We start from the raw sequence: 54,566 nt of genomic DNA on the forward strand, positions 1-54,566 counted from the left end.
TGGGTTTTCTTTCTTCTCTGCTATAAACAAGGTAAAATCATACATACTTGGGGAACAAACTTATTTACAAGAAAGCATTATGTCAGTGGGTAGGTAAAACCAGAAAAGTCAGCTCAATATATTTTTGACACAGCAGCACTCTTGCAGTTGGTACTATAGGATGCGTGGTACCAAATGTTTCTGAAAGAATAATAGGCATTTAACTGAGGCAGGTCAGTATCTGTTCCAGGTTATTCATTCTGCACTCTTTTAAAAGGTGGGTGGTGTTGACAGGCAATTCCCTCTCAGTAAATATATTGGTCCCATGGCCCATAATTATTACTTGCAATACTGGTAAGGTGGTGCTGAAGCAGCAATACTTAACCAATGAGAATAATTATGACAATATTATATATTGTTCTCATTCTCAGACTTTACCCCTACGCTTAAATAGTCACAGATTGGTTGCCCTGTTTCATTCCAAGTCTTCAGGCATGCTGAGCTCAGTGTCCTTGAGGTTGTTGCTGGTGTTGGGAGGCCTCAGGATGGCCTGTGCATAATTCTACACAGAAATAGATTAACCAGGGGTGCTGTCCTGACGGATGGACTAAGGTAGTGGTATTATTCTAAGAAAGCCCCCAGCATGGGGTGGCTGGGAGGGCTTCTTCCAGTAATGGCTGTGCACAATGCAATCCCTCTAGGCAGAGCTGGAGGGGGATAAAGGCTACCTGGAACATTTTTGTGACATCTCATGGTTGCAGCTGGAGTGAAATATGTGTGTTGGCAGTATATGGTAATGAAGTGTGGGGTTGAATCTCCAGTGTGAGTTTTCCTTAACATGACCCAGCTCAGATAGTGTGAGAATAGAATACATTTCTTCCAGTCCAGGACTTACTTCTCTTCTGAAGTTTGGCCCTCTACATTCTCTGAAGAATTCCTCTTAAAGATATCAACTACTTTGCTGAGGGTAGATTTCGTGTTCATCATCAGTCAGTCATCAATGATTCATCAGGTGATCTAAGATTCCAGCACAGAGGAAATATAGTGTTATATGTGTTGACTTGCAGAGTTCTCTGTTCTGCTTCTCACCTCTCTGTTCCAAAAAAGATAGTAAGATCTGGGAAAAATCAGGTCATGGCTTGCAATGAATCTTGAATAATAAGACATTGTTCTGCTATGCTAGAATTCACCTTTTCGAGAAGGCAAAGCTCTCTTCACACTCCAATCTTAATGGTAATTCACTGCCTGGTGCCCAGGGCTTGGAGAAAATCCTTGATTCTAAGGCTGCATTCACATGGTTGACATACTGCATACTGCTACCATGCGAAATGGATATACAGTGTTTTTCAATAAGACCGTGATGAAAAGGTCAGCCTCCATCAGCTCTGAAATCCGTATACTGCAACCCCCTACGGAAACTTTCGTCAAAATTTTCTCAAATTTTGTCGTCATGCCATAGCAGAGGGACAACCCAGATGTTGGTTTTTTGAAAGCAATATGGACTTTTGTTGTCCATTCTGTCATAACATTTCTTCATACCAACATTTTTGTTTACATTCTTGGACACACAGCTTCTGCCAACGAGTCATACTATGTTGCCCTCACAAATATTTTCGACACAAGCCGGAAGTGAAAATCTGAAACCCAACCACTTCACTTCACCCACCCGCAACAGTAATTAAACAGCACTATTAAACAAGCTATCATTTTATATTTTTTCACTCTTATGTTTTAGATCATTCAGCATACTCACTCTCAGGCATATATATCTTCAGACAAACCAATATTACTTCAGACGGGCCTTATGAATTCAGAACTGAGAAAAGCTGCTTTTATTCATTATGTGCCTCATAAATTGACCCATATAGGAAAACTCAAAACTGTATCACTTAATTAGCTTGGAGGGTTTGAAAATTCTTCTAAATGAGGTCTTACCGGATAAATACTCGTTTCCCTTGATCCATTCTGTTTTTTCTTTTCTTTATTATGCACCGATTGTTACCTTTGTCTTGTCATTGTGTGATTGTGATTCCTGTTTCAGTGTATTTTGTAATGATATGATTTATGTGTTGTTTATGTGTGGTTTAATAAATTTTAAAAGAAATAATTAATGTGAACAATTTGGAAAGTGCCCAATTTCCTGGACAATGAATGTGTAACATTACATCAGCATCTGACAATTCCTGATCTACATCATATTGTAGGCCAGTGGGAAGGATAGGTCCTGAAAAGAAATAGATGTTGAGTGACATCAAATATTTGCATATGCTGTCATACACCTCTATCCAACATGCTAAAATGTGTGTAGTAAAACCAAGTAAAATGAAGTTTTAGGTTTCCCGATATGGTGTATCATTGGAAAACCTGAACATTTGGGTAAGTATGTGGGGGTTGAGGATGGCCTCATTCTTGTAATTCCATGTCTCTATGTCTGGCCTAAAGTGGAGGTTAGAGCCTAATTGGGCACAATTTAGGATGACAAACCAGACTTGATTGCTTCCATGATAAACAATGTTTTAAACATAAATGTATCCATAGCGTCAGCATTCCTAACTTTTATTAAGGCAATATACGTATGCTACGGCAATTGGCTCTACCTCATATGCCCTAGCACCTACTATCTACCCTTCACAGCCAATGCACTGAATACTTGTACATATTCAATTATAAAAGGCTTTAAGGCAAAATCCCTCTTTACTGTCCAATCTACTTCAGCTTACCCACTCTCAGTACAATCTCAGGCTCTCCACATACTCAGACTACCTGGCCCTAAATCTTATACCAGTTCTGGTGGTACTGCTTTACACTTCAGTGCAGCAAATGATTGGAATTCATTGCAGCAGAAACTGTTCATAAATACCTTCATCCCTGTACCATTTTTAAAGTAAAGCTAAATTGATTTTTTTTCCCAGACCAAATTGAAGATATTATTATGATAAAATGCTGAGTTATGATCTGTCAAAAATATGCACCTTCTAATTCAATCAATATCAAAACGTCACATCCAGAGAACGTATCATTCTTACTGTATTTTGCATTTAAAATATTTATACAATTTCCTGCCTATTCTTGCACCACCCGGTCTGTAATACAATTTCACATATAAGACAATTAGATGTAAACTTTTGAGTTATGATCATTCAAAACTGCAAAACTTTTGTCTGAAATTCAGACCTTTCCAGTAGGTCTTACTTTATTTCACATACTTGCATTATAAAATACAAAATACAATTGGATAACTGAGCTTGTGCCTGTGTAGACAAAGCTAATTTACTTAAACAGTTGGGCAAAGTTGTGGATTAAAAGTTTAAAGAGCTGAATGTCTTGAACCAGCAATGGACACTTCCTTCATAAATTTGAGATACAAAACATTCCAAATAACTGTGTGCTTAACAGATTAACTCTCTTTAAAATTTGCGATATCCTTCCTTGTAACCTGCAGTGGTGTAGGAGATGCCAGCACAGTACAGAACCAAAAATATTGTGAAAAGGTAATGCACATGCTTTTAGACCAGCAGATCATAGCTGCTCTTTCACTGTAGTCAGAGGAACTGGTTTCTCTCTAGCTGCATTAAGCAATTTTACAAATGCGTTTTTCTTTGCCATAATTCTTGCAGGTTTAGTGCCTACTTACACTGCAGGCTAAACGCTACCTGTGGTTTTTAAAAAGAAAGAGAGAGTTTGTTTTTTGTGTCATTTCGGGACCATGTAGGTGGCTTGAGTTCAGTCATTTCAGCTGCACAGAAAAGAAGCAGTAGTTGAACCCTGAGAAGTACCTTCAAATTTGTTTTGCCTCTTCCCTTAGCTTTTGGCGTTTGTGTTGAGTTGGCATGACAAAAGCACATTATTCATCGAGTAGAAACTCGAAGGGGAAGCGCAACTTAGCATTTAATGTCTACCTGGATACTCGTGATGGTGCATACGACTACAGTAACGTGTGCAATAAGATTGGGGGGAGAGGTGAAGAAGGGAAAGAATGGAACGTATGCAATTTAGCTGATTTGGCGAAATCCATGAAAGATTAGCCCACTGTTATTTTGTCGTGAATGTGTGGCTACAATATTAACGTTGTATTTTTATGCTACTATCCTGAGGCAGCACAATGTTTATCTTTAAAGAACAACTTCGCCAGACTTGCTGTGTAGATATGGTAGATTAAAATTAGCTTCATACGTTTTTTTTTAAATTGACTAGTGTGTTACAATAAAGCATAACAAAAGGTTGCTCACCACAGACCCTGAAATGAATTGGCTCAAACTGATAATCACCATAATCTACCTACACAACTGTCCTCTAAAATGAAATGGCGATATTTTTCCTCACACACGGTTCCGGATTGCGGGGACTTCCCGCAGCAATCTACAACGTCAAACCCTCGTGACTCTGAGCAGCCATATTGGGCACAATCACAGTCAAAACAAGAGCGGATGTTGCCATCGGTCATTTTAAGCAGGATATTGTTTATCGTATTTTAAACCAATATAGCTGAAATCAGTTCCTCGGTTTCTGAGAGAAGCTAGCTAGCTAGCTCCCTCAGCTATTCCGTCTGTCAGAGTTACGCAGCATCAGGGCTGGCTGTTAATACGGAAGTGAAGAAGCGGACGGTTCGATTGCGTGTCGGTGAGTTTGTGTTCAACACACATAGCTAGCCATCTAAATGCCTTTTTATTCCCATTTTTGACTAATCCTCATCGAGAAATGTATTTTATGAAAGTGTACCCACATGTAAATTATTGTTTCCCGACTTGGAAATGTCTATTTTTCCTACTAACTACAGCAAGTGTTAGCTACCTGACATTAGCTAGCCAGCTTTCCCTTCTAGCTAACAGTACGTGCCGAAGTCAAGTGTTTGTAAGACAAATACAGTGGTTCTGGATATCTTTTCGTTTAGTTCTAGTTAATAGTTGCCAAAATATCAGCATATTGTTTTTAGGAGTTTGTTGAATGTGGCTAAGTAGTACGACAAAGTTACCTAACCTGCTAGTTAGATATATTCCATCCATAATGGGCTAGCATTTTGTCTAGCTAAATGACTGGCTGCATAACTTGCTTGGTATTATTAATGTTTACTGACTAAATTTCTGTGGACGTTCTTCCAGTTTTCTGTCTTACATTATCTATAATACGGCATCACCTGCTGTGCAAGTTAGCTAGTCGAATTTATTGATTTGTTTATTTGTTGGGGACAACATTTCACGTTGTGAACAAGAACCCAATTCTAGCAACGAATAAATTGCGAGCTTTCTAAATAGCTAGGATCATTAAGTGGCGAGGTCAACGTCAAATAAAACTAGCCTGATACAGATGCCAACAGGAATAAAAGTAGTTGGCGAAGTGAGGCTACTGCTATCCACCAGAGGTGGAAATTCCAGGTTCAGAAAGTAAAAGTTCTCCCCAGTATTTTATTCCAATTACCTTGATTTGCTTATTGGCACAGTTCTTCAGCCAGGACTAAAGGGGGTATAGCTAATTAGTGAAATCAGCTGTCTGAGTTCATAGGTGGGGCTGGACTTTTACTTTCTGACCCTGGGACTTTCCGCCTCTGCTAGCCACCTTTATTATCCATTCTGATTTGCTTTCATTTTCTTGCCAGTATTACAGTGAAACCTGGACTGACATGAGTGTTTGCTTGAAGTTTACCCTTATGATAAACTTGTTTGGAAGTTACCTAAGGACATGGTTACGGGCTTGTTGAGTAGTTCACTAAGGACATTATTATGGTTATGCAATGTGTTTTGTTGAAAAGTCAGTTGAACAAGCTTGATGTTTGCATGAATGAACTCTTTTTCAGCTCCCGTAAGACCAGTATGGCCTCTCGGAAAAAGGTGCTGCTGAAGGTGATCATCCTGGGGGATTCTGGGTGAGATACACCTCTGAAAAACCGTTTCTTCCAACAGCACTGTTGTGCTCACTGATTTGACTGTGATTTACCAATAATTGAATATTAACAGACGTAATAATGAGCTTTTGCATTTGGCAATGTTTCTGCTTCTGTTATGCATCTCTGTGTTTCTCTGCATTTCTAGGGTAGGGAAGACCTCGCTTATGAACCAGTATGTCAATAAGAAGTTCAGCAACCAGTATAAGGCCACGATTGGCGCTGACTTCCTGACCAAAGAGGTGATGGTGGAGGACAGGATGGTCACCATGCAGGTCTGTGTGTTCATTCACAATAATCAGACTTAAACCAGTTTGTCATCTACTTTGTTTCCTTGTCTCCTTGCTGTCCCCCCCCCCCCCTTAAAAGAAGTGTCATACCATGCATGTTTATCACTGAAAGCGCTGACTGGTGACGTGGTGTAAATGGTGTGTGCATTAGTGTGTTGACAAGTCGTGCGTCCTGAAGTTAGAAAAGTGACTCAAAGCCGTGTCGTGTCAGATCTGGGACACAGCCGGGCAAGAACGGTTCCAGTCGCTGGGCGTGGCTTTCTACCGCGGGGCAGACTGCTGCGTGCTGGTGTACGATGTGACCGCACCCAACACGTTTAAGACCCTGGACAGCTGGAGAGATGAGTTTCTGATCCAAGCCAGTCCTCGCGATCCAGAGAACTTTCCCTTTGTGGTGCTGGGCAACAAAATAGACCTGGAAAACCGACAGGTATGTGTTATATATGCATCTGACTCTAACAAGTGGTGTTGGATAATTGCGGATTTGGAAACTCGAAAATTGTTTTTAGGTAGTTTTTTATTTTTTATTTTGTGATTCTAAAACTAAAAATATTTTCCTGAAATTGGTGTCAGAATTGCCCGGTGTTAGCTTACGCTGTAAACTAAATGAAAGCAAAAAAATAAATAAGTTACTTTTATTCTGTGTTACTGACACCATAGATGTATGTTGTGTGGTATTAGGGAGGCAATTTTATAATTAGCTTGAACTTTATAGAGAGAGTGGTGCATACTAGATGGCTGTTGTTGTTTGCAACTCAGGTGACAACAAAGCGAGCCCAAGCGTGGTGTCAGAGCAAGAGCAATATCCCATACTTCGAGACGAGTGCCAAGGATGCCACTAATGTGGACCAAGCTTTCCAGACTATTGCCCGCAATGCCCTCAGTCAGGTACACATCACATATTTTAAGCCTGAATCATAAATTCCAGGCTTACATTTCATGACTTGAGTGAAAACTCTTGAACAAACTTTCTCTTTGCACTCGTGGCCTGTGGAGACACACCCCAAGATTCTCGAAAACCCATTCCATTCTTCCTTTCCTCGCTTCCAGGAGACGGAGGTGGAGACGTACGATTTCCCGGATCAGATCAAACTAAGGGACGACAAACCAGCCTCCTCCAGTGACGGCTGCAGCTGCTGAGTAGGAGGAGCAGAGGAGGATAAATGGGAGAGGGAGAGGGAGAGATGCTATGAGGGGAGGGGCAGGTTACAGGTGGACATCTCTTGACATTTTTCCCCTTTTGCCGTGCGTGAGAGTTCCTGGTGAAAAAACACCGGATGCGATCCATTTTTTTCTTCCCCCCTCCCTCAAACTTAAATGTTTGGGCCAGAATTGAAACAAGGCAAAAAAAAAAAAAAACCCCAAGAAACTCCCTTGTACAGCATTCACCTGCTGAGTATCACACTTGAGATTACTACTTCTGAATATGTTGATATGATTCCAGTCACACTTTTTATCAGTTACAATCGGTTTTGCGTTGTCTGTAATGTTAATTACTTTTTATCAACTCATTGTACTGTAGCATTGTGTCGGAGACAGCCATACAAATTGAGCGTCTCTCTCACCCATCAGTGTGCCTTTCATCGTTCAAGTTTTTCTGTTTCTGAATAATTTTGGTGCCATGGCTGGCAGGACTACAGTTCCCTTTAAGAGCTTTGTGTCACCAGTAGATTCCCAGGTGTTTACACTACAGTAGTTCAGTTCCTTTTTATTAATCTGATCAAACTTTCATAGGACAATCATGTACTGTAAAAACGTAATCCGTAGGAAAGGAATATTTGAACAGCACTGATGGTCCTATAAGATTCTTTCCGAGCTGCACCCAGGAGTTCAGTGAGCAGGACCGTGAAGATGGTGTATGTAAACTGCTAAAGCAGAATGCTGGCTGGGTAACCACTTCCAAGAGAAAAAGAAAGTGAAAGGCTGATAAGAGGGGTCAAGGAAGGGCATCCAGTCGAGGCAGTCTAACTCATTGAGAACACTTTGATCACATACTTACAAAGTTGCCCATAGTAGACAGACTTGCTCCAATAAAGGCCAAAGTATTCCTGGCACATCTACTTGCAACAATCACTTTTCCTTGGAACCTCATTGGCTAGTGTAAGCAGCCTCTTGACAGACCGCCTCCTTATCTTTATGGCCAAGTCACATGTGTGTGCTTTACCTCAGTCAGGATGCATTGAAGAAACGGCATTTTTGAATAGCCTGCCTTATTCAGGATCATTCAATGTTGGGCATTTGGTCAGATGCAAGTTTGCTGGTTTGTCCAATATGCCATGTTTTAATTGGGCACCAACAAGATACAAGGTATTAATATGCCATTGAATTGACAGGAGCTTATAATCGGACAGAACTAGAGGAGAACTGAAGTGCCCGCTGCTTTTGGAAATGCCACACTAGAGAGTGGAGTCCTGTCCTCCTCCTCATCTTTATTTTTCATTTGTACATTTACACAAGTAGTTATTGTAAAAAAAAAATTTAATCAAAATCCTGATTAATTTTCTATGTCTACAAACAAACAAAATTAAAACTTTAACCGCATTGTATACAGTAGTTAGAGACCTTATCTATCGGGCTGAACTGCAATGTTATCTCTTAATATAATTTCTGTCAAAGCAAGTTAAATAAAAGGTACATTTATGACATTGATTCTCTTGTGTTGTGCTTTTGGATCTGTTTCTACAGTTACTGTTTTCCCCCAACCTCAGTCAATATTCTCAGTAGTTCAGTATCTTTCCCTTGATGCAATTTTTAAAAGGTTGTGTAGTCCAGTTTGTGGGTATGAACATCTATGCAGCACTGAATGGAAATGAAGCACACCGATAATAATGACAAAGTCACCTTGTCTTTTTCCTCCCCACTTTACTGCTCAGCTATATAAACAATATTTACAAAACATACAGTGACTGTTCCAACCAACAGTACATTTTCTTTGATCAGTCAGTGCAAGACCATTTTAACCTCCAAACCTTTTTTTCAGTTTGTAGTTAACACTCATTTCTCAAGACACCTTTCCTATCCAATGAGAGACTTGCAACAGGTCAGTCAAACTGCAGATTCTGGACTGATCGGCTGCAGTAACGCCCTTCTCACTGCATCGGGGGACGACTGAAAATGGCAGCTCTCGTTTTTCCACCGTACAAGTTGAGACAAATACGATGGCAGAGGGGGACAAGTTCATTCCCACGTCAACCCCCCTCTGCCACGCTCTTTCAAACTGACCGGTTGGTCTCTGGGAATCTCAAATGTGTGGCACACTGACACAATCTCAGTCCATGTAAGAGGTGTCCATGCCCTCTGTGTTAGGGTGCAGGAGTCGGCCAGCAAGACGCTCAATGTCATCCAGACTCAACTGCCTAAGAGACCGTTCGTAATCCTAGAACAGGGAGAAAACGGAGAGTTAACTGATAGTAAAACAATTGTGACATGGTGTGAATTGTCATTTTTAAACGGTATATGACTCTGGCTGGGTGTACGCTGATTAATTCTCTCCACAGGGACAGTACCTTGATGAGCTGTTCTTGCACTTTGGCTGCATCTGCTGGGCTGAAGTGTTTGGCCAGGACAGCAGAGACGGACTGCCACACCCCGTTGGAGGCAGTGCCGACCCCCCCTGCCGCTGTACCCCGTTCCCCCGCCGGCCGTACCACCAAGTTTAGCTTGGCATCTGGCCCAATGGAGTAATCGCTCAACCTGTGTTCATCTGAGAGGGGGCACAAGCAGGTGTGTGAGACCAAACTCCACATAACACAATTTTCATATCTAGGATATTAGTGTTGACGAGCTCTGATCTTCAGCAGTGCTATGGCAAGGCTCTGCAATGCTCCCGAAAATTTGTGTGTGCTAACAGGAAAAATAATTTAGGATAGGAGCACATTTATTAACTGCGATGCATTAGTGTGCTGCAAAATTTTTCTACTTGGAGGAGGGGGGAAATGTTAGCATAGAGCCCTGTATGGTTAATTTGAGAGCCTGTATCTCAGATTCTCTGTTTGGGCTACAATCAAGAGTAAATCAACATGCATGCACTATGCAAAAATGTTGTGGTGCTGAGAGTAATAACTTTAAAGCAGGAATCTTAAACCTGCATGCACTTTTGTGTTCTGTATTTAAAGTTGCATTGTTAACGCTTCCGTTCCCCTTTAAAGACAAGTCTTGATTAAGATCATAGTCTGAAAAGTAGAATACAGAGGAAAGCGTGTTTCAGGAGTACGTTTTTCTTTTTCTGAACTGTACCTGCCAGTGCCTTCCCCTTGTAAAGCAGCCGCTGCTGATTGGGTGGTATATCCAAACGATCGGAGACCAACTCCTTCACTTTGGACACTTTTTCATCCTCTGTGACCTGTAATTTGAAGACGAACATCAAAAACAGTGAAGTGAACCATGGAGCTTAAAAACACAAAATTAATACAGTCATAAGTCAACAAAACTTATTCATCTTAAAGTGTATGCTCATTAAAGTATCGTAAGGCCCAGTTTAGTTTTACTTGATTGTTAGCTTCTGGTAATACAAATGTATTTTATAAACAATACCACTTAAAGTTTTGCTCCGCTTCCCTAAAAGCAGGTATTTGTAACTGAACTGCATGGGTTATTGCTGTATCCCATCATACAATGCGACATACCTTCATTTGGTCACACAATGCAATTTGCTGCAAGATAACTCGCACAACCCAATGCAGGCAACCGTTTAGAAGCTACATGACATTCTTTTACAAAGGAAAATAGAACTAGAAAACCAGACCGCTCTATGGTTTTACTGCAGTCCCTAAAGTTGTTTATACCAGGCAGTTTCCCCAATGTGGTCGGGCCGATGAATAATCTAAGACCCAGGGCATCGTTTCCAGATGTTACCGCTGCTTGGTTTGAATTTTCAGTTGTCGAAGTATTGTTTGATAGCTCATTAAAACCACAAAACTCTTTAACACATCTAAAGAAATCATACCGAAGAATTGTTTCTTCCCCAAGGCACGCTGGTAAAATTAAATCCTGGTCTGTTGTTAAATGCATTTATGTTGGCGACGTAATGCTAGTACATGATCGTTAACGTTACTTAGCTAATGGTAGCTAGCTACCTAGCTTTCTAACTCTGTATCGGAACAAGTAAACCGTTATTGCACTGTAGCACTGGCTAAACTGTGTTGGGACGAAAACGTGCAGCTACATGCTCAATGTCTGGCACTTTCTCGAATGCTTTGGTGCACAACTAACGTTGGACAACCTTGATACTGACCACAAGGCCGCTTTATCCCCGGTATTTCCTGAGCCTACATTCAACAGCGTACAATCACTCGTGCGGCCAGAGGCAGGCCTCGTCAGCCGGACTTACATTTAGTGAAGCATAGGGTACAGACATTAGCATTTAGGAGACGCTGTTATCCATAACCACTTACCTGTAGGGTGCACTCCTTCCCTTGAAGTGGTTTCACCGTGAGTATCATTTTGTCATTAAAGCTACTTTGAGAAATTGAGGTTCTTCCACAATTTTGCTAGTTTCACGATTCAATTAGTGATTTGTAGCTTACAGCGTTGGGCCTATTTCAGTTCCGGCTGCCGGTGGTTCTATTGCTGACGCCGTCGACCGTCATCTGGTGCCTGGCTTTGGCCTTAAAGTGACAGACACATGCACAAATCACGAAATGAATTAGCCCAATCTATCCTGTAATCGCAGCAGGAAATCTGTCGCTTAACTTTGATTAAGCGTACGTGATCATTGGACACTGGCAGCATACCCAGGAACCAGGCAGCCAACTAAGGTTAATGTACTAACTCAGGCCTCAGAGCTATCAAGTTGTACCAACCCTGGTCCTGATTGGAGGTTTGCTGTTTTATTTTGTTGTTTTATTTGTGCCCTATAATCACCAACCAGTTAAGACCCACGAAAACAAGTCCAGTGACTTAACTATGCAATCAACTGCCTTAATTGATCAATAAATTGCTGAGTAACAACTAATACCACCACACCCTGTGGTCCCTCAATTCCAGTCTGGGTTAGCCTTAACTGGTAGTCAAACTCCGCGCCTGGAGGGCCACAGTTCGGCCAGTTTTTGGCCTTTCCTTTCAATCTGTGGCAATTAAAGCCTTGAGAATTAAGACCCCTTTAATCAAAAACCAGAACACCTGGCCTTCCTGGACACCTGTGAACTAAACCAGCTGTTCAAACCATTATGGTTCACTGGATAATATCATTTTAAAAATATTGATGAAAATATAAATTTGATGGGCATGACAACTGAATTAAATGAGCTTCATGCTGCGCTTACCCTCTAGTCATTAAATCACACTCATGGATTCTGTCAATCTGGTATTCCCCAAAGAAAACAGAAAAACAAATCTAACCCCATTCCATATGTAAAACCCTATAAACACACTGCAGAAAAGAACAAACAAGAAACACGAACAGTATTTAAAACATTATGATGCATAAGTACTTCCGCATTGTATATGCCATTCAGTATTAATATAAGGCAATACTGACACCAACTGTTTGCTGTGGGAACATACCTCATTTTACAGTGTGGCTTACTAAACACTGCCACAGCACCAAATTCTCATAGTATCAGTGAGCATGAGGGTTGCTATGAGTAGGGGGCCTCTCTAGTTCCTATGCAGGCCAGATGTCCCTTGGTGTTAAGTCACTTGCTGTTCTCTCCTGTTCTTCTCATCTTCTCCTGGTTTGCATTTGGACTGCCAAGCTGGAACAGTTTCTCATTTCCATGATTATATATCCCTCCATCTGTTACTTCTGCAAATGAGGTTTTTTAACCTTGTTTACTTTATTAGATGTAAAAAAGCAGTGTCTAAAATCATCCACATGTTTCTAAACTTGTGCCAGGTGAAGACTCATCCAGCTGACACAGAAAATTCAGCCATTATCTGTATTTAACATGTTGAGTATAGAATTATTGGGATAAAGTATGCATTTATTAACCTAGATTCTCTAGAGGTCATTGGGGTAAAATTAAGTGTGAATTGATGTTATTAATACCTTAGTGTGATTAGTTTCTTACTCATCAGGGTAAGTTAATCTGTCCCTTTAACTGTAAAATTGTCCATTATATTCAATAGTTCTACTCAAACACCCCAACCAGCTGTATGGTACAATTTGACAGTCTGGGTACTTGTAGCAAGTGATTATAATGAGTCCAGTTTTAACCTCAAGTCTAATTTTGCAATCAGTTGGCTGTATGCAGCAACAATTTTGGCTGCTATAACTCTTCTGCATAAAGCCATGGTGCTGCTTTTTTAAAAATCACATAATGAGTACACACTCTTCACTAGAATGTATATTATACAGAAAATGGCAAAAATGTATGTCATTTCAGTGTTAGAAGCTTTGCTGAGAAATTCTACCCTTGTTCACTGCCAATGCGTATTTTTAAAGAAAGATAGGTCTACATTTACATACATGTTTACTGCTGTCGCAATGGAAAAACCACAATGATATACGAGGAGATTAGTTAAGTGGTAGGTAATTTAAAATGATCATAACAATCCTTAAATAAATTGAATATATTTGAAAATATATTTTAATAAATACCTATTTATTTGAATTATACAATTGCAATAATTATATCCAAACATACAGTTTATAGCCACTTTACATGTTGCAACATATTATACTGTTGTAAAATATGTCTGTCATTATATTTCCCAACAAGTCCACATGCAGTATTTAAAATATACTGCAGTATACTCCTTTTCTGTTAGGGAGGTAAAATACTTTAGTCAACAAACTGTTATGATTGTTGCAAAAGGTGTTACTTTGTACATGTATACAATTAAGAAAGAAATAAAGTCAATGTACGCTTCTCATTTGTTACACTATACTGGTTGGCATTCCTGGTTACTTCAGCTAGGTGTCACAGAGCTTTAATTGATTAACCTATATGTTGCTCAGTAAATATATCCATACTGTCAGGCATACAATAATGATAGTATTTATTAATGTCATTATCCAACAACAATGATTGTACTGGCAAACCCGACATGGAAAAGCTGTAACCGAACAGGTTTAAAAAAAGAAGAAAAAATAGATTTAACCAATACAATAATGACACAAATGTTGTATACGCACACACACACACACACACAAATCATACTTAGTCCACCCACTTGTAACGTTATCCATAGGATGCATTGTAAATATCCTAATATATATATGAAATAGCTACAGTTAATGTAATTATATTGTGTTGAATTGTGAATTTGCAAAGGTTCTGATCATTTTGATTTATTATAACTCAAACTCATTCAAAACAAGTAAAATCAAGAAAGTTTAAATTGTTTTACATGTGAATAGATTGCAGCCTATGGTCAGAATTTTGACATCAAGTAAAATCATCAATATTAACTGTTTTCATTTTGGATAATGGCACGTTTAATGTTTTCAATATAGCGTAATGTTATATTGAAGGGTTTCAGCCAACTAGTACGTCTTCCCTCTTTTTTGTTGCAATCCTGTTAGACGTTTCTGCGACTTTAGACAGCATAGACAATATGTGCTGATCCCTTTCCTCACCACTTGCTCTATACTGTATAGCTCATAGGCCAGGTCTGAATACTCTCACACTTTTGCAATTCACTTCTTGTTGCTATCCCTTGTTTTGCCACTAAACGCGTGTAGCTAATAGAGTACACAGACACATGGCTTATACACAGTCTTCCCAAGTATGCTCACATCACCACCTGGCCACCTCATCTCACTTCACTGGCTACCTGTTACAGTTGGCACCAAGTTTAAAACCCTGGATTAGCCTACAGGGCATCAAATGGAACATGGAATGGAACAGCTCTGCCATCAATCTTCAAACCCTACACCACGGCCAGATTTCTCTGTTCCATGACCTTGAGCTGTCCACCCCGGCTTTACTTCCAGGCCAGCTGGTGGAGGATGGGCTCTCCCTCTGTAGCCTGCTTCCTCCCTAGATTTCTTGCGACTGTTTGAGGGGTTTTCTCCCCGATAGGAGTTTTTTTATTTTATTTTTTTTTTACCTCATGCACTTTCTATTTGGGGATTCAGGCCTGGTTTTTGCTCTTTTTGCTCTGTTTCTTTTTTCAGCTACTCCAAAAGCGTCTTTGTGACGATTTTTTGTAAAAAGCGCTATACAAATAAAATTGATTTGATTTGAATTATCCTCTCGCTATGGTTGCTTCTCCCAATCAGTATGCTTGTTATGCTTGTCTGCATCATGCTTCCTCATCGGCTTGAACTCCCCCCTTTTGTACTGATTTAAAAAACAGGTTATGGCAATTTTATGGTTTTAGGTTACGGTATTTTTCATTATTTTATGTTTTTCTCTTAGGATTGTTATAGAGGTATTCTGTATATATTCAGGATTAATATTTTGGTTCTTGGCTAGTGCAGTTAAATAAGTCATCAGTGGTCTGTGAATGTAGTTAGCCAGGTCTGAAATTAATGCTCCCACAAATTAGAGGAATTTATATGTTGTCCTACATTGTCTGCCACTCTGGATAACCATGTCTGCTAAATGGATGTATTGTAAATGTAGCCTAATGAGTGACACAGGATAAGATACCAGCCCTTAAGAATTTCCATATCACTTATGCGTTCATAAAATAAACTTATTCTATCACATGAAATTAGTTTGAACATTGCCGGACCTTTGAATTCCTGTATTACTTGCTTTGTGAGATTTTATTTCGTGCGTCAGTGTTTGTTTGGCGTCAGTCTGATGTCCCAAGCGTATTTGGAGAAGTGTCTGGTACTTCGTGTGTGCACCAACGCTTGAGTCAAGAATTTCAAATAAACAGAGGTGCGTGTGTGCGCGCGCGCGCGCAGAAAGAGAGAGCGAGCGAAAGAGAGAGCGCTTGCATGTGTGCTGCACATATTATATTCGGAATAGTAATCAGAGAATTCATCCGGCTAAATGTGTGTTCAAAAATAATAAGACCCGCAGCCTGGAAGCTGTCTTGTCTATCTATTAGCTACAGATATTTAATTCATACAGAGTACAGCAGTAGCAGAAATTTGGAAATGATAAACATTCTCAGGTGAATGGAGACTACAAGACCGTATTTTAGAAAATAAAAAGCTGAATGCACTGGAGATGAGCTGGTGTAATTCAGTCATTGACTACTGATTTTGTCTGTGGCGCTCGCCACAACACGCATCGGAGACGAACTAAGGAGCGCGTGCCTGTTGGACTCAGGAGTTGACAAGAGATCGAAGTCGGACCTCCTGGCTCACACAAGAAGGTAAAACCGTTTGGGTTATTATAATAAGACATAACGTGACGCTACACAGTCCGGTCAGGTTTTTAGTAGACTCCTGCACTGTAGGTTGGGGATTCATTGACAACTATTGGAGGCAGATGTGTCGTTTTTACTGCTTGAGCACATCCGGATGAAGAGGTACACAATTTTTTTTACAAATTCACTTTGTGTCTCTGATTTTATTTTATCTGTTTTCGTCATAATTTAAATCAATGCAAGTAACTCAGTTATATCTTAACTCCGTTAATGTACATGACGATATTAATTTGCGCTCTGTACTTGTATGTAATGCTATTACATACTAGTACAGTCAAGTAATGTTATTATTCATATTTCCCAGTTCCCCTCGTTCTTGAACAATTTGATTATTGCTTGGTTAAACCGAGACCAATGCCTGATCTTTCACAAACATGTTTCATTTCTATCTTGGCATTCGATCCGTTAGGAAATATACCGGCATTGAAATTCTTTAGTTGCGAAACACTGGGTAATGAAATATCAGGTCTGCTGCATAAAAGCGGGCAGATCCCATTTATCTTTGGTGGCATCTCATTCAGACCACGGCAACGGTATACTTTTTGCTTATCTGTATATGTATTGTGCTCTGCAGTAAGTTTGACATACGCAAATTCCCTCTGATTCTCAATGTGTAGTCTACTGATTGAGGCTCAGTTCCCTTTTGTTCCCTATTGGTGTGTTGTCTAGAAGCACTGTATCTCTATATATCAATGTGGTAATTGCTTTGCACATGTAGAGACGAAAGCTCTGAGATATTTTATCATTCTGTCACACCATAGCTCATACATGTTCTCTCTCTGTGTCTCTCTCTCTCACACACACACACACACTGTTCCTTTAACCTAAAAACAGATGCACTTCTTTCTGCCTCTCTTTTTGCGAGTGTATTGTAAATCATATCTTTTCGTCATTAATCACTGTGTCCGTTCGTGTCCTTTCCCCTCTTTTCTTCCCAGATAATGGGCACACTCCGGGACCTCCAGTTCGCCCTGCAGCTAAAGATCGAAGAGCTGCGCCAGCGTGACACCCTCATTGATGAGCTCGAGTTGGAGCTGGACGCCAAGGACGACTTGATCCACCGACTTCAGGGGGAGTTGGACCGCTACAGGGCAACCCTTTCTCCTCCGGGGCCTTCCACAGCAGCAGGTAGCCCTCACCACAAGCACAGCTCCAACTGCCAAGGTTTATCGAGGCCTTCCCATGCATTATGGTTCACCGTACCAATGTGGAACCTGTATTTTTCTGTTTGGTGCCATTTTGTCACATGTTTTGTTTTGACGTGAAAAATAACATCTTACATTCATTTACATCCATGCCATCTAGCTCAAACCAGCTAACCTAAGTGGATCTCCCAATTTTATATTTATGCCAGGGCCATCTGCACCCCCTGATGAGCCCCAGCGCACAAAGAGACAGGCCATTTCTGCTGAGCCCACGGCCCTGGACCTGACACAGCTCAAACATGTCACCCTGACCAGCTACAGCAAGAGCAAAGAGTGAGAGAACACAAGCATCCGGCATCCTGGGAACTGGAGTGCATTAGATATGCTGGCTCTGATGGATATCCTTAACTTTTAAATTTGCTGTGACACATCTTGAAACCATTAACCATGACTAACGTACAAAGCCTTAGATGCCTAAAGGGTTTTAATCAATGGGTCAGTGTCATGTCCGCATTTTAATAAGTTTTTTTTATCATATGAAAAGACTTTAAGAAAATGTATTTCACTCATATAGGTGAAGGACAAAGTTTGCCGAGTCAAATCACTGATTGAATCTGTTTGAGGCTTGATTGAATGAACGGCTGTGTTTTACAGCAACTTAAACATTCAGAATAATTTCAGCAGCTGCACAATGACAGCCAACCCCAGACGAGATTGCATTATTAATTGTTTGTACGCTACGCTATTAATTATCCATGTTCTCCCCCTGCCCTTCAGGTCTCAGCAGTTGATCCAGACGGCCCTGCTTGAGAACGACTTCATGAAGCACCTCGAGCAAGGGCAGATCCTGGCCATAGTGGACTGCATGCACCCCACGACTGTGGCTCAGGGGTGCTGCGTCATCCAGGAGGGGGACGATGGCTCGCTTGTCTACGTGTTAGAAGGTGAGCGGGAGGGGGGGGGGGGGGGCAGGTGACATCAAGTTGACATTAATAACCACATTATTAAAACTCTATAATTTCACATTAGGCACCTGAAAACTGTGTTTCTTCTCCACGTTCTCTCCCAGGTCTGGGCGAGAGTATCTCGTATTCCGCACCACCCGGAGTGCCTGTTGATGTGTTTGTTATGCGCCGAACATCCGCGTCTCAGGCCTGGCTGCCGGTGATCTTTAATGCATTCTGCTTATTGGTCTTTCGAGTGGGCAAGGCGCGCGGCGCGCGTGTGAGCTTCGCGCTCCCTTCCCCCGCGGGCTGAGATTGCGTTTTAGCGCGCGCCTCTCTGACGCTGCCGGGGGCCGCTGTCGCGCGGCCAGCGCGACGGAGAGGAAGCGGGGGAGCGGCCCGTTTCGCGGGAGAGTGACGGCCGGTTACGTGAAAGGCTACGCTCGTGATGTCGTAGCACATGAGCGGCGGCGCAGGTGTGCGAGACGGGGGCGGAGAGGGTGGCGGGAGGGGGGGGGGGGGGGCAGGGAGGGAGAGAGGGAATGGGAAAGATGTGTTGCATTTTGATGAAATGAGCATTAGTAGCAGATAGCTTACTTTCATCTGAGAGCGGTCGGTGCTAATGACTCTCTCCCTCACCTTTTGATTTGACAGCCTTTGGGTAAATGTCTGCTTTGCTTGTCGCCTGATCAGCGGGACCAGCATCGCTGCCAGTTCTGCTGTGACATTTCAGTTGTGTGTGTGTGTGTGTGTGTGTGTGTGTGTGTGTATGCATGTGTGCGTGTGTGTGTGTGTGTCCGTGTGTGTATGCATGTGTGTGTGTGTGTGTGTGTGTGCGTGAGTGTGTGTGAATGTGTGTGCGTGTGTGCGTGTGTGTGTGTCACTCAGTACATCTGTTTGTTGTGTTCATCTGTGGATGCCTGAGTGACGTGTATTGATTGCTGGATCTGAGTGTGTTGGAAGTGAGACGGAGGCAGTGGGGTTCAGCCTGGTCTCCCTGGCTGCCGGGCTCCGCTTAGAGGAATTTCAGCGGCTCTTAGAGATGGAGCGGAATGCAACATTCTGGCTGAGAAAATAATTTAAAGAAACTTTAGACATTAAAAACGCACCACCTCATTTTAGCTGTGGGAGGTTTTTGAGATAGACTTGAGATAGAACTCCCCTTAGCTGCTCAGAAAAATCAATGATCGACGGCTCCAGGAATAAACAGAGAAAATGTATTTGATGGTTTTTTTTTTGTTTCTGCTGCTCCTGAGAATTTAATTTTGGGGGATTTTTCACACAACACAGGTTTTCACGTAACGCAGACATTAGGCTTCTTGTTAGAAATTGGTACGTGTTTATTATAAGTTTTTCTCAGGCAAAATTCTCTGGCAGAATTTGAAACTTTCTTTTGATTAGCCTGTGAGAGTGTGCGAACCTCAAGCCTATACGGCAGTTCCCTTTTTAAAAAACAGAAACAGCAAGAAAAAGATGCTGCCTCGTTACATTTGGGTGTTTTTTTATTGTCTCTTTTCCAACTCACCTCCCTAGCCCCGTGAGCTGGTGCCAGCTGTCTTCGCTGTGAATGGCTGCAGTACTCAGCCCTTGTTATCCTCCATGCTTCCCCCGCTCGTCTGAAAGGGACGTGGAGCAGCTGGATCAGCAGTCTGTTGACATCTGTTGCTGACACCTCTCTCCACTTTTTTCCCTCTCTTGATTCAGCGCTGTTAATCACTGTCAATTTCACACTGACACTCACGCACACCCGCCCACGCACTCACTAATGCTACAGCCTGTTTACAGCCGAAAATGCGCACAGGCGCACACACACACACACACACACACACGCATGCACGCGTACACATACACACACACCGGCACACACACTCAATAATGCTACAGCCTGTTTACAGCCAAAAATGTGCACAGGTCCACACACACACACACATACATACACACACACATGCGTGTGCACACAAATTGACACACACACACTTTTGCTGCTACAAACCTACAAACAAGCATGCACTGTTTGAATATTTTGTTTGTATTGTAACAGGAGTGTGTGTGTGTGTGGGTATGTAAGTTTGTCTAAGTATGCTTGTGTGTGCCTGTGTGTGTGTCTGTTTGTATGCATGAATGTGTATGTGTGTACATGTGCTTGTGTGTGTGTGTATGTATGTACATTATGTATATGTGTGTAAATGTGCTTGTGTGTTTCTTTCTGTGCACAGAGGGGAAGGTGGAGGTAACCAAGGAGGGTCAGAAGCTGTGCACCATGGACCCGGGGAAGGTGTTCGGAGAGCTGGCCATCTTATACAACTGCACCCGTACCGCCACCGTCACAGGTACCCTGGCACGTTCCCGCTGCTGCTGCCGCATGCATAGACAGCACCCTCTCTGCCCTTCCCCTCTGTCTGCTGGTCAAACTGCTTCTGGCATGTTATATCTGTGAGCTCCACCTTCTGCCGTGTTTTCTATACAGAAGTGCAGTCTTCCATTCTGATTAGTGAAATTACACACACAAGCTGTGCAGAGCATCTCTCTGGTGGAAACCTGGTGTGAATGTAAAATGAAACAAGGCTGTGTGATACAGGACATTAGTACCAAGTAGGGGATTCAAGTGCCTCACGTGGAAGGGTCAATGTTCAGTCCCCTTTAGGGTAGATTATATCTGGAGTTATTTAAACGTGAAACAGCCACGAGAAACCTGATATCCTGCAAATGCCAAATATAATCCTAGAGAAACAGAGCTTTAATTTGACACCATAGTATAAACAGCAAGCAAATTTGTCTCGGTGGAGTTCAAGTCGGGCAAACACTTCACCTTTTGAAGGAAACGGTTTGCTGTTTCATCCTTTTTCCTCCATATTTGTTTATCTGCTACTGGGTAGACTGAGCAGCACTGTAAGGGAAGAGGTGTCCTGTGTCAACAGAGCTTCTCTATGCCTCTAGAGCTCCAAGGCTGGAGCTGATAAACATATAACAAATTCATCAACCGCTTGCCCATGTACCTCGAGCCTCTGTTGTTTCAAGGAAGTCAAATTTAATCATGTGCTGTCATTTCTACAGCCCACCTCTAGATACGTCCTCTTTTCTCATTTCTCATTTTATTAAACAGGAGGTAAACGGACATATTGCATTGCACAAGCTCACAGCATCTCATCCTTCTTGGAAGGTAGCAGAAATCAGCTGACCTCCATCACTAGAAGGTTTATATTTTGGGTGTATTTCCAGTTGTTCTTACCAGCAATAACATCTCGAAACTGCAGACCGTTGAATGTCTTTCCATGCCGTGGATGTCCTTTCTGTTACTACAAACCCGATTGTATACAACTCAAGTACTTTTGCAGTCCTTTCTGCGCATGTGTGTCTGTTGAAGATCACAAGCGGTCAGCTGCAGACCCACCGAAGGGTTAACTATGATTTCAAATTTAAAGTTTGTTGTTTTTTTTCTCCTCATTGATTGTGCTTAACAATATCATATCTGCCAGGTTCATAATGGTATCAATGGAAAGCATTGTCAAATATATGAATGATTTATGCCTGCTGTCACTGTGGATGCAATTACTGATAATGTATGCTGGGTAAATATGATGGGCCAAGGTTTTCTGCTTTCTGGGACAAGTGCTGTTATTTCATACTCTTTCTGCAGTGGACTCAAGGGTCTGCCAAGCCCTCTTGCAAGAAAGTGAATTTTTGATCAGTGTACATCCATCTGGAGTCCTTGAAAACAGGATGTTAAATGTTTCAAAGTCCTGTAACGTTCACCGAAATGCATATTCAAATATTCCGATTACAATTTACTGCCTAAATACTCTCACTGCTGCCTCTTGAACAAGATTATATTAAGGTCTTCAATCATCCGCCCAATTAGTCTAATTACACTTAAGTACATAATTATGTTAAAAAGCAATTGTAAACAGATTTTTGTTCAGATTTCATTTGGTATCTAGTAGACGGCATCGGTAGAATATGCTCTTCACAAGGCACTGAATTCTGCATGTGTGTATGATCTGGGAAGTTCAAGGTATTTATCAAGCACCCGGCAACTTCACAACTTCAAGCGATGCAGTCTGAGATGGGGGAAATATGCAACCTGTCTGAATAGCTCTCCTGTCGCTGGGTGACCCCTTTTCTTCATTTATTTTCGAGCACTCGGCCGTCCCTTCAAGCACCGTTTCACCCATTTTCGGTCTAGAAATAATTGCAAATTAATTTGCGACATAAAAAACACGGTCAGCGTTTTTAATCATTTAATCCATCTTGCAGATGCACCCTTTGCGGAGTGCTTCTGTGAGAGAAGTGCGTGGGTTTCTGGGCGGTATTGACGCAGTGGGATTTTTAATGGAGAGGGGCACCAGTGCGGAAGCTGTATCCGCTCTCCATAGGGAAGAGCACAAACACTGAATCACTGCCTCTTGCCTCTGACCTGGTTTTTTGTTCCAGGGGAAAATAGGCTGCATTTACTGGTGCTCTGCCTGTACGACGGGCAAATGAAAGGCATTCTAAAGTCAGTTATCTCTCTCTCGCTCGCTCGCTCTCTCTCTCTCTCTCACTCTCTTTCTCCCTCTCCCTATCTCTCTCTCTCTGTCTCTCTTTCTCTCTATCCCCATCTCCCACTTACTGTCCTGCTCCTCCCCCCTCTCTCTTTCTTTCTTTTTCTTTTAGCTCCTCTCTCAGGGTAGTGTGTGCGGATCCAAGGTTGACAGTAAGGGTCAGCTGGTGATTCTCAGTGCAGGTTTGCCCTCATTTAAAGAGACAGAGAAGTGCACACGGAAAAAGGTTACCCTACCAGACAAAACCGAACGAGGAAAGAACTCTCACTGTGTGCATCCCTCTCCAGTCGCCATTTGTTACATCCATATCAAAGAATTACACATTTTCCATATTATTCATTTGCTCCTTTAACAAGATAATATATATTTTTCCTTCTCTCCCTCCAAAAATATTTTCCTTAAGATGCGCCCCTTCCGTGTTGCCTGAATGGGGCACATCTTAAAACTCTTTCTTTGTTATGCATGAAAATATCAGGTTGTGGTCATAATTAGCCTGTTAATTAGCCTGTTGTGCCAGAAGTGTTGTCTCAGAGTACAGGGTACGCTACAGACAGGAGTGAGAGGCTCACAGATGGTCTAGCTAGTCATAGAATTGTAATTTGCTGATCTGCATCATTTGAAACAGGGAATTAATGTTAGGTGTTGCGTAGTATCTGGTGGAGTGAACATGGATAGGCACGGCTCAGAATCTCAGGTTCACTGTACGTTTTATTCATTTGGTTACATACACGTATTTCAAAAGAGGAAATCTGGGTATTGACATCGCGGTCTGGAAATCGGCTGTGAATATGTGCCATCACGAGAACAGAAATAAATGAAAATGCTCGCAAACCTAAATGTCAAAACGAGGTTGAGGCACTTCAGTAATTAAGTGGATGGCAGTTGTCATGGTTGTGAATGCTTTGCTTTGTGTGGCGCATGAAGTGCGCTCAAATAGACGGTCGTACCGCTGTCCTCTGTGTGGGCTTGCGTTTGCTGTTATTATAGCTCTATTTACTGAGCTGTGGCAGAAGGGCAGTGCAGAACATGTCCTGTTTTAGTGAACTATCAGCCTTATTTTACCCACAGCGTTGCATAACGATTATATAGAGCACTGCAGAGTGTCTGAGAAGTGTTTTCAAGCTCTCTTCCGCCGCAGTTGAGGATGTTCCAGGCGAAAATCGTCAGGGGAGTGAGGGGGGAATTATTGGGTTTGGTGCTGGACAATAATCTCTCCCTTCTCCAAAGCAGCAGCTGAGTCAATTAAGGAGGTTCATTATTAATTCACAGCATCTCTGCCAGAGTCTCTCTTTTCCCTGCTCCCACAACACACAGCCGAGGCAGGAGGGAGAGGAAAGAGGGATGAGGGAGGAACAGCCTTGGGCCTTTATCCTGTGTTCGAAGGTCCACCGACAGGAAGAGGAGTGGGGAGATTCGGAAATGTCACGTTGCACTCCGATTAATTACTAATTCCCCCCTTTAATCTGTCTGTAATTATAGGACTACATTTGCTTAATAAGTGGAGCAGATTTTGTGCCAAGACTAGCTTTGAAGGTCCATATGGGTACAGCGATAGGAACGTTTAGCTAGGCTAGCTCTGCGCGAGTCCTTATAGAAGGATACTTGCTGGCTGCTCTGTTTGTGCAGCTCTGTGCCAGTAAATGCTAGCATCAGTCAAGTAAGCTGACATTCTAAATGCCGTATTCCTCCTGCCTGTCATCTAAAGGCAAAAGAATGGTGAGACTTTTACTGTGGATTGAGAGAGAATGAGGGAGATGCATTATGTTGTTACTTTGAAAATATTTCATATTTATGTTTGTGTGACTACTTTTTTTCATTTACACTGCCACCTTATATTTATGTGCTGATTTTCCTGGCCTTCAAGCTCGCTCTAAACCCTTTGGCAGCCTTTGACGAAGGTTAAGACTTAAAGTATAAAAGTGTGCCGAATAACGTCACAGGACCGTTTGAAAGATTTGCAGCGAACTCTCTGCATTCTGTCTGTCTGTGATTCACTTATTCTCCCATCTCGGCCCCCTCACCACTCTTTCTCACTTCCTCTTTCTGTTCTCTCTGCCTTTCTCTCGCTCCAGCCTTAACTGATATCAAACTGTGGGCAATTGATCGGCAGTGTTTCCAGACCATCATGATGCGGACCGGCTTGATCAGGCACTCTCAGTACATGGAATTCCTCCACAGGTGACCGCCATTGTGGTGACACTCACTAGCTTTTGCGAACACAGGCACAACCAATTTTTGAAAGTGGCACACAGTACCTGTGTTTTTTTTTTTTTTTGCGATGCTACCATCTAAATCAGTGCCAGTTGGTCCCCTGCTGGCTTGAGCCCTGACCTGTCTGTTGGTCTGTCCACAGTGTGCCTTCCTTCCAAACCCTGCCTGAGGATGTGCTCAGCAAAGTGGCCGATGTGTTGGAGGAGGTACCCTGTTCAACGCCGCTACAAGCAAGGCTGTCCCTCCCACGCAGGGCAGTCCTCTATATGGGCTCACACAAACACAAGAGCTGGCCCAGATTGTGGCTTTAAATCCTAATAGGATTTCAGTGATTGCACCCCTGGACTGCACACAGTAAACACCAAAATGAAACAAAAACTGTGATATCACCCAATGTACTTACTCCAAAAGGGATTACTATTACTACTAAACTGTCTGTTCATTTTGAGTGTACTAAACGTATCATTTACTCTTAACTGCATTGGATTTATTTGAGCAGTTCCAAAAACATTTCCCCCTGTTGTATTGAAGTAAACAATACGATTTTATAGAAGCTTTCCAGAAAAATTCTCGCTTGGGTCTCCTTACGCTATTACCCGAAACACAATTGGCCAATCACTCTTGGATAAACACACATCACTCGCACACCAATAGAGCTGCAATTTTGCCCTCACAATAGACTATTTTAGGATATGTCTGTTCCAGGTATAGCTGTCTGGCTCCATCTGTGGATGCTAGCCATTGTGTGCTCTCTCTCAGCTTTCCTCCTAGGTACCGAAGGGCTGCACGCTCGCACAATGGTGCTCATTGTTGTCTAAGGTTGTTTTGAATTAAGCTTGATAAAATGGATGCCATCGCAAATGCTTCTGTTCTCTTTCTTTCTGTGTCTCTTTTGTCCTCTGGATCTACTTTTTTCTCTCTGTTCTGCCTGCCTTCTCTTCATTCCACCCTTTTTTTTCTGGCTCCATTCTTTCATGTCTTTTCACTCTCACAACCCCCCCCCCTCCACCACCACCGCCTCCCAATCTTTTGCCCATCCCCATCCCCGTCTCCACCCTTTCTCCAGACCCACTACAGTGATGGGGATTACATAATTCGGCAGGGGGCCACTGGAGACACCTTCTTCATCATCAGTGAGGGCCAGGTGAGGAGCGCTGAGGGAGTCTGTGGAGTGGCAGGGTAGTGTAATGGGTAGGGAACTGGGCTTGAAACACAACGGTTGCAGGTTCGACTCACAGGTACAGTTGGACACTGCTGTTGCACCCTTGAGCAAGGTACAAGAGTAAATTTCTTCAGCATATATCCAATGGGTATGTAAAAATGGAAGAAAAAAAAACTGTTATGTAAGTCGCTCTGGATAAGAGCATCTGCTAAATGGCAGTAAAGTGATGGTTTATATAAATTAACTGGCCTGATAAAAATGACCTAAGATGAGTAAATGTACCCTTTTCACCTTAATTTGGTCCATACTCACTGCAGAACATGGGTGAAGATGCTCTTCAGCTGAATAGTCCATATTAACTGTGTGTGTATACCGCGCATTAATAAATAACATGGGCCAAGATGTCCAGTGCTGAATTTGCAAAAGGAAGTGTCAATAGTGATGCCTGCATTTGTCATGCTTTATGTAACACACAGAGGATGAAGATAGGCAAATAAGCATAACTATTGAATAATAACCTCTGATCCCATATGTACTTTAGCCAATCACAAAATGATGAGATTGCTTCTTAGTTTATAGGATGAAGGTGACATTCAACGGACAAATGATTGGAACTGGTAAACAAAAAAAAAAAACAAATCTTTTTCCTCATGATTACCATTTTCTGCAAAAAATACAATTTTCTATATTTTATGCTATTAATACTGTACATTAGCACATGCTGTAGTGGAGCACAGTACTATGACGAGAGTTTCAAGGAAAGTGTATTTAGCCATACACTTGTATGTATTGAGTAAGCGATTATTAATCTGAAAACTTGTTAACAGAAAACAGTGTGTGAAAATAAATTAGGTGGCTGACAGAACAAGTGCAGTCTAAATTATGGTGTATTAGAGACCAACAGTTACACGTTTTATTGCTTCCTTATTTTTCTGAAATTCATGTTTATTTGTTTACTTGTCTTCCTACTTCTGCCTTAATTAAATTTGAAATTCCTGACAAATTAGTGTAGTAGCAATGGGAAAAGAGACTGCATTATTTGGAAGCTCCCTTGATTACACTGGATAATACAATGCGCCACGTTTGGCAACGCTATATCAAGCTAATGTTGTCAGTTTTAATATGTTTCAGTCCAGTGAGTGATTAGCTTTTTAATTGAGTCACATGTTGGTTGTGACCCAGCAGAAAATGATAGCTGCGTGGGAAAAACACATTATTCTTATTACTCTAAAGAATGCACTTCGCCTAATAAATTATGCCTGGAGGCATATCTTATTACCCAGTGTTGCTACGTTTCCCTCATCATGGAAGCAAAACTTCCTGAATAGGGGTGTAGTCAGGCCAAGGTGAATAATAGACTGGTTGCTTTACCATAAATATCAGGGGATAGAATCACATTTAATAACTGTCTAGGCAGCCCAATATTGTCCTGTTCTATCCCACGGTTGTAGCTGAAAACACCATTGGGTGTGGAGAGGGAAGTAATGAAGATGCCATTAGGGGACTACTAGCTGTATGTATCTGTGTGTGTGTGTGCGTGTGTTTAATGTGCTCGAATACAGAGCCAAACAACAAAAAAATGTGTTGCTGTGTATATATATATATATATATATATATATATAAACAACTATTGCAGTATGCAGTATCCGTCTACCAGTGTCCACCATGACCCTTGCTATTGGTGTCTACAGGTAAATGTCACCAAGCAGAAAACAACTAGTGAGGAGCCAGCTTTCCTGTCCACTCTGTCCAAAGGTGATTGGTTTGGAGAGCAGGCTTTGAAAGGGTGAGAGAAAACTCGCAAACATGTGCTGAGCAATGCATTCGGGTATAGGGCAATGAAACCACATCCAGTCAAATCCAATCTACTTGTGAGATCCTCGGAGTATCAGACCCGAATAATTATGCGCCACGCCACTTTACACTGCAGTTAATGTGTGAAGACATCTTACTATATATGGCCTCTTGCGATTGTCAAAGATTCAATGGTGAGTACAAATTATATGTTTATGCAAATGGAAATTTGCACTCTCCAGTTAAACAACTGTGTGAGAAGATGGAAGGAACATAGCAACACCAAACACTGAGTAGTTTGCTTGGTGAAAAATACTGAGTTCTCTACAGGAAAATCCTAGAAATTCAAAAGGAAAAATGTTTGTTTAGATAGACTTTTGTTTGTGCAGATAACTGAGGATTCTGACCCATATTTCAGTATATTGGAATGTTTCCTTGTTGCTAGTTGGTCTACCTTTTATCAGTAGGATAATGCTCAAAACACTAGAAGAAACTACATTCCCCTGTGTCCTTTCCCTACCAGGGAAGATGTGCGGACCGCTAATGTTGTCGCAGTGGGAAATGTGACGTGCCTCGTCGTTGACAGAGAGTGAGTGACACCACAGTGATGTACAAAAGAGAATTCATATTGCTCTAGCCTTAAATCTGCATTGATCAATAACCCATCTCTCTCTCCCTCCCTATCTCTCTCTATCTCTCTCTCTCTCTTTGTATTTCATCCATCTTCCCCTACAGGACTTTTAAGCAGCTGATAGGAGGCCTGGAAGACGTAAGCAAAAAGGCGTATGAGAGCGATGAAGCCAAAGCTAAGTAAGCATTCTCTCTGCACTTTCATGCCATTTCTGTTCTAAGCACATCTTCATAGCTACCACAGTTTTTCCTTCAAAACAGTATTTAATTATTTATTGGGCATAGGATTTTTTCTGAAAGAAAGTTATATATATCTGCAGCTCGTGCTTTACTTTATAATTATGGCATCAATGTTTTGTTGAAATTTAAAAAATATGGATCTTTTCCCACTGCCTCATTTTAAGATGTGTTTACCATGTGTATTTTCATCAAAGCTGAATTTTCTGAAAAGGCCCTGTGAAGTAAGTCTGTTGGAAAGCGTCTATTTGGATGTGCCGAGCACACACCCTTGCTCCATACAAATCAGACTTTTTAAAGGCAAAAGCCCACACCCATGGTCCATACAATTCTAACTTCTAAAGGCTTATCAAAACACTGTGCCCGGGGTTGATGCTCCACCTCTGTATTGTAGAATCAAAATCTTTCCCTTTTCATGGAGTGGAATCACAGCTAGGTCATATGATCCAGCTCGGTCCACATGAGACTACACCTGGACTAACTAGCTATCACCACTCTGCGCGGCACTCCCGATCTGGGATCATTTTTTATCACTGAAATCCCCCTCTTTCATTTTACACATGTGCCTTCTGTGCCACTTTCATGTTACCCGTACCTCCATCCAGCACTTAAATTATATTGTACTTAGTATCATTACCATGATGTTGTATCTTGTCATGCCTTAGCATAGGTTAGGTCAGAGTAATGTTCACTGTGAACTGAACTTAATGTGTTCATGGCTATGAATAACTGTTACAAAATGAGTATTGTACCTTATCGGACCTGTGCTTCATAGTTGTTCCAGTGACCTTCAGTATGCACTTATTATACGTCGCTTTGGCATCTGCCAAATAAATGTAATGTCATATAATGTAATGTAACATAATGTAATGATCCGTGTTCTTGTCACCGTCTCATTTTTGCTGCACCCTCTGGCTTGCTGCAGGGTGGAGGCGGAGGCTGCCTTCTTCTCCAACGTGTCCCTCGGTGATTTCCGGGTGATCTGCACTCTCGGAATGGGGGGGTTCAGTCGCGTGGAGCTGGTGAGTGGGGTGCCTGACCGGCGCAGTGAGAAAGAGCCGGGCGTGGCCGCGTCGGTCCCGGTCCCACCCGGCTCTGTCTCCCCTCCCAGGTGCAGCTGAAGAACGATCCCAGTCGGTCCTTCGCGATGAAGGTGCTGAAGAAGAGGCACATCCTGGACACCAGCCAGCAGGGCCACATCCTATCGGAGAGACGCATCATGATGGAAGCGGTCAGCCCGTTTACCGTCAGGTGAGTATCCACCGTCTGCGCTGCGCTGCACACAGCTGTCAGGCTCCACTCCAGGAGGGCTGCAGTGACTGATGGTTTTTGTAGTTCCCACACTTGAGTAATCCATTTAAGTCACTGATTGGCTAATTAATATGCACGCCTTGTTTTTCCTTGGTTTAATTATGCAACTGATTAAAAGGAAACCACAAACATTTACTGGCACTGTGGCCCTGCAAGACTTGTGTTTAAAACCACAGACCGAGATTATAGCAATCTTAAGTTTTCATGTCTTCTTCCATCATCCACTGTGAGCTTGAAATGAGGGGGTTTTGGACTGAAGTGGACTGGATGGTTGCCCAAGTGGCTGTTATGAATAATGAATGGTGTTTCCTGTGCTGTTTTCAGGTTGTACCGTACCTTCAGAGACGCCAAGTTCCTGTACATGCTATTGGAGGTCTGTTTAGGCGGGGAGCTGTGGACACTGCTGAGAGACAGGTACTGAAGGCTGACCCCGCCCCTGTCGTCGGGCAGATTTGAAGCTGCCTTTCTTTCTACCCATGCGTTCCATCGTGTGTGTCAGTCGTACGTGTCCGTGTCTGTGTATTCCAGGGGCTCCTTCGACGACAGCACCACACGCTTCTACACCGCCTGCGTGGTGGAGGCCCTCAACTTCCTCCACTGCCGCGGCATCATCTACCGGGACCTCAAGCCGGAAAACATCATTCTGGACGAGCGCGGATATGCCAAACTGGTAACCTGGGGAGACACAAAAGTGCTACATGAAAACAGTTTGGACCGTGACATTTGCACCTACCATTAATGCACACTGACACACAGCCAAGGAAAGGAACCAAACCGCACACAGTCACCTTGACTGAGAGACGCAGGCAGGTCGTTGTTCCTGGAAGATTTCTCACCCGGGCCACCTTGTCTTCTCCCAGGTGGACTTTGGCTTTGCAAAGAAGGTGGGCCTGGGGAAGAAAACGTGGACCTTCTGTGGGACCCCGGAGTATGTGGCCCCCGAAATCATCCTGAACAAGGGCCACGACGTGTCGGCGGACTGCTGGTCCCTGGGCATCCTGATATTTGAGCTGCTGAGTGGGAGGTGAGGTTGGGAAAAGGGGCAGCAGCCTCTGAGGAGGGAGAGAAATGATGGGAACATTGGGTGAAAAAGACAGGCCAGTGTGCCCACAGAGTGCCATTCAGCAGCAGATGGCACGCTAATAAACTGAGCTTGATGAGAACTCTGAGATGTACATTCAGAGAAAACGCACGGTAGCTAACATTGGCTAGGGAAAGGAGAGCTCTAAAACAAATAACAAAAAAACAATAAAAATAAACACACACAATAACACTGAGGCCCCCACCTAAATAACACACACTATCAAATCAAATCAGTTTTATTTGTATAGCGCTTTCTACAGAAAACTGTCACAAAACTACACTGTGTGTATGTGTGTGTGTGTGTGTAATGTAGTCAAAATACAGAGTAGCAGAAACAAGTCTCACGCAAAGAAACTGAATCATAATTTAATTTTACCCAACATTAATAAAAAAGGACAAACAAAACACACAGAAACACAAATCAAGAGAAACAGGCATTACGATTGGCACCCTTGTCTGAGCTTTCCTTTACTCCAGTAATGGAGGTCTAATTGTAGGCCAGCACTGTGTTAGTACAGACATCGAATGGAAGTCAAAGTAATCCCGCGTCTTACACAGGTTGCGACTCCCTCGATTGGACCAGGGCACAAGTAATTACCGTTCACTTATAATACAACTTTTTATTTCACTGCACGAAAAGCACACGCAGTCTTGTTTCTTTTTTTTCCCCTCTCCAATCATGGCGTACTTAACCAGTGACTGTAAAAACAATGAAAAATATTCAAATTACCCAGCACAGATAGGGCAAACAATTACCGGTATAAAATGTGTTACTGGGCAGAATAAAAGCAAGTGGAGACTCATGGAGGCTGCCATTTAGTTTCCCCCAGCTGAACTATAAAGAAACAGCATTTCCACTTTAATTGAACTGGCCTTGAAATAAAGGTAATCATTGAGCATAAAGAATTTTAACATGGCTAATTAAGCTGTCTGGTCTGTGCTAAGGGAAAAAAAGAGTTCACATAAAGGACAAAGAACAGTCATTTCACAGTTTTACACAACTTTTTCTGGCATTTATGAAAACTGCTATTTGCTTTGGAATGATACACAACCCACACAAAGAAAATCCAGTTTTGTGAATTCAGTGACATCAGCACTTTGTCTACCAAAGCGTTCACACAACGCAAGGGCTAAATTGTGTATAGAGCTTCAAGGCCAATTGTGAGAATATCTCTTTACAAAAATGTTCCTTTACAAGTCCTTGGAAGGTCCTTCAAAAATGAAATTCATATAGAAATGCTGTAGGAAGTTGGAACCGTGGAGGAATAAGAAAGGTGTTAAAGGACGTCAGTAAACTTTTGAATGACCAATTTTGCTCTTTTGGTCATTAAGAACCACTCAGCATACTTCAGGAAAACAACTGCCAATCAGAGGAGAAGTACATGTCCCACTTGAAAACACTTCAAGTGGTAGCCTGCGAACACAGGGTGAGCAGCTAGGGGGCGCTGGTGCAGCTAGCCCACATTGCTTCGGCAGCAGTTATGCCCCATATTGTAAACAGATGGTCTAAGGCAGGGGTGGGCAATTCCAGTCCTGGAGGACCGATGTGAATGCAGGTTTTTATTTTCGCCAGTTACCTAAATGAGCTAAGTGGCTGTATACACCAGCACTGGTTCACTCATAGATTAGATCACACTAAAACATTTCACTTAGGGACACAAGAACAGCCTTCGGCTGTCATTCATACGCATATCACGAAATGTAGCTAAAATGTCAGACTGCGTAAATGTTAGGGGTAATTAAGTAATTATGGCCAGAAGTTGGCATGAAACCCAGAAACAAATATGGCTCTTGTTTTCCACCTCTGGTCTAAGGAAATGGTTCTCACACTTTGTAATACTGGGGGACACAAATTAGAAATACTTTTTTAGCATGAGGACCTAAATTAGAAATTTGGTACCATTCAGGGACCTGTCAAATGCACATCCTAGCACAACCTAGTGGCCTACAGGCTCATTCTGGGACCCACCTCATACACTCCTGCGACCCATTTTGGGTCCTGACCTATAGTTTAAGAAACACAGACCGGACCCTTAGTTTAAGAACCACCCTTCAGTCATGGCAAGTATCATTGCTGGCTAAACCTTCTGGGAGCCCTTAAAGATGTTTTTTTTTAGAAATAGCCAAGTCTTTGTGAAGGCAGAGTATAGACTTCACAGTGGCCACCATGGCTCCCAAATTGCCTTTGTTTTCTGTCTCAGCTCTTTCTCCTGTTTTCCCCTTAAACCACTGAGTCTCTTACGTCACCTCCAGCCCCCCATTCTCAGGCTCAGACCCCATGAAGACATACAACATCATCCTGCGGGGGATCGACATGGTGGAGTTCCCCAAGAAGATCACCAAGAGCGCTGCGAACCTCATCAAGAGACTCTGCAGGTTGGGTGCACATTGCATTACACGGTACATTCATTAGAAAGAGAACATTAGTACATCCACCAGAGTTAGGCTATATGAGCAACTGTGCCAGACCTGGAGGACAACATTCTCAGACCAGTGAGTGTTTGTGTAACACGAAAAAGTGCTAAATTTAAGTTAACTTTGCTAACCTAGAACCATCATACTCATAATGAATATATGATAGCGATTTGTACATAAACATCCATAACAATCTATAAAAAGCCATAAAACCAAAAAGGCCATAATAACTTGAATTAATGCACCTGCTAGAGTGTGGGGATGAGAGGAGGTGTAGGCTGAAGAGGTGGATCTTCAGTCTGTCTCGGAAGATGGCCAAGTGCATCTGATGTCGTGACCACAGTGGGAAGTTAGTTAAATCTTGAACATGAAACACATCTTGCCACCGAACGCAACATTAAAACTCACGGTCACAGTCACTCTGACACCTCTTACTCACAGTTGAGCTACAGTTGTGTCGTGGGTTTGTTCAGTATTATTATTAGTGCAGGTGAAAACACAATTGCAGTGTGTTTCAGTGGGCTTGCTCTCTGACCCTCAGGGACAACCCGTCAGAGAGACTAGGCAACCAGAAGAATGGGGTTAAGGACATTCAGAAGCACAAGTAAGGCTTTGAGTAGGGTGGGCAGCGCTGTGTATTTTCGGAACATAACTGCTTGTTCCGTTGTTTGAATTTTGTTTTGCTTTTTACACAATTTATTTAAGTTATGTGTGAGAAAGGAACTATATTAATAAAATGGATCATTATTGTTATTACCATTTTAAAAGATTGTAATGGTAATAAACATAATGTAAACTAAATAAACCAGCTCTGTTATGTTTGTATTTCAGATGGTTTGAAGGCTTCAACTGGGAAGGCATTCGCAAAGGAACCCTGACCCCTCCAATCATGCCTATTGTAAGAATGACAGAAGAATGAAGAAGACATGTGGATTGGGCTTAGATGTCCAGTTTCATTGTATTCTGAAAATGCACGGCACTTTGAATAAGATCTATAGTTCTGGGAGAATGATTAATGAATTTAGGCTTTGCTTGTTTCACTTAGATAATGATTATATGCATGAAAAGGACATACTTAGTTAAATGAAAATACATTCTTATAACTTTAACAATGCTGGAGGTACTTGGAAAAACGATGCCATATATTACACTCCCAGAGGAGAAATACACTTTATACCAGTCCTTGGAAGCGCTTCATTTTAAATGCAGAAAATTCAAGATTGCAAAAGTGTTGGTTTTGCAGAAAGAGCATGAAGATACTTGATTTTCTGTTTGTATACGCATTTATCAAAGAGCAGTTTTTCCCCGGGGTGATATCTATCCAACACAAAGAGACTCAAAGGTGTTGTGAATTCAGAGACATCAGTGTTTTTCCAAAAGAAATGGCCTTTAACTTTCTCACAGGGTTATAACTTCAGAGGCTGTTTCACAATAATTATTTTACATATACGCTCCTTGAAATATGCCCTTAATAGTCCTTTAAAAATACTTGAATTGCAGATTAGAAATACTTTAGGAACCCTGGAGGAATCAGAAAGGAGGGTAAAGAAAAGGTTTGGTGCCATAAGTTGCAGACATTTTGATAACCAGACCATTGTTAGTGTTTTAAACAGTGTGTATAAAATTAACTGAAACAAAGAATGTCACTTACAGCACCATAACAGCAGCAATCAGTAAAACCAGTCATTTGAATCAATTTTGAGAAAAAAAAAAAGTGATGAGACTAGTGATAGCATTGACCTTTCTTTAGTGCTCAGAGACAGTACAGGATGTAATTTGTATTACCTGGTTGATTGAATTATCTTGCAAAACTTGAAAGCCCTCTGATTTTTTTCTGTCTCCTAGGTTAGCGGTCCCCTGGACACTAGAAATTTTGACAGCTTTCCTTATGACAACGAGGACCCGCCCCCTGATGAGGAGTCTGGCTGGGACATAGAGTTTTGATCAAACAGATCTGAATTGCTTTGATGTTGGTGGAAGAATGGAGAAATACAGGGAACTGGACTTGTCTGGCGTGCGCTGGACTATTTTTTTATTAGATGGGCAGCAGTGCCTGCGTGATTGTAGGTCAGCAGGACCCTACATTGGGAGCAAGCATCAAAAGAAAGCCATGCTATTTTTCAAGACAATAAGACTGAAGGGCTTAAAAATGTTTTTACAATTGTGTTTTGATTCAGTATTTTGTAATTAACTCAGTTCTTTCATGACTTAACTTTTTTTCCCCCGAGTACAGATTCAGTCAACTTTGTGTTTGTACTGGAGCAAAACTAAAGCATGTCATGACGTGCAAATTGTTTTGAGTGTTTTGAATCTTTTTTTTGTTCATTTTTATGGCGTGTAGCCTACTACACCTGATAGACGGGTGCTAGGTAACTAACAGAAAGAGGCAGAGGTGGAGCTAAAGGATTGAAAGGAAGGAAGATGGCAACATTGCCCACCTTCCATCAAATAATCATATATACAGTTGTAAAGATATTGAGCATAAAGACTACAGATCACTGATAATCAGATATAGCCTACAGTAAAACAGAAGTTCTGTTTACTGTATGACCTTGTCACGGCAAATATTGTATATGTTGTGCATTTAATATGCTAATGTATGCCTTCTATATATGGGTTATAGCCGCAATTTAAAGTTTTAGGCATTGCGTTTCGTTTTTATGTATTTTGCATAGTTTCGCATGGTATTGTTAATTTGTGTCCCATGGATAATACGATTATTTTAATAACAACCTGAATTAAGTATGGTATTTTATTAGCTAAAGTAATTGTCCCTCTTTTATAATGACGTAAATCGGGAGAGGAGGAAGGGGGAGAGAACGAGGGCGGTGTTCACGGATTGGGGGGTGGGGGCATTTTGGGCGCTAGCAGAGTTTGGGAAGGACTTTTGTGCAACTCCGTAGAAGAAACTGGCAGCAAAAGTAGAGAAAAACGGGTGACTTATTTTTCCCAGGTAAGATTTCGGTGCCCCTCATATTTTCACCACAAAAATTACACACGGCAATGGTCTAAAACACAGCAGTCGTACAGGTTAGTGATAACAAGTCAGAAAATTGCACACATTGATAATATTACAAAAATAAATTACTGGAGGGCAGGGTTTTCGCGTGTTTATTTATGCGGTATCCTGAGATGTAGTGGTACAGTGATCGAGGACAATTGACGTGCATCAACATAACGATGCGTCACGGCAACTGAGAAAAGTAAATCGGCTAGTTGGACTGTATTTCAAATGCTAGCGTATATCAGTTGTTGAAAGATGACAAGTAACTTTACATTGCACATTAAAAGTTGTGACGAGCGTAGGCTACGCTACAAAGGCTGTGCGTTCTCATCGAAAATATGTTTAGGGGGAATGTAAACATTAATTCTGGGTGAACAGAAATGTGCAAGGCACAATTTAACTTCAAAATACCATTAATCGGAATTATCTACACCGCTAAATTGGTTGAACAAGACTTCTGTTGGTAGCGTGCTTTGTTGTGCAAGAGTTATAATTATCCAAATGAATGAGATGGCCCTTAGCCAACTACATAAGGCGAAAGGAAATCAGTGGTGAATTTCTGTTTTTAATATTTTGTGATAACTGCTCGCACAAACGCCATTTACTGACGAAATTACGTAGGTGTTCAATTTTCACCCAGTGCTTATGGGCCTACCATTTATTCAGTTAATTTCAACGTTTGTCAAGCTTGATAACTCTGCAACAAGCATGGGGATGTAAAGTTGTTTAATTGCTTGCTTAAATCGGGATTCTGTGCCCGTGTGTGTGCCTTGACATGCGTTCCGTTCTTTCTACTGGACACTGTATGTGTGTGGGAACTGGGGCCAGCACGTTGACGTGTCCCATGCCGTTGGAATGCACAGTCTCTGAACACGGGTTTGAGTTGTTATGTCGCTGCCACCCTGAGAGTAAGTAACAGTCTGGCGTAACGCAGTGCGAGACTGCAGCGTTGAACCTGCCCAGTCATGCATGGTACTGAACTAGTTTGACGCTCATAAACACTCGCATGTCCAAATATGCCAGGAGAGTGGAGTCTGACTGTAATGTTGTGGTCCCCAAATCCCTGCTCGTATAATAAACGGAGGGTGGTCAAAAGTAATTCCTTTTCAGATCTAGTTTAAGTGGCTACAGTGAAGCGACAAAGTGTCGCAGACCAATTTAATTTAGGGTATGTTTATCAAGAGGAAATGATTCGGGTTAAGTTTTTTTATGCTTGAAAAGTTTCAAATATTTTTTTTAGACAACAGCAGTGTATTCCCAATGGGGTATGTGAGTAGCTAATGACAATTTGAATAAACAAATGCAGAATAATGAATAACATTATGTTTAATGTTGCATTCTGGAAAAAAAAAATCTTCAAATCATAATTTACTAGGTAACGGGTGTACTGCTTCCAATTAGTTTTGTCATTGGTTAATATTGAAGTTGAATTTGAATGTGAGAATGCAGAAGCATGAACTATGAATAATGTTATTTCTCAGGGTCACTGTTCGCTCTGAAATACACCTGCATCTGTGTGACTCACAGTGACTGTGCATCACTTGCAACCCGGTGAGAGATTTTGAAGGGAGGGAACGTATCTCAGTTTGAGACTCTGGGACAGTGATTGCGTTCGGCACTGTGATGGTTAATGTCTCCCTTTCCCCCAACCTTCACCGCGAGGCAGTGGCCCTCTGCTTTCTTCCTCTCCCCTCTGCGGTTCCCTCTCCTGGTTCTCATTGTGGCCGCGTTCACGCTTCATTTGGGAATCGGAGCTGGAGAACACCCAGGCATTTCGCTCCCCACCGACACACACTTGCTCATTAACCTCCTGCTTCTGTTGTGCCCGCCCCGTTCACTGTTTTCTTACTAACTTTTCTCTGCACCTCCTGTCCAAAACCACTTTTAGCCCTTTGCATCTAGTGTTATTGTGAAAATCTTTCTCTTTCTCTCACACACACACCACATACACACACACACACACACACACACACACAAACACACAATCATGACACACAAACACACACACACACAAACACACACACATGCACACGCTGTATCCATCTCGCACTCTCTATCCCTATAATTGTATGCTTCAGTGTTTCTAACCTTACACGTACATACCTCTTACCGTCTCACTCTTTAAAGTGCTATCTACATGAATGGCTACTTAAAAGTACCCATTAAAGAGTATGCACTGTAGATTATTTTAGTGCTTGTGTAACCATGCAGGGTATTAAATGTGTTTTGAGCACATACGAGCAATGTGTCACAGCAGAGCAGAAGTACATTATCGGTGATGTTTGGATTAAGTGGCCAGCTATTTTGTGTCCTCGCTATTAAACGCAGACAGAGCACAAGCTGTTCAGTGTTATAAACCCAGCACATGGATCACCGTGCAGTGCATTTTGCTAAGAGACTCTCTCTCACTCACTCTTCCTCTTCCTACCTTTCATGGTCAGTTGGCAACATTTTGCACTGAGTTTTTCTTCCTCTCCTAAGGTGGGCACTCCAACACAGTGCATTGGGCACACACACACATAATCAGATTTACACCTTTGCATAATCGTAGAACAACTTGCCAAGACGGTCTGAATGGCCTGTTTTTGTCTTTAAACCTTTTTATGTTCTTGAATAGTTTTTTTCAAGGTGACCTGGTAAACAGATGAATGTTGTTGAATGTTGAAATATTTTTAAATAATTTTTTTATATAATGAACCATACTGGTACCAAACTCAGATGGATCATGTAGCCGTTGGATGAAATATTCAGAATTGAAGTGCCATTGATATCCTGTGTATGCCCATTCAAAAATATAGCTTGATTAATCTACTGTAGTTACAGTTTAACTGTTGCATTTGTTCCTGTACTTAACACCTTAGTAACTATTTTTAAAACCATAGTTTAAACATAGTTACTATGCTTGTTATAAGATATGAGTCTAAACACTTAACTCCCAAGTATCCATGTTGCATTAATGCCAGTTCCTATAGATGGGTGCCTAATGTGACGTGTCTTAAATCTAGTGTGGTAATTTTAGATAGACAAATTTGTAATTGTAGCTGCTATTACGTAAAGTTACAGAACTAATGTTAGCCATCCGTGACTAACTAACTGGGCTTACTTTTGGTCTCATCATTTCGATTAGCATTAACATTGATTATATTCAACTTTCCGGACTGGTCTCTGCCAAGCAAAAATGTTTTTTTTGCCATCAGAATGGAAAACATGCAGGTCATGTGGCAGGTGTTGATATACAGCTTAAATAATAGCAAGATACCCAAAAGATGGACCCATGCACTGTAGTGGAAGGTGTTTCTCCAGCTGAGTGTTTATGATTATGTCAATTTAGTGGCCTAGATGGCCTATATGATAAAGAGAGTCTGAAATGGCAAATAAGGAACCTTTTATTCTTCAGAAGAGTAAAACACTGCATTAGCAGACATTCAAGCAACACTGCTGCAGCTTTTTTTTAATGAATACTGCAGGATTTTTCTCTGACAATATATTTTAAAAATTTTGTGATTAAGATAAAAGCAGTCATTGTAATATTTTTTCCATTATCCCAATCTGAACTAATTTATGCTTCTGGTGGCATCAAAAATTTGTGTTGATTGAATTTGTGCTCTGCCTGTTCAATTCAAAGATAGGAATTGAAATTGATGAATGCTTTTCAACAACTCTTTTTCCCATACAATGTTAGTAGCCTGTGACACCCGAGAATCTGCAGGGCTCCCTTTCAAAATGCTAGTGCAGTTTAATTTGTCTCAGGGAGACCGAGTTTGTTCATGAAGGCCAGACATTACTTTTGGAGGCAAAAAAAAAGTAGAGCATTTGTTAGAGAAATGATAGCACTTTGCTATGTTGTCCCCTCCCTGGAACCACTCATAATAGCTTGCTCAGAACTATGTATGTGTGTGTGTGTGTGTGTGTGCAGCTTTTGCCTAAAAGTCCTGATTCTCTTGTTAGTGGCTCTTTCCACATGAATACTGAAAGCCTTACAGTTCTGGCTGAATTAGTCATGCTTGGTTGGAAATTGTACTGTTTAAGTAGTTAGTTACTTTTCATGCTACTGTTAGCGCTTACCTTTTCTGTTTATGGGTAAAATACCACTGATGCTACTGAAGAAGTTAGTTATGCATAAAGAGATAAATAAGGCTTACAGAGCTCAGGGGCTTGCTTGCTAATAGTTTTAAAACAAATGTGCTTTAGAGTTGCTACAGCCTGTGGAGGAACTGGTTGTTTGGCTTGCTTCAAGAGGACCAGCGGGAAGCAATCTATGGATGTGGAAAACTACTTCCAGGTGCCTTTCCAGTGCCTAGTATTTCCTTTCACAAGTCAAATGTGTCTCTTTATGACACATTCCAGCTCACTTTCTGTAATGTACGGGGAACAGAGCCTCTTTTCCAGTAATCGCACTGGTTTGTGGTTTAATTCCTATTGCATTCTCTTGAATGCCATTTTGAATGAGCTAAAACATACTTTCATTGCCATTGCTACCTTAGGTTTTTAGGTGTGCCAAGCTGATAAAATGCTATTCTGCTTGTTCTAGAGGCCACCTTAGGCTGTTGCCAAATTCTTGTTCAAGTTGTGTCATGTTTGCTAAATCTGTAATTAGTTCTTCATTCAAGTGCGAGAGAGCGATAGATGGATAGGGGGAGCGTAGGGGAGGTAATATCAGCAGACATTTCATGTTAGCTGTGATTGTCGCAAGAGATTTAAAAAATGAAACACCTTCCTGTAGGCAGGCTATGCCTCTGTAGGTGTTCTGCTTTTAGTAAATGTGATTACTCCCGACACGCTGATTAATGGAGCTTTGCTTAGTGTTGGCGTGGTAGTCTGGCTGTGTGTTGCTCTCCCTTTCCCTTCCACTATCTTCCTCCCTCCGTGCCCTTACTCTTTGCAAGTATGTGCCAGACCGGTGAAATACTCCCTGTCTGGTTCTGACAATAGGCTTGATAAATTGTGAGTGTGAGAGGGAGGGAGAAGACAACCATTGAAATGGAGGAGGATTCTTCTCCCCTGTCATTCTTTGCAAACAATGAAATAAGAAGGAATGTTTGTATTCATTTTTACTTTCGCATTTCTTTAGAACAAAACAGTGGGATCCACCCGTCGGCTATTGCAAATGTCTGGTTGCCCCTGCGGGTGAATTCCATGTACTCAGACCGCTTCAAAAGATTGTTTGGTGGTTTCCATTTTGCTCCGCTCCCTAACTGTTCAAGTTAATGGGTTGTTTGGCCAAAAGTCTACCGTGGGGGAGTTGAAATTTCATATTATGTAGACCTGTGTCCGGTTAGCGCAGACGCTGACTAAGCTCCCCGTGCTTGTGGTTCGGTTGTTCGCCAACTGAGGAAAGGAGAGCAGCGGGGAGTCTGTGGGGAACTGTGTTGGGTTTGTGTCTTTAAACGGGGGGAAAGAGAGGGGAGGGCACTCGGTGGAGTGACTGAAGGAGAGGGGGTGACATCACTCTTTATCCTCTTTATTTCGGAAAATGGGGGGAGGAAGTGGGTGAGAGGTTGAGGGAGAGTGGGGGTGGATTTATTTGATTGTGAAGTTGTTTCTATGGAGTGGCAAAAGGGGGGAAAAAGAGGTAGAGGGGGAGCCCATTTGCCTGTAATTGCGAGAAACGAGTGCAAGTAGAAAGCTTGTAAGTGGAAGTTTTGTAAGATGAAAGGAAGGCATAAATATGTTTACAAGCTTCTTTCAATTATGGTGATTTTTCTCTCTTGCTGGGCCAGTAAATGTTCACTTTCAGGGCATTTTGGGCAGGAATAAAGGCTTGGCATGCGAACGTACAGGCAAACAGACCAATGGACAGAGATCGTGCCCTGACAGTTGCTCAGTGGCCCCTCCCCCTCACCCCATTTTACCACTAGAGCAGGCCCAAACGGCGTCGCCCCTCCCCCAAACCCCTCTCGTCTGCTCTGTCATCACCTCCGTCGCCACATTCTTCAGCTTTCCTCTTTCCCATCATTTTCTTTTCCTCTCTCCATTCATTTCTTTTCCTTTATTCTTTTTCTTCTTTCGCTTTTCCTCTTTTCTCCCGCCGTTTCTAGAGGTCTCTTTCTCCGTCGGCACAATGCTCAGTGTCTCTGTGGTGACTGTCACGGTGTGGCCAAGAGTAACCTTAGCGCCTGTTCCTTCTTGGCCAATCAGAATCGGCTTCCTGCGTCATCCCGATACACCCCCCCCCCCCCCATCCATTCATGCTTCTGTTTTCTCGTGTGGATTGCGTCTGGTGTGCGGATGGGTGGCGGTTTTGGGGGTTTGGAGCACGTTGAGAACAAGGGCTCTCTTCTCTTCTGCCTGGCCTGCGGTCCTTTGTAATGACAAATGATGAGTTGGGCTATCATGGTAAAAAGTCCCGGTGCTATTAAAGACATTTATGCCCAAATCATTTAATAAGATTCATAATAGAGTTTGATGTAATAATGGGTCCACTCTTAATGTGTAATATTTCGGGAAAATAGCAGAACAATGTAATATAATTATTAAATGGAGTTTTATTAACTTGCGGTAATGATTCCCAGTAATGCCGTTCCACCCAGCTATTGTGTTTGACTCATTTCTCATTCACCTACCTTTTGATGACAATTCCGTGCACTGTCCGGGTTGCGTAGTTGGAGTTCTGCGGGTGTCCTGATGACGCAGGTGAGAGTGTGTAAGCGCCCTTTTCTCCCAGCGATGCAGCTCCAGGAGTGGTTCCGGTCCCTACGCTCCGGCGGGGGGGTGCGTTTGCCGGAAGCGGACGAGATCCGGAGCCTCCTCCCCTCCCTGCCGTACTCCTCCTCCTTCTCCCTGTCCTCCCTCTCCCTGTCGCCCTCCTCCCTGCTGGGGCTGGGGGCGCTGGCCTCCCTCACTGCCTACTGGCTGGTGACTCGGCCCCGCCCCATCCGGCCGCCCTGCGACCTGCACTCCCAGTCCATGCCCATGCAGGTGAGAGCCGGAGGGTTTCGCTGGGTGGGGGAGTCCCGTGTGCGGGCAGCCGCGTGCTGGAGATGGGTTTATGACTGGCAATGAAGTGTGTGTTTGTGTGTGTGTGTGCGTGCGTGCGTGCAAGTGCGTGAAAGACTTCTAGTCGGAACTGTGTGTGACTGTATATTTGTGTGTGTGGGATAGCACGTGCATGCGTGTGTGTGTCTGAAAGGCTTCTAGTTGTAACTGTGCGAGTGTGTGTGCATGTTTCTATGTATGAGAGATGCGTGTTTGCGGGTGAGCGGGTACGTGTTTTCATGTATGACAGATGTGCAGTCGTGAGTGTATTCTCCCGTGGTGTAAATAGAGAAAACGTGTTCGTTCTGACGGCGTTTCGCTTCCAGGGAGACCCCAGCTGCAGACGCTCAGCTCTGCTTAAGGACGACACGCTGCTGGATTTCTACTACGAGGACACCAAGACGGCCTACGACATGTTCCAGAGGGGCCTGGGAGTGTCAGGTCAGAGCTGCAGGCTTACAGTGGGCAGCAGGAAGCTGTGCTACAATGCTAACGCTTTCTTCTCTAGTACTCGGTGGCATAAAGGGAAGAGTTCTTAGACCCAGTGCCATGTTAATGAGGCACACATGTAGTCTTCAGTCGGATACGAGTTGTTATGTATTTTCACATTGTACTGTGTTTGGCCTTTTTGCACAGCCGGGTTTTCTGTTACTGTGTTGTGTCTGCTGTGCCGTGTCTGCTGGCATATTCGGTGCATACGGTTCTGAGACAAGGAGTGACCTGACCCAGAAAAGAGTCCCACGTCTTAGAGAATTTCATTCTGAAATCTGTTGTATCGTCATGGCAACCAGGGGACGGGCCGTGTCTGGGATTCAGGAAGCCAGGGGAGCCGTACCAGTGGATTTCATACACAGAGGTGAGGTGGGGGAGTGTAACATGTCCCCTGCTACCCTACACTTATCAGCCGTGCTGATTACTCTGATTACTGCTCCTACCTGATTGCTTCCTTCTCTCTTGCTGTCTCTCTCTCGTTCTCTCTCTCCTCAGGTGGCTGAACAGGCACAGGTGCTGGGCTCTGGTCTTCTGGCGAAAGGTTGCAAGCCCAACCCTCAGCAGTTCATCAGCATCTTTGCACAGAACAGGCCAGAGGTACATCCTCCTCCACACACCCCCACCCCCCATCCTGGTCCATCTCCTCTCTTCTCCTCTCTTCTCCTCTCCCACTCCTGCACCCTCATCTGTTACAGTGTGGATGCTGTTTGACTCACAGGCACCCCTGCTTGTGAGAGTAATTGTGCTCAGAGGACATTGGGCCATTCAAGCAGAGCTGTGAAAAAGTAACTGACAGAATGTAGCCGCGTGATGATCGAGTGCAACCATGTCTCTCTGTCTCCCCCTGATGGCTGCAGTGGGTAATTGCAGAACTTGCCTGTTATACCTTCTCCATGACTGTGGTGCCACTTTATGACACACTGGGCTTGGAGGCCATGGTGCACATCCTCAATCTGGGTGAGAAAGCATCACACAACTATAGAACAGTCACAGTGCCTGACAACAAATAGTACTGCAACACATTTCTATTGAAAGTAGTGTTCCACAATACAAAACTATGATATAAAGGCACTACAATCATTAATTTTTAGGTGTCATCTCCCCTCCCCTAACCATTCTTGCTCGTGTATTTTCTGTTCTCCATTCACAGCGGAGATCTCGCTGGTGATCTGTGACCGAGAAGAGAAGGCGGAGTCGCTGCTGAGCAACAAAGAGAAAGGCGTGACCCCAACGCTCTCCTGCCTGGTTCTCTTTAATCCCTTCAGCACCGCCCTGGTGGAGAGGGGGAAGAACTGCGGGGTGGAGATAGTGCCACTGTCCCAGATCATGGTGAGAGCCACAGTATGACGTCCCAAATGTTTGAGAAGTCTGGGGTGATCCAAGCAGCCTTCTAAGACAAGCACAGTGCTCTGGTCATAATTACTTCCTGAATACTAATGTATTTGGACTCTGGGCAAGCAAGTCTATTCATTATATGTAGCTGTGATTCCCCTGTGACTAAGTAAATGTGAATGTTGAATGACAGCACTCTGTTATGGGGTTATTTCAAGCATTTATTCAAGTACAGTATATACCAGTAGTTTTGGCCCATAAAATGCACATCATGAATCTAACAGTGTGGCTCCCTCTTGTGGAAGGCATTGTCAGTGCAAGGTGGTTAGTTTCAAAATGTTGGGTAGAACTGGAAAGTTCTTGCATGTTTTGAAAGGGTGCACTTGAGTGTTTTCAAAAGTCTGGCTGCCTGTTTGTATAGAGAGTAATTTGTAGGCAATATGATCATCTTTTTCCAAAGAAGATTGATAATATTTAAAGGAATGTTACATTAAATCACAGTGCCTGCGCCACCATTTTGGCTCCTAGTCCCAGATAAATAGTACTATAATACAGAGCAGGGGCGCCTAAATTAAATTCATTTTCCACACTTCTGTACGATTACATTTGAGCTCAGGGTATTTCTTTTACTGAAACCAATTTTTAGAAACGCATAGTTATAAATATAGAGGGATAATTCATCATTTAATTAGACTGGTTACATCAGTGAAATTGGTTGAAACAAAAACTCAGCTGACACACAAATCTCTTGGAATTTAATTTCACAGTCTGTGTATGGAGTATTAGATGAGATTAATGGAGTGCGTGTGCGTGTTTGTTTTGACTTGCAGGAACTCGGGCGACAGAATCTGAAGGATCCCGTGGTAAGTCTTGCGCACACACACACACACACACACACACTCTCCCTCTTCCCCTGTTTTTCCCACCGCGCAAACAGTCCCGTCTGTTTGCGCCTCCTGCACTTCCTCCTCCAGCTCGGTCAGCCTGGGAAATAAAGTCTCCTGTCCATCTGTCCCTCCCCATCTGTCTGTGTGTCTTACAGCCACCCAAACCGGAGGACCTGGCGGTGGTGTGTTTCACCAGCGGCACCACAGGTATTCCCCACGCCGTGACCTCATCATTTTAGCCTTTCTGAACTTTGTGTGCTGAATACAGTGACATCAGCTGTGAATGTGTGATGTCACACTCCCGTCATCTGTGCGCTCCGTAGGGAAGCCTAAGGGAGCCATGATTACCCACGGCAACATTGCGTCAAACACCTCCTCTGTCATCAAGATCCTGGAGGTCAGTCAGTTGGATATTGCCCTCCCCTGCCCTGTCTCTCAACACCATTCTATATCAACAGAGCCCGTGTGTATCTGCTTTCCCTCCCCCCTTTCTCTCATCTGTTTTTTCTAATATATAGTTTAATTTCCATTCAAAATCCTGAAAATATATTTAATATATATATATATATATATATATATATATATATATAATTCCTGCCACGAACATTCCTAATCCCATCGCCATGGCTACTACTTTGACAGTTTACCATTTCTTCAGTTGCTGAAAAGCGGCCTGTTTAAAGACAGGAGAGAAGATCCGACGGTTTCCCTCTTCTCCCTCAGGGCTCCTTCGTCATTCGTCAGGAGGACGTGTCCATCTCGTACCTGCCCCTCGCCCACATGTTCGAGCGCATGATCCAGGTGATGCAGCCCCGCCCCCGCCCATGGGTCTGTACGCCGCTCGCCCCGTTCCTCCATTTTAAAGCTCCCCTCTGCTGCACTGCCCCCCCCCCCTTACAGGTGTCCATGTTCTGCCACGGGGCCCGGGTGGGCTTCTACCAGGGGGACATCTCGCTGCTGATGGACGACATCAAGACGCTGAGGCCCACCTTCTTCCCCGTGGTGCCGCGGCTCCTCAACCGCATCTACGACAAGGTCGGCCGATCCCCCCTCTTGTGTTTTTACCGGCCCCTGTGCGGCAGTCCTGTCACCTGACTGATAAAGCAGAGCTGGATGAGTCACTGGTGCTGCACTGATAGAAGCAGGCCCCCAGTCAGAGCTGTGTATTGTGCTTGTTTAACCTCTGCATGGGAATGGTTGGTCTGTTCTGTATTTCTACTGTATTTTGTTCGTATTGCACTTTCTCTCCTCTCTCCACGATTGGCTGTGATTATCTTAGTTTCTTGCTGTTGGAGTGTTCTCTGTATATCATGTTATTACTTTATATGTGAATGTAGTTGCTAGGTTATTCTTTGTGTGCGTGTGTATGTATGTGATGTGTGTGTGGGTTGTGTGTGCATGAGGTGGCACGTGTGTGCACGCATGCATGCGTGTGTGGGTGGTGGGATGTTTTTGTATGTATGTATGCACATATATAGACTAGTTGCCAGACAGCTCTTTTGTATCCCTGAATAACTGCTTTTAACTGCATTAATCAAGTTTTCAATCTGTGAAAAATATCACATGTATGGACATTGACATTGAATGGTTACTCGGTCTGGTTGTATAACTGTGGGGTCTAATAATTAAATGTGTGTGTGTGCGTGTGTGCGTATTTTTACATACATGTACATGCATGTGTATTTTTACATATGTGTGCGTGTGTGTGTATTTTTACATACATGTGTATGTGTGTGTATCTTTACATACATGTGCGTGCGTGTCTATTTTTAAATATGTGTACGTGTGTATTTTTACATACGTGCGCATGCTTGTGTATATGTGTATTTTTACATACGTGTGCATGCGTGCGTGTGTATTTTTACATACGTGTGCATGCTTGTGTATATGTGTATTTTTACATACGTGTGCATGCGTGCGTGTGTATTTTTACATATGTGTGCGTGCTTGTATATGTGTATTTTTACATACGTGTGCATGCGTGCGTGTGTATTTTTACATATGTGTGCGTGCGTGCGTGTGTATTTTTACATACGTGTGCGTGTGTGCGTGTGTATTTTTACATACGTGTGCGTGTGTGCGTGTGTATTTTTACATATGTGTGCGTGCGTGCGTGTGTATTTTTACATACGTGTGCGTGTGTGCGTGCACGCGCGTAGATCGTGGGCTCGGTGACCTCCCCGCTGCGGCGGGCGGTGCTTCAGTACGCGGTCCGGAGGAAGCAGGCGGAGCTGAGCAGTGGCGTGGTGCGGAACAACAGCCTGTGGGACCGGCTGGTCTTCAACAAGATTCAGGTCAGCCCCTCCGCAGCCCGCCAGCACGGCATGCTAACGAGATGAACTGCAGTGCCAGAGGCAGACTCACACTGCCCCTCCCTGGCATCTCTGGGCCTGGAAACCTGGAGTGCATTTCCTGCAGGCAAGTTTGTATTTGACACTTTATAACAGAGTTTCGATTATAAGTTCTCTCTCTCTCTCTCTCTTTCTCTCTCTCTCTCTCTCTCTCTGTCTCTCTCTGATTTGCAGGCTAATCTAGGAGGCAATCTGAGGTTCATTCTCACCGCCTCCGCCCCTATCTCGCCCACCGTGCTCTCCTTCCTCAGGGCTACGCTGGGCTGTCTGGTGAGGCTGCCGTCCGTCCGTCAGTGTCTGTCTGTCTGTCCGCCTCTGCTCCCTGCCTGTGTGCTGGGGAGTCTGAACTCAAACCCTGTATGACAGTCTGCGTCTTTCAAACTGCACTCAAACTGTGTGTGATGAGGTTTATTCTGGGTTTTCACAGATATTTGAGGGTTACGGTCAGACTGAATGCACTGCCGGCTGCACCTTCTCCATGCCAGGAGACTGGACCGCAGGTAGCTAGCCGCTCGTAGTACCGCGCTGGTCTGCTGTGTTAGCGTCCCATATTAACGATGGTGCAGACAGCACGGTTTGGGGTCTGTGTGATGGCATTTTTGTGGGTCACTCTTGTTTCTCAGGTCACGTTGGCGCCCCCCTGCCCTGTGCCATGGTGAAACTGGTCGACATCCCCGAAATGAACTACTACGCCAAGAATGGAGAGGGAGAGGTGAGATAGGGGGGCGTGGAGAGATGTATATGCAAGGACAATGAAGCAAGGACGAAACTTGTGAAAAGAGGGTTCAACACAACGTATGGTACAATAAAGCAACCTCTCTCTCTCTCTCCATCCCCCACTCTCTCTTGCTCTCTCTCTCCGTGGTGTAGATCTGCATTCGGGGTCACAGCGTGTTTCAGGGGTACCTGCGGGACGAGGAGAGGACGGCAGAAGCTCTGGACGGCGAGGGCTGGCTGCACACGGGCGACGTGGGGCAGTGGCTGCCGGTGAGCTCTAGCTCTCACGCAGATCGCTATCAGTCTTCTCACTGCCCAACGACTGCCTCGTACCCACCGTTGTTTGTGTCTGCCAGCCGCTTCTCAAACATGTAGACACGTGGAGTTTGATATCATCAAGCTGTAGATGATATCAAACCCTGACCTTCTTTTCCTCCCTCTCCCCGACCCCGCGCTGTGTCAGAACGGCACCCTGCGTATCGTCGATCGGAAGAAGCACATCTTCAAGCTGTCGCAGGGCGAGTACGTCGCCCCGGAGAAGATCGAGAACGTCTACACGCGCTGCGTGCCCGTGCTGCAGGTCTTTGTTCACGGAGACAGCCTGCAGGTAGCCCCCTGACACGCGCTCTCAGCTGACAAATTATCGCATTACGGTATCATCGCGGTCTCGTAATTATGCTCAGTCTGGGAGTAATTGCTCTGGGAATCTCATGCTATTCATTTAACGCACAACGTGTCTGTACTGCGTTATCGTACCCACAACCTGTCATCACTACTAATTTGCCCTGACATACACACACACACACAACAGACCCGCGCCTGATTTAAGCGTGGAGTTAACAGAACGATGTGAGCGAGCGCTCGGTGCCGCGCGCACTTAGCGCACGCTGACGCTCGTTAGCTTTGCGGTGACGGAGGCCTGTTTGCTCTGGTGTCCGGCGTCGGCAGTCTCACCTGATCGGCATCGTCGTGCCCGACCCGGAGGTGTTCGTGGAGTGGGCCAAAGAGCAGGGCATCGTGGGATCGTACGGAGAGCTCTGCCAGAATCCTGTAAGCTCCTCAGTCCGAAGCTCTGCAGCATGGATGTATTGAATGATCTGATCATGTGTCAGTCTTAAACCTCACAGTTGCCATTTACCACGTTTTGATTCAGGAATATGATTTTTCCTGATTTATCAGGAAATTTATATTTTCAGACTATAAATGTCTCTAGTTCCACATTTCTCACTATTGATGAACATTATATCTTGCCATATGCCAATAGTGAAAAGAGTGGAAGAGCTCTTGATGTATGTGCTTATGAAATGCTCACTGTCTTAGATGCAGTGAAAAGCCTGTCTCACGTCCTGTCTGGTCTCCCCATTCCCAGGATGTGAACAAAGCTGTGCTGGAGGACATGAGAGCAGTGGGGAAAGAGGCGGGGCTGAAGTCCTTTGAGCAGGTACGCAAGCCAACGAAACGGTCGCATTTCTTTACAATAATGCTACCGCTCCTAATGGACAATGCATCTTATTGTTAAGATCCCATCTACAGAAGTGTTACTTGAACCAAGCCAGGAAACGTCTGGGGTAGATTGTGTGGGGCCAGTCTGGGGAAGCTTGTGTACAATGGACAGAGCTATGAGGAGATGCGGTGATGTAATTTTGAGTGCACGGTAGCAGCCCGCTAACAATGAGGACGTTGTTTTCACGGCCTGTCCTTTTAGAAACCTGAGCCGAGCCAATGAAATGCCAGCGTAACCGCAGGAGTAATAGCGCACTGACGGCGTTCCCCGCCCCCCCCTCTCCCCCAGGTGAAGGACATCTACCTGCACCCGGAGGTTTTCAGCGTCAGCAACGGCCTGCTCACCCCGACTCTGAAGAGCCGAAGAGTGGACATCCGCAGGGTCTTCCAAGAGCAGATAGAGCACATGTACAGCAAGACTCCTCTGTAGACCCTATAGCAACACACTCAGGCCTACACAAACAAGCTGGAAACAACTGGATCAACCATGGTACTTTACTTTCACTGGACCATAATACCATTAGCTGCAGGTTGTCTCATACTCAGGTTAAAGGGAGGCAGTAGTGTATACTGGGATTGTGAATTAGTTTGTAATTACTAAAGTGGAGGTCGGTAATACATTAGCAGGGTATATTCTAATCAGTCATTTAAACGTACAGGCACAGGTGCACTTGACACACAAGTTGTTGATAAAATGTGATGTGTGTGCCTTAAACCATGGTACTTAGTCGAAAGGTTCGAGACAATAGTCTGTTTTAGACTAGTAGTGTTTTTGCTGTTACCAGCTGCAGTTTTGGTGTGATCGGCCTTGACAAGCTAGGCAGCATTAAATAGTTTACAGAGCTGACGTACCATAGCATCGGTGTGTCGTAGAAGCAGGGGACATTGTTAGACAGAACGAGAGGAAGGTGGAAGTTACTGGCATAACTAACATCTGAGGTCTGTGCATGCCTTGGCGTGGACTGTGATGCACCTTGTTAAACTGCACAATCATACACAGTAATCAGACATTAGCGCTAACTGTCGAAGGGAAATGACTCGATGTCTAACTGCATTCACTCACCAGATCAGGCAATGTCACTGCATGGCCCATTTGTGTGACGCCATGTTGTGAACTTTAACCCCCCCCCCCCCAGTCCACTAACTCAAAAAAGAAGAAAAAAAATGGACACAAACGCAAACCGAAGGAAGCTTCTTGCTATTGTTATTTTGCAGCGTAGATTGCCAGCCAGATGCAGACGTCAAAGCTGGGTACACGAAATAAACCAAACGAGGACACTGGGAGAGTATCATCGTTTAGTCCATGAACTCCATAGTGCTAGGTACAATAAACTAACATGCAAGAACTGCTAAATAGGGATTCTTTTATACAGCTTAATTCCGATGTTCGGAATTGATATTTAGCTAGTAATTATTGTTTCGGTACTCGTCCCATTACCCGGTACTGTCAAATCACAATGACAATCATAAAATCAAAACTTAGGAAATGAATCGCGTCAGTAATTCATCTGACAGTTACTAGGTAAAAAGCAGAATGATACATGGTAATTTAAACAACTTACGTGATTGGATACTGCAGCGTGACGTCGGGTTGCGTTCCGGCAAAAGTTGATTGTGGTTCTACTTTCATGCCGCAGGCCGCTGCGTTTTTTTTCGGCACGCCATGCGGTCCCCACTGCCGCAGCCTAAACGTACTACCCCCATTCAAATGAGTGGGAAGACTGCCGCTTTTGCCGCATTTCCTGATCTGGTGTGAATCCAGCCTGGACATTGATGGACATTGTATCGTGGTCAGAAAGTGCCTGGCCTGGTGATTAGAAAATAGCATAGGAAAGCAGACAGTTCAAGAGCCCATGTGTGGACAGATTAGTCGCTTATGAATAATTGTAGTGTTTGTTTCTCTGTTCCCTTTTTTGAAAAGAGAAAAGATAGGCGCAGTGCTTTGTTTTCCTTTTCATTAACAAACAAAATCATGGGCAACAAGGGTAAAATCTAATTTACCCAGAATAATGGGTAAAATGTATGGTAAATGCAAAATAATTGCTTTTGATTGTGAAGCAAGTTTCTGATAAATGTAAAAGCCTGCTTATCAGTAGATGAAAGATATTGCTGGATAATGTAAAAGTGATTTGCTGGTAAATTAAAAACTGTCTTACCAGTAGTATAAAACCATTGCTAATAAATGTAAAGTCTTTTGTCGTTATATGCAAAAAATATTGCTAGTAAATGTAAAACTGATGGTAAGTGTGAAGAGAATACTGGTAAATGTACAACTGTGAGCACATAGTTAATGTAAATATTCTCTAGCATGATGTATATGTGAAAGCAATTGTCAACATCCCTTTAAGAGGCTTAGATAAAACAAGGATCTGGCATCAAATTGGTTTTAGATACAAAACCCTTTTTGTGATCTAATCCGTTCTAAAAAGTCATCTTTACACGTAAGCGCTATCATCAAAGCCTAATCTGCGTGTAATCAGTGAACACCTGTAAGTCTTTTTAAAGTTACGTTACGCTTCTACACATTCTGGCAGTTACCTCCCCAGACAATGCTATGACAAATTATGCGCCTGCGCCTCCATCTCAGCTAACAAAATGTCCTCACAATGTTGCTGGAATGTCTTATCTGTGTTACAGCATTGCCACGACATTCTAACAACATTGTGAGAACGTTTAGCGTTTGCTGGGATGTGGCCCTGCTGGCAAATACCAGCACTGGAAGGGTCAGGATTCGAGACCAGCCCACAGGGCACATCCGCAACCCAGCAGCCCCTGCAAGCAATTTATTGACATTACTTATAGTTAAAATTTTACTTGTGATTATTGTTTTTTTAAAGTTTTTTTTTTTACGTTTACCGGCTACGTTTTTACATTTATAGGCAACATTTTTATATTTTGAGTTTACCAGTTGCACCTGGGTGCTGATTGGTTGCTATGAGTTAAGCTTTCTCATTCATCTCTTGGCCAAGGTCAGTTCCATACCTAATGCCATAATGTAATTTAAAAAGCTCTCACTGTAACGTATGCAGTTTGTATAAATATGCAGTTGATTTGTAAATGGATGGTGAACTTTAAACTGTAAATACTGAGAATGGATGCAAATCAAAAATGCAGATTGTATACTATGATATGAACTAATTCCCAAGGTTGTAGGAATTTTGGAATCATTCTGAATGGAGAAATAAAGATGTTATCATCCGTGACATTCTTATATTTATTTATTACAATTGGGCCTCTGCTTTACTAACAAGGCAACATCCTTGTTTTCTCTCATTTCACTGAGATTAATATAATGACTCCAAAATAAGTCTGAAAATATTTGATCATGAGTGCACATCATGAAAGTAGGTGCTCCTTTAATTTAATATCTTAAAATAATGAAGCAATTCCACTCCTACCGTTAACATTGTATA

The 54,566-nt window shown here is 43.1% G+C and overlaps 4 protein-coding genes across 5 annotated transcripts; 3 read left to right on the forward strand and 1 right to left on the reverse strand.

Moving 5' to 3' along the window:
- The first annotated feature begins 4,353 nt into the window (after window positions 1-4,353).
- rab7b (RAB7b, member RAS oncogene family) lies at window positions 4,354-8,796 on the forward strand. The gene is made up of 6 exons (XM_064347347.1): window positions 4,354-4,599; window positions 5,771-5,839; window positions 6,006-6,132; window positions 6,359-6,577; window positions 6,907-7,035; window positions 7,198-8,796. Exons 2-6 carry the CDS (start codon window positions 5,787-5,789, stop codon window positions 7,285-7,287), a joined length of 618 nt encoding a protein of 205 aa, XP_064203417.1. The 5' UTR covers window positions 4,354-4,599; window positions 5,771-5,786; the 3' UTR covers window positions 7,288-8,796.
- Window positions 8,797-8,989: 193 nt separating this feature from the next.
- On the reverse strand, window positions 8,990-11,931 carry ubl4a (ubiquitin like 4A). Its single transcript, XM_064347348.1, has 4 exons — window positions 11,541-11,931; window positions 10,384-10,489; window positions 9,654-9,850; window positions 8,990-9,523 (listed from the first exon to the last, which is right to left on the reverse strand). The coding sequence occupies exons 1-4, from the start codon at window positions 11,586-11,588 to the stop codon at window positions 9,416-9,418; spliced, it is 459 nt and encodes a 152-aa protein (XP_064203418.1). The 5' UTR covers window positions 11,589-11,931; the 3' UTR covers window positions 8,990-9,415.
- A 3,821-nt stretch (window positions 11,932-15,752) lies between these two features.
- prkg1l (protein kinase cGMP-dependent 1, like) lies at window positions 15,753-36,704 on the forward strand. Of its 2 annotated transcripts, none has more exons than XM_064347351.1 (20): window positions 15,753-16,365; window positions 17,358-17,547; window positions 17,774-17,897; window positions 18,342-18,508; window positions 20,725-20,838; window positions 25,122-25,227; window positions 25,403-25,466; window positions 26,327-26,404; window positions 28,114-28,208; window positions 28,740-28,805; window positions 28,952-29,026; window positions 30,009-30,105; window positions 30,195-30,334; window positions 30,719-30,808; window positions 30,923-31,064; window positions 31,255-31,418; window positions 33,731-33,853; window positions 34,434-34,496; window positions 34,724-34,790; window positions 35,738-36,704. In XM_064347351.1, the coding sequence occupies exons 2-20, from the start codon at window positions 17,361-17,363 to the stop codon at window positions 35,834-35,836; spliced, it is 2,061 nt and encodes a 686-aa protein (XP_064203421.1). In that variant the 5' UTR covers window positions 15,753-16,365; window positions 17,358-17,360; the 3' UTR covers window positions 35,837-36,704. The 2 variants fall into 2 exon arrangements, with proteins under 2 accessions (XP_064203421.1, XP_064203422.1); XM_064347352.1 differs by lacking the exon at window positions 15,753-16,365 and adding an exon at window positions 16,425-16,521.
- Window positions 36,705-36,709: 5 nt separating this feature from the next.
- Window positions 36,710-54,356, forward strand: acsl2 (acyl-CoA synthetase long chain family member 2). The gene is made up of 21 exons (XM_064347349.1): window positions 36,710-36,845; window positions 43,561-43,814; window positions 44,198-44,312; window positions 44,663-44,727; window positions 44,859-44,960; window positions 45,221-45,320; window positions 45,514-45,692; window positions 46,526-46,558; window positions 46,738-46,789; window positions 46,906-46,979; window positions 47,306-47,383; window positions 47,483-47,617; window positions 48,742-48,876; window positions 49,108-49,203; window positions 49,361-49,433; window positions 49,557-49,645; window positions 49,804-49,920; window positions 50,114-50,257; window positions 50,599-50,700; window positions 51,020-51,091; window positions 51,443-54,356. The coding sequence occupies exons 2-21, from the start codon at window positions 43,563-43,565 to the stop codon at window positions 51,581-51,583; spliced, it is 2,154 nt and encodes a 717-aa protein (XP_064203419.1). The 5' UTR covers window positions 36,710-36,845; window positions 43,561-43,562; the 3' UTR covers window positions 51,584-54,356.
- The last annotated feature ends 210 nt before the right edge of the window (window positions 54,357-54,566 follow it).

Source organism: Anguilla rostrata, chromosome 8 (genome assembly GCF_018555375.3).
Source record: "Anguilla rostrata isolate EN2019 chromosome 8, ASM1855537v3, whole genome shotgun sequence".
Classification (NCBI taxonomy): domain Eukaryota; kingdom Metazoa; phylum Chordata; class Actinopteri; order Anguilliformes; family Anguillidae; genus Anguilla; species Anguilla rostrata.

Coding starts and splice junctions, on each gene's coding strand:
- prkg1l (XM_064347351.1), top strand. CDS start 17,361: ATGGGCACACTCCGGGACCTCCAGTTCGCCCTGCAGCTAAAGATCGAA. Junction 20,839..25,121: donor CCGTACCGCCACCGTCACAG/GTACCCTGGCAC, acceptor CTCTCGCTCCAG/CCTTAACTGATATCAAACTG. Junction 26,405..28,113: donor TCATCATCAGTGAGGGCCAG/GTGAGGAGCGCT, acceptor TGGTGTCTACAG/GTAAATGTCACCAAGCAGAA.
- ubl4a (XM_064347348.1), bottom strand. CDS start 11,588: ATGATACTCACGGTGAAACCACTTCAAGGGAAGGAGTGCACCCTACAG. Junction 10,490..11,540: donor GGAAGGAGTGCACCCTACAG/GTAAGTGGTTAT, acceptor TTCAAATTACAG/GTCACAGAGGATGAAAAAGT. Junction 9,524..9,653: donor TGCAAGAACAGCTCATCAAG/GTACTGTCCCTG, acceptor TCCCTGTTCTAG/GATTACGAACGGTCTCTTAG.
- rab7b (XM_064347347.1), top strand. CDS start 5,787: ATGGCCTCTCGGAAAAAGGTGCTGCTGAAGGTGATCATCCTGGGGGAT. Junction 6,133..6,358: donor ACAGGATGGTCACCATGCAG/GTCTGTGTGTTC, acceptor GTGTCGTGTCAG/ATCTGGGACACAGCCGGGCA. Junction 7,036..7,197: donor CCCGCAATGCCCTCAGTCAG/GTACACATCACA, acceptor CCTCGCTTCCAG/GAGACGGAGGTGGAGACGTA.
- acsl2 (XM_064347349.1), top strand. CDS start 43,563: ATGCAGCTCCAGGAGTGGTTCCGGTCCCTACGCTCCGGCGGGGGGGTG. Junction 43,815..44,197: donor CCCAGTCCATGCCCATGCAG/GTGAGAGCCGGA, acceptor TTTCGCTTCCAG/GGAGACCCCAGCTGCAGACG. Junction 47,618..48,741: donor TCAACCGCATCTACGACAAG/GTCGGCCGATCC, acceptor GCACGCGCGTAG/ATCGTGGGCTCGGTGACCTC.